The sequence below is a fragment of the Herpailurus yagouaroundi genome, unplaced genomic scaffold, assembly GCF_014898765.1.
Source record: "Herpailurus yagouaroundi ecotype Mexico unplaced genomic scaffold, PumYag 159, whole genome shotgun sequence".
Classification (NCBI taxonomy): Eukaryota; Metazoa; Chordata; class Mammalia; order Carnivora; family Felidae; genus Herpailurus; species Herpailurus yagouaroundi.
In genome coordinates, this window is record NW_024412400.1 from 25,756,806 (window position 1) to 25,828,894 (window position 72,089).

The following is a 72,089-nucleotide window of genomic DNA, read 5'->3' on the forward strand; positions in this document are numbered from 1 at the left end:
CAGCTGTCACGTTGTCAGCTGCCCTCTGGAGAGGCACACATGGCAAGGAACTGAGGCAGGCCTCTGGCCAACAGCCAGCAAGAACCTGAGACTTGCCAACAGCCGCGCGCGCGTGGGCTCAGCTTCCCCGAGCTGAGCTTTGAGATGCAGGCAGCCCTGATGGACACCTGCAACGAGGTTGAGGTTGCAACCTCGTGAGGAGCTCCAAACTGCAGGCAAACTGCCCCACAGAAACTGCGAGATAATAATAATTATTATTATTAACTTAGCAATAATAAATGTTGGTTGTTTTACCCTGCTAAAAATTGGGGGTTATTTATTAGGTAGCCACAGGTAACTACTACAGTCACTTATTCAAGACAGGACTTACAGGGTTTCTTGCGTGGCTCAGTCGGAAAAGTATGCAACTCTTGATCTTGGGGTCATGAGTTCAAGCGTCACGCTGGGCCTAGAACTTTAGGGGGAAAAAAAAGACTGTACTTACGTGGTAGGGAGGTATGTCATTGAGAGAGGTGGCTGAAGGTGTAACTATTCTATGATGCAGACACAGCAACAAATGAGGCATCTATACCATGTGGGGTGTGTGTGTGTGTGTGTGTGTGTGTGTGTGTGTGTAGTGGGTAGGGACGGGGCAGAAAGAAAGACATGGAAACTGGTGGTTTACTGCATCAGCATTGCCAAGTTCTTGTAGCTCTAGCAGTGCTCCCACCTGTCACTGAACAATCTTGAAGTCTTGGTGTTATAACTCAGACCTGCTGTTTCCTGTTTGCAAACTGAATCTCCAGTCACTGGCTGGGCTGCAAATTGCTATCTTTCTTCTCCCTTTGATTTGTGTTCTTGGGTCAGTCTGTGCTGACCAGGTCACAGGCCACTTCTTTCTGCGACTCCTTGGATATTAATTAACTCTTCGGGGAGGTGGGCTAGTTAGTCAAAGCTCTTGTCTCTTGACTTCAAACCTACCATTCTGGACTCCGCTTGGCGCCGTGGGCCTGGAGCCCCGCAAGCCGAATTCCTGCTTTGTCAGCAGCTCCTTGCCAGGTTCTGCCAATAGGGGGCGTTAGAGGGCGCTTGCCAGGCTGAAGGACTTGTACTCTCAATGCTGCTTCCCCTCTACTTCCTGTTCCTATAAGCATCGCCCCAGCTGTAGCAGGTCCTGTGGCAGCAGCCCAATGTCTTCCAAACTGTACATCCAACATCACAGGGCCCTGTGAGACGCTAGCAGGCGCTGCGTCGCACTCACTTCTCGGAGGGTGGGGTCCCAGCCCCCAGGACGTCCTCTGAGTTCCTAAGTTTTAATAATGTCAATCTCTTCCTTGAGTACCCCAGCCTGAGGAGCGGTGGCTGCTTCCCACAGTTGCCACCTCCACGATACGTTAGGGTTCTTGCTTTTCCAGTTACCTTATTCACAACCTTGTCTATCGAATCCTCTCTTATAGAAACAAACCGATGCAATTTCTGTGTCCCAATTATACTCTGGCTGTTACAGGGGTTCCCCCGCCCCTACTCCTGGCCTCTGACCAGGCTTGGCCCCATTCCCATCTTACCGCTTCAAAGAAAGCTGCCCACCCTGCAGGGGCACAACCCCACCAGGGACTCTTCTGGAAGTTGTGTGCTCTAGGTTCCTGCTGGCCTCACACTCGTTCCAGCCTGGCCTTTCGGAGACAGCCAGGAAGTGGGGACCACAGACACCAGCCGACCTCAGAGCCAGACACAGTGACAGTCGCAGAGGAGGAGAGACGTTAGTATAAAGAAGCCAGAGTCCACCCAGCTCAGGGATCGCTGGTGCCATACAGATGATCCCTGACTTAGAATGGATCGACTTGGATTTTTCGACTTCACGGTGGTGCAAAACCACCATAGAAACAGCACTTCGAATTTTGAATTTTGGTCTTCTCTGGGCTAGTGCTATGGAGTCTGATCCTCTCTCATGAGTCTGGGCTCGGGCAGTCATGTGATCACAAGGGTAAACAATCGCTCTACTTCAACCATTCTGTTTTTCACTCTCTGTACGGTGTTCAATAAATTACATGGGTTACTCAACACTTTATTATCAAATGGGCTTTGTGTTAGATGATTTTGCCCGACTATAGGCTAATTAAGCATTCGGAGCATGTTCAAATTAGGCTAGGCTAAGCTATGAGGTTAGGTATATGAGATGCATTTTCTTTTTTTTTTTTTTTTAGTTTTATTTACTTTGAGAGAGGGGGGTGGTACACTCACACGCACACAAGTAAGGAGGGGCAGAGAGAAGGAGAGACAGAATCCCAAGCAGGCTCCCACTGTCAGTGCAGTGCCGGATGTGGGGCTCCAACTCAACTGTGAGATCATGACCTGAGCCGAGATCAAGAGTCAGAGGCTTAACTGACTGAACCACCCAGGCACCCCTACATTTTCAATTTACAGTATTTTCAACTTATGATGGGTTATGAGGACACAATCCCCTCACAAGCTGAGGGAGATCTGTATGTGCAAACACAGCTGGAGCCACAGGTGACAGCTGAGAACAGGTGGCTGGGAGGAGCAGCACTGGGCCACCAGGTCTGGGTACCGTGTGGGTTATGGTCCACCTGCTGCTGGCTGGTTTCACCTGCTTATGCTACACCTCCACGGTTGGCTCTGTCGTTTCTTTCAAACGGTCCAATGTCACAAGTCTCCGACTGACAAATGGCCGCGAGGCTAAGGAAAGGACTGTATTTTTAATATTTTTGTTTAAGTCAGGGGCCCTTTGAAACACAATTGCTTAAAAGAGGAGGCCAGATGGGGCGCCTGGGTGGCGCAGTCGGTTAAGTGTCCGACTTCAGCCAGGTCACGATCTCGCGGTCCGTGAGTTCAAGCCCCGTGTCGGGCTCTGGGCTGATGGCTCAGAGCCTGGAGCCTGTTTCCGATTCTGTGTCTCCCTCTCTCTCTGCCCCTCCCTCGTTCATGCTCTGTCTCTCTCTGTCCCAAAAATAAATAAACGTTGAAAAAAAAAAAAAAAAAAAAGAGGAGGCCAGAGTATAAACTTAAATTTGCATGCGAAACCCAGTATAACAGGCAGAGTCTAACCAGAAAAACTGAATTCAGTTTGTATCTAAGCAGATCAGGGTGTAATGCAGTGAATTGGTTACACAGGCAGTGGAAAAATCTAAGTGTCCAAACAGCCACCCAGAGATTAGCACCACAGGAAGCCAGTAGGCTTCAAGGCAGGAAGGACGGAGGGAAAGAAGTGGTATTGGAGGCTGGGTTCTCCAAAAGCAGACTTAAGCATAGTTTGGGGTGTAAGACACTTACTAAGGGTCAACCCCTGGGAAGGGGGAGAAGCAGCAGCAGGATGTCAGGGGAAGAAGGTGCAGTGGGGTGCAGCCTGAACTAAACCTCAGCCAAGTCTGGAGGGTTGCTCACCAGAGCATCCCGCATCAAGCCAACACGGTGAGGCATTTAATACCGCACTCCCTCGGTCACCAGATGTGGGTGGTTTGGAAAGGCACGACCTCCAGCAAGGCTGACCCTGCGGTAGCTGACAGCTGGAGGCTGGCTGCGTGCCCTGCCATTGGGCAGCAAGTCCTTCCTTGAAGGAGATTTGAGCATTTTGTGTTTGCCACCGTACTTCCACTGGAGCCCAGGGGCTCAGGTTCCCTGGTGGAGGCAGGAAACACACTGGGCCTGAACAGGAGAGGTAGAGCCGGGAGACAAGGCTGCCAATGGAGAACCTGCCCAGGGCAGAAAGGGAGAAAAGAAACACCTGCCCTCCCCCTTCCTCTTCCTTATAATGTCTGATCCATAGCTCCTACTGGCCTGGCCAGAAACAGCTAACAGGGAGCTTGAGAGGCTCCAAAGGACGCTTGAGAAATGCAGCCTGCAGGTGTCAACACCCTTGAGCAGAGCTGGGGAAGGTAAAGGACCCTGCAAGCAAACAGGCCCAGGAAATCAACTTTTCTTCTTTTTTTGGTTTATTTTTATTTTTTATAGCACCTGGGGGGGGGGGTGGGGCGCAGAGAGGAGAGAGAATCTTTTTTTTTAAATTTTTTTAAATGTTTATTTTTGACAGAGAGAGAGAGAGAGCATGAGTAGGGGAGAGGCAGGGAGAGAAGGAGACACAGAATCCAAAGCAGGCTCCAGGCTCTGAGCTGTCCGCACAGCGCCCAACGCAGGGCTTGAACTCACAGACCGCGAGATCATGACCTGAGCCAAAGTCGGACGCTCAGCCGACTGAGCCACCCAGGCGCCCCAACTTTTCTTCTTTCCAAAGCCCACCTGTCTCACCTGTGATGAGCACTGTGCTGCCCCACCCAGCACGGCCTACAGAAACCAAGGACTCACCCTCTCAGCTGCTGGGAGTGCTGCTGGGAGACAGCCCTTCGGTTGTGACCCTCTTTGGGGACAGTGATGGCTAAAAGCACCACCGTGCCCAAGGTTGTACCCCTTCCTGTGGCGGCTGATACCTAATGACTGAGGCGAGGCAAAAAGGTCCAGCCCAATTAGGAACCACCCTGAAGGGCCATCTGGCTTCAGAACTCCCAAGAGTTGATGGACACCATCTCTGAGAAAAGCATCATAGCTCAGCTTTTCCCTCTGTCCAGTCTTGCTTTCTTTCCCTCCAGGCTCCTTCCTTTCTCCCTCATAAACCTCCTACATACTAATCATCTCAAAGGCTCCTTCCTGGGAACCCAAGCTGGGACATTCATGTTGGGTTCCATAATTGAGTTAACTTTGTTTTGATCCTTTCGGCTTCGGGATATCCTCCTGTCATACCAGGGAGTGAGGAATCCCCTACCTGGCCTCCATTCGGTGACTCATACATCCACTGCTAGAATGTTCTTCCCAGACAATCAGCAGGCTCAGTCCTTCACCTCATTTAGGTCTCTGCTCAAATGTCATCCACCCGTGAATCATAGCCTTCTCCAGCGCCAGACTCTTCCTTACCTTTCTTTACAGCACTTATTGTCAGCTGACCAATTATTTACAATTATTTCTTTATCATGTCTCCACTCAAGAACAGGGAGTTTGGATTTGTTCATAGCTGTTTGCCACACAGTGGGAGCTCAGTTAAATTGACTAATGAATTCATGCGTTCGTTTAGTGAGTGCCAAGCCCTGTGTCAGACACTGATGATGCATTTGGAAATTTCTGGTCTAGTGGGGAAATTAGACAAGTAGAAAAATCATGGTAACACAACGTGGCAAGTGCAGTAACCGAGGCACAGTTGTCAACCGATGAGATCAACTTAGGTAGCCAGGGCAGAGCTCCAGAGAGCAGGTGATAAGGGATTAGCTCCCCAAGGAAGGGCAGGGAAGACAGGTCCTGGAATGGGTGAGCTGTAGAGTGGTCCAGGCACACAGGTGGGTGACAGCAGAGGTCTCTAGGACATCAGGGTCAAAAGGGCAATGAGACAAGGAAGGCCAGGCATGCCCTAAGATCCAGCCAGCACTGCCTTTTCTGGAGTTTCTCATACGTTCGCTTGAATGTGCAAAAATTCACATACAAGGGTGATCACTGCCACACTGGTTACAATGGCAGAAAAAAAAGGAGCAACATAAATGTTGATCAAGAGGGAAACGGCTAAATCAGTAAAGGAACCTATGCACTTTGGAGTACGGCAGCTATTATATCAGTCTTTATGCACCAACTTGCAAAGACTATATGTACACATTATAATAGTAAGTGGAAAGGGAGATCATGGAAGTATATCAACATATTCATACCATTTTGTTCAAATACACACACATGGACGCATATGTGTGTTTACATAAACAGAGACTCCTCTGGAAGGAAACTTAGTTGACAGTGGAATAGTGGGATGGGAACAGACAAGGGGAGGCTTTTGTCTTGGGGGTATTATTTGAGTTTGTTAAAATTGTCATGGATTAACTTTCACATTAAATAAAAGGAAAGGAAGAGAGAGAAGCAAGTCCTACGAGCGTAAGGCCACCAGGCAGAAGAGACAAACTGAAGATCCACAAATACAAAGAGGATAACTGATCAAAGCAGGTCAGAGGTGGAATGCCTGGGTGGCTCAGTCGGTGAACGTCCGGCTTCGGCTCAGGTCATGATCTCACAGTTCGTGAGTTCGAGCCCTGCGTTAGGCTCTTTGCTGACCGCTCGGAGCCTGGAGCCTGCTTCGGATTCTGTGTCTCCCTCTCTTTCTCTCTGCCCCTCCCCTGCTTGTGCTCTGTCCCTCTCTCTCTCTCTCTCTCAAAAATAAATAAACATTAAAAGCAGGTCAGAGGGGTTAAAGCAAATTAGAGATAGGAGTCAGGAAAATGAGCTAATTCAAGAGCAGGGCAGGGCAGCGGGGAGGGACTGGGACCTAGGTGACCTAATTCCAGGAGCAGCACTGTTGATTCTCTGGCCTCCAGGCCACTTCCGGCCTCATGTGTGAGGCTGTCAGAGCCTCCCTCAGTTACACTGCGCTTTGAAGGAGCAGGAGTAGCAGAGTTCAGATGATGAGCCCCAGCCTTTGAGCTTTCTCTACCTCAGTACTCCCTTCCTATATCCCTGAGGACAGAGAAGGCGGAGCGCTTCTGCCTTCTCTTACCAGCTCCTTTCACCAAAGCAGGTCTTTTCTTCTTTGCTCCTTGGGAGACTTCTCAAAGCCTTTAGCAAGCTTTATTTTTTTTTTTTATTTTTTTATTTTTTGCATTATGAAGCTCTAACAGGGGATGCTGTATGCAGCATTTCCAAAAACAATCTGGCCACAGAGCACTCTTTAATTAGGTAATATATTTTAATTGTAATTAAGTTTTAATTACATAAGTACTGTGTGGGTGTTTTCTCCTTGTAAAGAACATCCAGTCTACCCTGCTGGAGGGAAAGGCCACATGGAAAAAGAGGCCCTGGAGGATGAGACACCACATGGTGAGAGAAATCAAGTAGAAAAGGTCCAAGGCATAGCAGCCTTGAGGGTGGGGCCATCTTGACCATCCAGCCCAGTCCCGCTGAATGCAGTTGCACGAGAGGGCCAGATGGTTCTGTGTGGAAGAACCCTGTGGGAAGTCTTGACCCAGAGAATTATGAGAAATAACTGATTTTTGTTTTAAGCCACTAAGCTTCAGTGTGGTTCCTTATGCAGCAATAGATAACAGATACATTCTCTCATCTCATCCCCAATGTCAATCTCCCCCTTCCCCAAGGAAACATTATCTTGAAATTTGTCTTTATCATTACTTGGCTTTTTTCAACGTTTATTTATTTTTGGGACAGAGAGAGACAGAGCATGAACGGGGGAGGGGCAGAGAGAGAGGGAGACACAGAATCGGAAACAGGCTCCAGGCTCTGAGCCATCAGCCCAGAGCCTGACGCGGGGCTCGAACTCACGGACCGCGAGATCGTGACCTGGCTGAAGTCGGACGCTTAACCGACTGCGCCACCCAGGCGCCCCATTACTTGGCTTTTTAAAAAAAAAAAAGTTCTATCAAGTATTGTTTTGCAATATAATATATGATTTGTAGCTGTTTTTGAGCATTATAAATATAGATTCACGCTACATGTATTTTGGGGAGAATAGAATTGTGGAATACTCACCCAATGAAATACTGTCACACTAGTGAAAATGAATATTGCCACACACAATACCACGGGTGGATGAAAAGCTTAGAGTCATAGTGTTGTATTGCAAACAGCAAGTTGCAAAAGACTATAATACAGATCATTCATCTTTTCGTATCATTATTGGCCATTTCTTCTTCTTTGATTTTCTGGTTCATTTCTTGTATCCATTTTTCTTTTGGGTTGTTTGTCTTTTTCTTATTGATTTGTTGGAATTCTTTATTCATTTTTAGAAGTGTCCCACTGAAGGTAGAGTACTAGGAATTACTTGAATCTGGAGAAACATTTCCAAGAATAGAGTTTAAAATTACCAAATCATACCAACCAACAAAAAGCACCCTGGAAGGTATTGAAAAAAATTGGACAAAATTAATAACAAATTACCAGGCTCTTCAACTTCTGGGCTAAAAATTCCAAGGATCAAAGACCCAAAAGAGTTTTGGGCTCTATTGCCAGATAAGAGGCTATTTATATGTATCCACACTGCACAGAGGTTCTATTTCATATTTTCTTCACTACCAATAGGAAATGCATCATTTAACTTGAGATATGGCCCCCCTTTTAAACATTTCTTAGGATAGACCAATGAATTACTGTTCTCCCTAGCAGCGAATTTATATTGCACTAAGAAAAAATAGACTCCTTTAACCCCTGAAGAGTCACATTTCTTTCATTTAGGTCACTTGATAGGGCCATTATAGACTCCGATAAGACATGTGGGACTCTGTTTAATATCAGGCAATTTTCTTGTGCCTCTTCATTTATTAAAAGAATGTATCCATTAGCAGTCATTAGTACATTCTGTCAAGATGGAGGCTAAATTATCCTCGATGGTTTAAGAGAAAATGCTTTTTGAAGAAAAATAATGGCATTAATTGCTCAGTGGAATAGATACGGCTTTCTTTGTCATAACCTCTCCCTCCTCCCCCCAGTGCAATTGGACACTGCTTACCTCTGTGAAAGATCCAGGCCATTTTCTCCTTACCCTATGAGTCAGCTCCTTGCTCCAGCCTGTGGCCTCTCCAGTGGCAGGCCACTATCCACAGGGAATACACAGAGCTCCTCGGCCCATCACAGTGAGGAAACTTGACTGATTCCTCTTGCTCCCTAATTCATCCAAGGGTGGAAGAGGAAGGAGATGCCTCACTTAGCAAACAATCTCATTTGAAGGGACTCAGTTTTAGCAACAGGAAGCAAACCACATTAGAGAAATAATTGCCCTCCTATAGCTCCAAACTGAAACCCATCTCCTTTTTGACCTTTCATTTGGAACATATGCTCTCTGGAATGTGTGGTTGGAGGAAGGAGATTGTAGGAGTGTATGTTTGTGTGTGGTATGTTTTCATAATTAAAAACAAATTTCCTATGTACCTTTTTTATTAAAAATCTTAAGGTTTGATTAGTGAAAAGCTCCCATCTCCTAATATGGGTATATCTCCAGGTTCTGTCTTTCTCTTACTCCCTCCCTCTCAGATTATGTCAGTTCTCACAGGCATTAGTAATTACATCTGTTTTAGTTAAGATATGTTCAGGGGAAAGTAATAAAATACCAACTAATAATAACATAAGTAACAAAGACATTTAATAAACTTGTGTGTAACAAGAAGTCTGGAGGTAGGCAATTCCAGACTTGGTTCAGCAGATCAACAAGGACACCAGTGACTGACCAAAGGTTCTTACTCTCTTTCCGCTTTGTCACCATCACTGTGACATATGTGTCAGCCATATCTCTCAACACGTCAAGCCACATCTCTCCAACAATCCCATTCTCTCCTGACAGGGTCGCAAGCAGGAAGGAAAGAAATGAAAGCCAAACGGCCTTCTCCTCATGGAGGTCTGTTTTATCAGGAAGAAAATCCTTCCAGAAGTCCCTTGGCCATTGGCCAGAATTGGATCACATGTTCACCCCTTGACCAACCAAAGGGAAATAAATTATCATGTTTGGACCTTGGCCAGTCATGATTTATCCACCCTGTCTGAGCCACTGCAACCCAAACACAGGTGGGATTCTACTCAGAAGAAAAGAGGAATTGAGGAGGCAACAGCTCCCAGATCTTATTTCCAGCCCTGACCAGCTCTAGTTATATCTTTCCAACTGCCTAATGGGCAGCACTACCTCTTGTCCTACTATCATCCCAAACTCAGTCGTTTGGGGAACAGATTCCTTTTTCTTATCTCCTAATACTGCCTCTCTTTTCTGCGTTTCCTGACATTTCCAGTGGTAATTTCATCCACCCATTATGGAGGCTTTGAAACTTAGGATCACTTTTGATGTCCTCTCTGTCTGGACTTCCTTACCCAGTTGGTCCCCAAGAGAAGTCAATTCTCTGTCTTCCTAACATCTTCTACTCTGGTTCATCGTTCCCACTCTTTTTGCCACTCCTGCCATCATGCTGTTCCAGTGGCACACGGGCCCCTTCATGTCATCTGAAATAGGCCCCAACCTCAGAGTCACGCACTCTGCAACCACACTCACCTTCTTAAAGCCTGCAGTCCTCATTCCTCCCACATCTAGAAACATACACCCATGGGAGAAAACTTTTTACTTTGGGTTTTAAGATTTTCTGCATTACATTTGAAAACGCTTCCCCATTATTCTCTGCTCCAGTCATACTGGTCAGTTCACTGTTCCCTGAAATATGCTTCATGCACCCATTTGTCCACACCATTCCCTTTAAAAAGGAACTTCAGGGTTAAATAACTAGACAAGTGTAACTCTGAAATGGCCATATTACCGGTGCTTTACAATGTGCCAAAATAATAGTTGCAAGGTAAATAATGACATAATATCCATTGTCAAATATTGGGGAAAGTTTTAAAAATATTTCATCCTAGTGTTGAACTTCAGAGAGTTCAGAGCCCTTTTAAAAGATAAAGGTAGTAGCACTCTAGACCAGGACTGTAATAGATTCTTCAAAAGAGTAGCAATAGGGTCGGGGCACCTGGGTGGGTTGGGGGGGGGGTGTTCAGTCGATTAAGCATGACTCTTGGTGTCAGTTCAGGTCATGATCTCACAGTTAGTGGGATTGAGCCCCAAGTCGGGGCACTGTTAGTGCAAACCCTGCTTGGGATTCTCTCTCTCTCTCCACCTCCCACCCCTCAGGATAAATAAACTTAAAAAAAAAAAAAAAGAGTAGCAGTAAATCTATACAGTATGATGTCATCTCTTGGTGGAAGGACCATTTATTCGTTCATTCATTGGTAATCAGGAGATTGCAATTTCATTGCCTGACAACTGCCAGGCAGAATTCTTGGCAGGAGAACTCTCTATATTTAGGAAAATATCTTGACAAATTGCTTGGGGGTAGAAAGTGAGGTTCAGACAGAATCTGACTACACTATTTTTATCAGGGTGCCATGCTCGTGTCTAGGTAAGTGAAGGACTTATCTTCTTAAGCATTTTTTCAGAAAGAAAAAACAAATCACTCGAAGAAAAACGGCAAGGTTATCAAGGCAGAACCTTGGGTCGAAAACCAGGATATACTCCGAACTGTTTTCTGTTCAAATATTTTATGAACAAAAAAGTAGGAGGCTTTGGGCTTGGCTGTTAAGATCAGGTGAAGGTAGGGTCTGGTATCAAGCTGCCCATAGGGCTTCTCTGAAGGAACTTGTCAAAGTACAGCTTTTTGTTAATATCTAGGGTTTATAAGCCTAGCAGGAACTCTGGCTCTGTTCCTTCAAAGCTTTGTCGAAACTCTATGAACTCATTTCTTCATTTGGAAGATAGAAGTGGGGGTGGGGGTAGGGGGGACACTATACTCCATCCAGGCCTGCTTTGTATTGTGTTTCCTATATGCATCCACACATTTATGTTAAGCTGACTTCTCATTTTTTGATTCACATTTCTTTGGTAAAATTGTCTATATCAGTAGTGATGCCTTTGGCTAAAAGTAACAGAAACTCCATTTCAACTGGTTCATACCTTAAAGGGGATTTACTGACTCATGCAACTAAAAGAGTCCAGATGTACAATAGCCATCAAGTGTGGTTCCATCAGCCTCCAAACTGCCTCTCTATCATCTGCTTGGTCCCTCCCTCTTTTGTGGGTTCGCAGCATGGTCAGGCTGACGGCAAGGTGACCGTAGCATCTCCTGGCTTTGCAGTCTGGCCATAACAATGTCCAAAGAAGAGGGACCACTCCGCTCAGTAACACGGCTGTTAAGAGTGAGACCTCTTAAACACTCTTTACCCTAGACAATAGATGTCACATGTGCACTGTAAAAAACTTGAAAAATAGAGACAAACAGATTGAAAATCGTAACTCAGTCACTCAGAAAACCACTCCTTTAGCATTTTTCTTCTAACGGGTTTTTGCAATTGTTAAGATTCTCGAGTGTTAGCAATTTTGAATCCTTTTTATTTAATATTATGTCATAATCATTTTCCACATCATTATAAATCTATTGAAAATAGTACTTTTAATGATGACACAGTGCTCAATTAATTTCATGTTCTAAAATGGAAAAAAAAAAAAGTGAGACCTCTTACCCTGAAACTCCTGCCAAACCTTCTATTGCATCATCTCATTGGCGAGAATTTGGTCAGATGCCCACCCCTGAACCAATCCCTTTGGCCTGAGGAATGTCACACACTAACTGTCTAAGGTCTGGATTCCTAGACTTTTTCTGCGGCAAGGAGGGAAGATTATTCAGACCAATCAAGCCCGCACTGCAACTGGAGGTGGAGTCAACTTCCCTAAACCTCAGGGCTGCATGGACCCAAACAAAACTCCCTGAACAAATCAGGGGGCCTCCAGAAACAGGCGAAAGGAAATGGATGCTGGGTAAGCATCTTCAAAGTTCCTTCTGTACAAAATTATAGAATACCTATCTCATCTCATACCACTAAACAGGATACAGGCATGTCTGATAACCAGAGGCTGTAATGTTCACAGAGTTCAAGTCTGCCAGATCTTTATCTAACAAGGAAATGGGAAGCATGTAAACAGTGACCGCTCTGTGGGTAACCATCCACCAGCATACGTGAAGCCAATTGTTTCCACTCCATATGGGATACTAATCAGCTTAATTATGTGGGGGAAAAAAAAAAACAACTCAAGAACCAAAACTGCTCCAACGTTTCACCAGAGTTGGGGGAAAAAAAAAAGGTGAAAAATATGCTTTCTTCAAACAGAACAGGAAAATGTTTGAAAGGAACGATCAGAAGTGAAATATTCTTTAATCGCTGGGTTTTTTTTCACCAGAGGAACATAAAAGATGTTGGAAAATATACTCTGTTCGGATAGAAAAATAGAGTGTTGGAAAAGATCAATCAGAGACTGAGCAGTTTTTAACTGTCAGTCGTTAATATCCATTTTTATTCTGCTACCAAATTTACACTCAGCATTTATATAATATTTGCAAAATACTATGTTTATCGGTTTTGTGGGTGTGGCGAGAAGTCTGTCAATCCAACCCTGCTTTTGGTCTCAAACTGACTTAGAAGAACAGTCGATCCATTCTTCCAACAAAACATCTATTGAGGGCCTCTGACGTACCAGGCTGCCCCGTGCCTGCTGCATAGTCACGTGGTCAGCCAGCTGCCTTCCTTACCTTTCACAGAAAGAGGGTGCCTTGGAGGCCATCATCCAAGGCCCTTCTTTTGAGCACCCTGATCCTTCCTCTGATGCCAGCTCAGATGGGTCACCGACTTATTAAGCTCCCACTACCAAGAAAGAACAGTACAAAATGTGTGGTGTGAAGATAAAGAGAAATCATTAACATACCTCATATTCCTGGGACCTTCGCAACCTTTCTGGAGATATAGCACCACCAGGAAAGAAAGAAGAGCCCATCTTCTTTCAAAGAGTTGGTGAACTGACACCGGAAGGGTAGGTAGTGTAGGAGTAAACTACGTCCAGGTTAATATAATATGTGTGCAGGGTGGGAAGGGAGACTGGCATGAATGCAGAACAGTGGGAATGAACCACTAAAGGCTAAACTGTGGAAGGCTTGGAAGTCAGAGATAGATTTAGACCCCATGGGCTAAGGAAAAGGGAAATGGTTTACATCTCAAAAGCCAGGCTGTGATCCAGTGCTTCCTCCCCCCACCCCCCCCCGCCCCCCCCAAAATCCTGCCTGTTGAAGCAGCCAATGTGGTACAGTAGAGAGAGTAAAGCCTTTGGTGTCCAGCTAACCTAGGGTTGAATCCTGGGTCAACCACTTGCCAGCCACGTGACCTTGGGAAAACTACTTATCCTCCCTGAGCCTCGGTTTTCTCATGTAAATAAAGAAATGAAGCCCATGTTCTAAAGTTGTGCTGTCTAGTGAGGTAGACATAAGCCCTGTGTAGCTATTGCACTTGAAATGCAGCTGGTCCAAATTCAGACGTACTCTTAGTATGAAATGTACACCATATTTGGAAAATTGAGTATGAAAAAGTAAAAAGAAAAATATCTCATAATTCTTTATATTGATTATATGCTGAAATGACAATGTTGGATATATTGGGTTAAATAAAATACATTATGGAAATTCATTTTATCTGTTTCTTTTTGCTTCTTGTAATGTAGCTATTGGAAACTTTAAAATTACATAGCTATAATGTTAGGCAAGGCAAGAAACAGTTCTTTTTTCCTGGTAGAAACTGGAAGTAGAATTTTGTTCCTTAATGTCTTTAAAATCAGTGAGCACAGTAATTTGTAAACGTGGCCACAATTTCTATCAATGCCAGTTGGCTGTGTCCTCCTACTCAGACTCTGAGCTGAACTTGCTACTTGCTTTGTTGATGGGACTTGAGCAAACAGGGTGCGAGCAGAGGCTGTCAAAGTGCTTGTGCATCAGGGCTAACTCTCTTGTGTTCTTGGGAAACTCACAGCTAAATGAATAAACCCAAGCTAGCCTGCTGAATGACAAAAGATACATGGTCAAGTTTCTCCAATGCCCCAGCTGTCATGGAGCCAACCTCCAGACATGTAAGTAAGGCCATTCTAGGTCATCCAGCCCCAACTGAGCTGATCTAGCTGACCCATAGAATCATGAGAAATCATAAATGTTTATTGTTTTAACATAAGTTTTGGGGCATCTTGTGCAGCAAAAGGTAGCTGGTAGAGTGTGGATGGGTCCATGACAGCCATGATATTCGTAGAATCTTCACCAGAGTCTGGGGAAGAATGGAGACTAAAAAATTCCAGTTAATCTGGTCTCTGTTTGAGGGGAGAACTTCCAACTGCGTTCATACACACACATACACTCACACACACACACACACACACACACACACACACACACACAGAACTGACAGAAGAATTAGAAATGTGGGTGCAAACAGATTGAAGATCTCACACGGGATTTTCCAACCTTTTGGGGCATAAAGATTTCTTTTTCTGAGGGAAAAACACTTGGACACCTGTATTCTGGTAGTTGTTTATTAATATCTATCTATTGGCAGAGAACATATATAATGCTCAGAGAGCCCCTGCTGGTGTTTACATGCATTTATGAAATTGAGATAAAAGAAGTCTTTCTAGATGGATCAGTTAAAATATGGTGCCACCTGGGGATGACTCAGCCCCAAAGTAGACAAATGGCTCATGGAAAGGAATTGGGGTTCGTTTTCAACCCTTGTATGAGCCCCCTCATACAAGGCACTTTGGGCCAGGGGACAACCCATTTAACCATAGGGAAGCCCTGATGACCCAAAGACTCTATGGATTCAGTAAAGCCTTGAAATGAAACTGTGTTTGGCTCATAGGAACAGAATCTGGATGAATTTGAAAAATAGTCATTATTTTACTGAAAAGACAAAAAAAAAAGCTTTGAGGTTTGAAATGGATTCAGACTCCTTGCCATAAACTTATACTTCCCCAAGGCTCTATAGTCCAGAGCTGGGTTCAGACAACTCAAGATCGTGTCTAATGGTCACAGTGGGGCAAGAGTGAGGGTGACATTGTCCATCTCTGGCCCGAACTCAGTTCACAGCTGCAGATCAAGTGTGAGTATTGGCAAAGGAAATACAGTGACAACTTACCACTTCGCCCCACATTGAAATCACGGGATATGATGCTAAATTAATCCTTTTACGTTTTGTTCACACGTATTTTTCTGTGAAAAAAGATGCCTACAAGTGAATAATCTTAACATAAAATTCTGAGTTATTAATAGCACTTAGTTTGAGCCATGAGTTAATTTAGCCACTCAAGTGTCCCAGCGTAACCGAAATGTGCCATCTTAAAAACTGCTCCGGTGCATCAAGTTCCCCCAAAAGGGCACAGATTCCAAAGATGGGCATTGGAACATTATTCTATCTCTCCTCACATCCAACCAAACACTAAATTAAATACAGAAATATGCCTTCGTATCCGTTGACTGTTCTCTTGAGACTGTGTGATCCTCTGTAACGATGTCTCGTGTTTGCATGAGGCATTCCCTTTTTTAGAGCCCATTCATGAAACCACAAAACATAAACTATAGAACTATTTTAGACCGTTAAAATAAGTTTTTCTTTTCACAGTGATCTTATGGGATGACAGGGGCAAGCATTGCACTTTTGCCTGCTTCAGAGATGGGGGGAAATTGCAGGACAGAGACGGTATTCTCAAAAGTATTAGCAGAACTAGTCAGTGCCCAGCTCTCCCCACTAACATGTAGCTGCTTTATAAGGGGCAATAGGACATCCCAAGGACCATACTTTTCAACTCATTAGTTAACCCAAGCCAGTGGCGTGCTGGCAAATGTATAACAACTGAATCTCCAAGTGACAAAGCCGTGATTTGCACAACTTGCCAATTTCCATGGTATAAAGACGCCTATTGCAGCTGATACCCAGCTACTGCGTGATATCACCGAGTGCAGCTGGGGAGAGGTGCTCAGCAATACTCCATTATTTAATATTTCTGTACAATAGACCTAAGCAACCTCAAGAATGTGATAGTAGTAAAATGTAGTCAAATAATTAGTACATGATGAATTTGGAATATTTGTTACCTCCATTTTTAAATAGAATTTATTTAATTGTAAGTTCTTAATAAGTTAATTTTTAATGATGACCGTATCACCCAATTCCTGAAAATTTAACAATTGTCTCTCACTTGTCAGGAGGAGCTAACTTCGTATGCTCCCGGCCCCCCCCCCCCAAGCCTTCCTTTCAAGTTATTTCAGTTTTAAAATAAAATACATATTACCCCTAGGGGGCACAGCCAGGGAGACACTTAACTCAGTCCTCCCCAACTAACACACATATTTTGACACTTTTTAGGTTGCACAAGCGAACACATAGCAATTTGTAGATGGCCTGGGCTAAAAGTCAAAGACAAGTGCTAGAAGCAGAGGTCTGAGGACCGTTGATAGCATTAAGGAATATGCACTGAGGAATGTTCATACAACCTTCCTGAAGACCAGAACAAAGAAAATCTGCCCTCCTGTTGCAGAAGAAGAGAGTACCTTTGGTCTGAATTATTCCGCTTTGGCTACTGACTGAACTAAACCAGATTATTACACAAGTTTCCATTTTCTTCTAGCTTGGCCTAAGGTTTATGTTTGGGACATAAAATATTAGCACTGGGAAAGATAGTAGTCAAGCCCGCCTCATCAGTTTACAGATGAGAAACCCAGCAGATGAGGGAATAGAGTAAGGCAAATAAGGTACTGGGGGTGCAAAATTTAAAGAGGCATGTATTCTCAGGATCAAGTGCAGTAAGGATCCAGTGTCTCCTTAAATTTTGCACTCGAGGCACCTCACTCGCTTCGCCTTCTCCTGGTCCTGAAACAAATGCCCAAAGAAGTCCAGTTTTCTCTGCTAGCTGGAACTAATACAGATCCTTTAACCTCTGCTCTGGAATCTTCCCCCTCCAGTAGGCTACCCCCAGCTCTGGCCAACCTTTGGAGGGAAGACCTTCAAAACCACGCAGGAAGTTTTGTGCCCAGCTAGAGTAGCAGTTCTGGCTCTCAATTGAGGTGGCATAATAGAATATCCCCAGGGAGCCTTAACTGTTTCTGATTCCCGAGTGCCACTCAGATTTTAATTTCAGACTTGTTCTGAGACGGGCCCTGCATCATATTTGTTTATTTATTTTTATTTTTTTAACGTTTATTCATTTTTGAGAGAGAGAGAGAGAGAGACAGACAGACAGAGCATTAGTGGGGGAGGGGCAGAGAGAGAGGGAGACACCGAATCCAAAGCAGGCTCCAGGTTCCGAGCTGTCAGCACAGAGCCCGACTCGGGGCTTGAACTCACAAACCATGATGAGATCATGACCTGAGCTGAAGTCAGATGATTAACCGACTGAGCCACCCAGGTGCCCCTGTTTGTTTTTAAAGCTCCTCTGTGATTATTATATGCAGCCAAGGTTGAGAACCATTGCATAATAAAAACAATAATAATAACTGTCCAAATAAAAACCCAGATTAGTTAAGAAAGGGCAGGTTTTGTTTAAGCTGTGGTGTGGAACATCATTGTTTGTGTCCTTTCCCATTGGTATTGTTAATTCAGTACATTATCTGCATCCATAAAGAACTACCTTGTTTAAGAAAAAATGAAAATCAAACAAGCAGGTAGCACCTTGGCCTGCATTAAGACTGCACTGATTCCGTCCCACAGTGCAAGACCTCACCCACCACAAGGCAATCATAGTATTCCAACGGGTGGACTTTTGCACTCTCAGTGGGAAAAATGCAAAGCAATATATATACAAGGGTGGGGCACCTGGGTGGCTCAGTTGGTTAAGGGTCTGACTTCCACTCAGGTCATGATCTCACTACTCGTGAGTTGAGGCCCCACATCGCGCTCTGTGCTAACAGCTTGGAGCCTGGAGCCTGCTTCAGATTCTGTGTCTCCTTCTCTCTCTGCCCCTTCCTGCTCATGCTCTGTCTCTCTCTGTCTCTCAAAAATAAATAAATGTAAAAAAAAATTTAATAAATGAACATTTAAAAATATATATATAAACAAGGGAAATATTTATTATTCTTTTTTTTAATTTTTTTTAACGTTTATTTATTTTTGAGACAGAGACAGAGCATGAACGGGGGAGGGGCAGAGAGAGAGGGAGACACAGAATCGGAAACAGGCTCCAGGCTCTGAGCCGTCAGCCCAGAGCCCGACGCGGGGCTCGAACTCACGGACCGTGAGATCGTGACCTGAGCTGAAGTCGGACGCTTAACCGACCGAGCCACCCAGGCGCCCCTGAAATATTTATTATTCTTAAGAAGGAAAGCTACAAACTATTTCTGAGTACTGGTAAAATTATTTTCAATAGAACCATTTGACCAAACAATGACTTTGCTAATTTACAAATCACTCCTCTTAGTGATTGAGACACAGAGGATCCTCCAAAAGGAAGAGTGATTTTACCATTTTCATCAGTGTTTGTCAGAGATTTGAGAGCAAGAATTCTGCATTTATTCAAAAATATTCTAGACTATAGGCTTTTTAGTAACACGGGTATACCCAGAAATCCCTATTTCACTTGAGAAAATGTAAACTCTATGAATCAATTTGTGGTGGTGGTTCCCTGATTGCATACATTAGTCAAAACTCATAGAACTGTACACGCTAAAAGTGGTCAATCTCACTGTAAGTAAATAGCATCTCAATTTTTAAAAATTAAACATAGGGAGGGGCGACTGGGTGGGTCAGTCAACTCTTGACTTAGACTCGGCCCCACGTGGTTCATGAAGTCCAGGCCCACATCGGGCTCTACGCTGACAGTGCGAAGCTTGTTTGGGATTCTCTCTCTCCTTCTCTCTCTGCCCCTCCTGTGTGTTCAATCTCTCTCTCTCTCTCTCTATCAAAATGGATGAATAAACTTAAAACATAAAATAAAATTGCTCTTCTGAAGGCATTGTTTGTACTGCAGGCCAGCATCTCTGAGACTAAAGACCCACTCAGTTGCCTGTGTAATCCTGGGTATCCCGTTTAAGCCCAAGTTATTCATCTTTGAGAACTAACAAAATCAGGTATTAGAAATCATGGTATCACTGAGTAGAATAAATTGTCTGTGAATTTAAATGCAACAATAGTAGAAAGTTTGCCATATGTCAGGCACTGTAATGAAATGATCAAACTTTTCTTTTCAACAGGACCACTCTGGCTTCTATGTTGAGAAGTGATAGAGGTGAAGGGAGGAAGGGGTGTGAACAAAGTGGAAGCAGGGAGGCCCATTAGAAGGGTATTGAAACACTCAGGTGAGAGATGGTGATGGTTTGGTCCGCAGTGGAGGTCGTGAAAGTGGCGGGACAAGGTTGCCGTTTGGATATTTTGAAGACAGAATCCATCATCTTTGCCGATAGATTGGATTTGAGGTGTTAGAGAAAAAGAGGAGGCAAGAATGTCCTATAGATTTGAGCTCCTGAATAGCTAGAAGGATGGAGTTGCCATTTCCTGGGATGGGAAGATAAAAGAGAAGGAAATTGCAAAGGACAGAAGGTCAGGTGTTCGGCATGTTAAGAGTGAGATATCTACTAGCCGTCCAGTAGGGTTGTCAAATGGGCAAGTGGAGAAATGAGTCTGGAGTTCAGAGGAAGGGTCAGCACTGCAGGTGGGTAAGCTACAGCCATGACGCTGGAAAACTTACCATTGGATGAGGGAGGTAAGAAAGAGAAGAGGTCCAAGGACTGGGATCTGGGACACTGCAACATCAGAAGGTTGTGGAGGTAAAGAGCAGCCAGCAACGGACCGAGCAGGAGCAGCTAACAAGGTAAGAAGAGGGTGATATCCTGGAAGATGAGGGAAGACAGTGTATCTGTAGGGGGAAAGATCTACTGCATCAAAAAGAGCTCGGAGGTCAAACTTTTAGTGAGGCAACCTGAAGGCTGAGTGGCCGGTAGCCCTCCCTGGATCTCAGTCCAAGAGGCCACCCTTCCTTCCTCACTGTCAGCTTGCCCATTTCTATCTCTGTCACATGTGTTAGTTATTACTCTCCCCTGTAGTCAGCTCCATTCTCTATCTTGAGCTCTCCTCTTGGTCATTTCACTATTTCCGGTGCCCTGTGTATGCTCAATAAATGGTTATTGACTAAACAAAAGATGAATGAGTGAGAAAATGGTCAGGGATGGGGACGGGACTGGAGAGAGGTTTATATGCCTCCCATCCCCAATATCTAAGGAAAATGAGTTGTCTTCAAGTGCCACAAGAGTCAGGGTTCAGTTGGAGCCTCTTCTCTTGGCTCACATGCACTGTTATATTTTCAGGAATTCTGATAGCTGGCTATTAAAAACAGCCATAATTAAAAACTACATTATGCAAACTTATACCCAAATAAATACATTAAATGCAAAGGTAATAAAATCTCCACTTCCCAATGATTTCACTACATTTTACTATTCTCTGTGCTCTTGAGTTTACCACTTCTATTGTATCTGAATGGTGGAAACACTATAAAATGTGGTGCTATTGGATTCTTCTTCCCAACATCGCATTCGGTGGTATCATGTTGGTAGCTTGAAACAGAAACGGACTACGGTGAGAGTGTTTCCACCACAGACACAAGCGCTTTCTACAAATCAGGGACCCCTCCCCCCAGTCTGTTGTTAAACCTTTGCCATCTTACCATTGGCAATGTTCTTTTATTATTATTTTTTTATTTGAGAGAGAGAGAGAGAGAGAGAGAGAGAAAGTGCACGCATGCACCCATGGGGGGGGGGGCAGAGAGAGAGAGAGAGAGAGAATCTTTTTAAAAAAAATTTTTTTTAAATGTTCATTCATCTTTGAGAGAGAGACAGACAGAGCATGAGCAGGGGAGGGGCAGAGAGAGAGGGAGACACAGAATCCGAAACAGGCTCCAGGCTCCGAGCTGACAGCACAGAGTCCAACACGGGGCTCGAACCCGGGAACGGCATGACCGGAGTGGAAGTCGAACACTCAACCGACTGAGCCACCCAGGTAAGTATATATATTTTTAGATGTTTATTTATTTATTTTGGGAGGGGAGGGGCAGAGAGTAAAAGAGAGAAAGAATCCCAAGCAGGCCCCATGCCCAGCACAGAGCCCAATTTGTGGCTTGATCTCACGACTCTGAGATCATGACCTGAGCAGAAATCAAGAGTTGGACGCTTAACCAACTGAGTGTCTCAGCCCCTGGTTGTTCTATATTTCCTATAACAACCTCCAGTAGGCGACCTTTCTTCAACGGGGGAAAAAAAGATCACTGAATTCTCTGAGAAAGCAACATTTTCTTCTTTGAATTTCTATCTTTTACTTGTGTGGATTGCAGGTGGACAAAACAACCAGTGGATTCACTGAATTCTTTTTCTCCCACCAGTGGTTTGATGGTTTGCAGACAGCTAGTGTTTAGCGCCATCAATCAAAGAGGTTTCAACATCACTACTGATGACTTCTCTCCCAACCACCACCCTGCAGCCTCTTCCGCTGGATTCTTATGAGAGAAAGTTTAGATTTATAAAAATCACTCATTATTATTTAACTGGGTCGGCAGCTGAGCTGGTTATGAAACATGTGTCTGGATCGGAAATGTGGGTATAAACTGCCAGACTTTAGGGAATTAAAAAAAAAACATATATGGTGAATGTGGAGGAGAGTAGGATTATTCCCTTTGAATGCTAAGATTCCAGCCTGATTCCTCTCTAGGTCTCTTTCCAGCTCCCGGATGATGCAATTCATCTCCCCACTGGAGTGCATTATGCTCTCTTTAAAGACCCAGAGCTAATGGAATGCTGAGAAAATCAATCCTTTCTTATTATGCAGGCCTGCTGTTTGGTAAATGGAAAGCAAATCCTTTCTTCTTCTAAGTAGGAAAAAAAAAAAACAACCAAACTTGAGAGACACCTTGATTATATCCTCTGCATGTCCTGAATGAGAGTCTACACACAATATCTGTGCTTAACATACATCGAATTCAAGAAGGCCAGGTGCATATCCACTCACAATTCAATGGAGAGATGGCACACACACACACCCTATCTCTCTTTCTTTCTCTCTCTCCTCTGAAGAGGGCATATATCATAATGCAATACTTAGAAGGAGATGTATTAAATTGACATTTCACATCCATAGTAATTTTTTTACCATTTATTAGGCATTTACCATGTGCCAATTATCATGCTTTAAGCATACTTTTTTTTTTAATTTATTTATTTTGAGAAAGAGAGAACAAGTGGGGGAGGGACAGAGAGAGGATCACAAGCAGGTTCCATGCTGTCAGCAAGGAACCCATGAGCCGTGGGGCTTGGGCCCATGAGCCATGAGGTCATGACCTGAGCTGAAATCAAAAGTCATAGCCAACAGGTGCCCCTAAACATTTCTTTTAAACAACAACCTCAGTGGGGTGCCTGGGTGGCTCAGTCGGTTAAGCGGCCGACTTCGGCTCAGGTCATGATCTCGCGGTCCATGGGTTCCAGCCCCACGTCGGGCTCTGTGCTGACAGTTCAGAGCCTGGAGCCTGTTTCAGATTCTGTGTCTCCCTCTCTCTGACCCTCCCCCATTCATGCTCTGTCTCTCTCTGTCTCAAAAATAAATAAACGTTAAAAAAAGAATTTAAGGGGCGCCTGGGTGGCGCAGTCGGTTGAGCGTCCGACTTCAGCCAGGTCACGATCTCGCGGTCCGTGAGTTCGAGCCCCGCGTCAGGCTCTGGGCTGATGGCTCAGAGCCTGGAGCCTGTTTCCGATTCTGTGTCTCCCTCTCTCTCTGCCCCTCCCCCATTCATGCTCTGTCTCTCTCTGTCCCAAAAATAAATAAAACGTTGAAAAAAAAAATTAAAAAAAAAAAAGAATTAAAAAAATAAAAAAAAATAATAAACAACAACCTCAGTAAGTATATTCTATTTTTATCCCCATTTTACATTGAGCAAACTAGGTGAGATAAGTGGACTGAGGACACTGTTGGGAACACACTCTGGATTTAAGCCCAGTTCTGTCTGACTCTAAAACCAGGGCTACTAAACTTAGTTCCATGCTGATAATCATGCCTCACTTAGAACTAACAAAGTGAAAAGCTATGGACAGTGTCAGATTTGATATAAGGATTCTGCTAAGAGTGAGAATACATTGCCTTGCCAAAAGATGAGCTCCCTGATACTGGAGGTATTCAAGAAAAAGTTGAAAGAACACTTCCTAGTGGAGGCTTCACCATTTGGTAGGCTTCTTGTTCTAAGAAGAATGGTTGGTCAAATCTGCTATTTCCCTAAGTGGATTTTTCACCAGAGAAACAGAGAACATATTTTTGGTAAGAAAGTTGACTGTTCTAGGGGCACCTGGGTGGTGGCTCAGTCAGTCAAGCGCCAACCTCGGCTCAGGTCGTGATCTTGTGGTTCATGAGTTTGAGCCCCGCGTTGGGCTCTGTGCTGACAGCTCAGAGCCTGGAGCCTGCTTCGGATTCTGTGTCTCCCTCTCTCTCCTGCCCCTCCCACACTTGCACTCTGTCTCTCAAAAATAAATAAACATTAAAAAAAAAAGAGAAAGAAAGAAAGAAAGAAAGAAAGAAAGAAAGAAAGAAAGAAAGAAAAAAGGAAGGAAGTTGATTGCTCTACAAAACCAGACTAGAAATGATGGACAAAATGCAATGATTGGGCCATCATGAGGAAGGACTTCTTTTTAGTCCATGCAGTGAACCAGGCTTCGCTGAGAATGATGACCTTCTCTCCATGAGGTTGTTTATGGAAAAGCTGGTGACCACACATAGAGTTCCTTTTGCCTCTACCCTTGTCTAGGGGACTTTATTTTCTCTCACTTGTAGTTTTGCCCCATTTTCCTAACTGATCCGTCCTCCAATCTCTCCACAACCTAGCCCATCCTCACACTGATCTGAGTTATCACCACCACCACCCATGGCAGTCTTACTTTTCACTCTCTTGCTTAAAGACTTGTTAGCTCACATTGGCAGGCTGAGTTCCCAGAGAAGCAGGACGAGACAGAGACCAGCAGGTCTGATGCTTACTCAGCAGAGCTCTTGACATGAACACCTGTGGCCAGGAGGAAAGGAGACAGGACTGGGCACACGGAGAAGTCATCACAGCAGAGCTGCAACTAATCCCAAGGGGGACTTTCGATACTGGGACGGCCCTTCAGAGTTCTCCTGAAGTGGGGTAAGATGGGCAGCCTCTTTCTACTCCTATGTAGACCAGTCATCAGATGTAGGCTGCTCCAGGAAGCTGTGCGAGTTCAGGCAAGGCGGCTGCCTTCAGAAAAGAGTGCAAGAGAACTGAGACACGGGGCCATCTGCTAGCGGCACTCCATGAAGCTTAAGCCCACCGGTCCTGAAAGGGGATCTGGGCAACACAGCACAGTGTATGCCAGTGGAACACACTCAACTCCTTGACCTGACGTGCAAGGCCCTTCGCAATCTAGCCCCCGCTACCTGCCCAGCCCCATCTTTCTCCATTCCCTATTGCTGAACACAGATCCATTCGACTTCTCAGGGGATTCTTCAATGTGCTGCCACTTTCATGATTTGTACATACGACTTGCTCTTTCTAGGATCCCCTTACCTGCTGTATTAGCTTCCTATGGCTGCTGTAACAAATTACCACAAACCATGTGCCTTAAAACAACACACATTTATTTCCTCACAGTCCTGGAGGTCCAAAGTCCAAACTTCAGTTCACCCAAGTCAAAATGAAGGTGTCAGCAGAGCCATGCTCCCTGAAAGCTCTGGGGAAGAATCCAACTGTCTTTTCCAGCCTCTAGAACTACATTCTTCGCATTCCTTGGCTCCAAGTTCCTTCCTTCGCCTTCAAAGCCAGCAGCAAAGTAAGTATCTTGCTTCATTGTCACCTTCACTTCTGCTGCTGTTACACCTATCTTTGTCGCCCTCTTATAAGGGTATTTGTGATTGCATTTGGGGGTCCACCGGGATAATATCGGACAACCTCTCCCACCTCGAGATACTTAATCACACCTGCAGGTCTCTTCTGTCATCTAAAGGTAATGTTCGCAGACTCCAGGAAAAAGGACCTGGTTATCTTTGGGGGCCATTATTCTGCCTACCACACCTGCCTCGACCCACCTCCCTCTCTTTCAAGTCCCAGATCAAGTGTCACCTCTTCTGTGAAACTTACACTGACATTCTCAGGTAGCTTGAATTGGCACCGCATTGTCATCCCTCAGCACTCAGCCTATGTCTTCATTCAATCAGTTATGTTGTCATGCGTACTTCAGTCATGAAACGATGAATTCATTCATTCGTTGAGCACTTCCTATGTGCCAGGCGCTGTTATGAATTCTTGGGATTTGAACAGTGAACAAATGGGACAAAAGGCCCTGCCACTGTCTAGCTTCTATTCCAATGAAGGTGGACAGACAACTTAAAGTTAACATAAATAGTGTGTTAGAAAAAAACAAGTAGGCAAAAAAAAAAAAAAAAAAAGCATGAGCATGAGCATGAGTGACAGCCAGGTATAGGAGAATAGGAATGTAGCGGAAGAAGATGGAAATAGTTGCAATTTAAAACAGGTGGCCAAGGAAGGCCTCAAGGAAATGGTGACATTTGAGTGAAGCCTCGAAGGAGATCTGGATGGATATCTGGCAGAAGAGCTTTCTCTAGGTAGAAGGAAGCACCAGAACCAAGGTTCTGAGGCTAGTGTATGGCTTACCTGTTTGGGGAGTAGAGAAGAGTTTCTAGAGCATTTTGTGCAGAGGGGTAATGTGATCTGTCTTTTAACAGGATCCCTTTCCTGGGGCTGCCACATATAGCCCTATGGGGTATACATTCCACAGCACAGTCTAGTGGGTTCCGTTTACATTTTTAGTCCATGTACATAGACTATATGTGTAACAAAGAAACTATAATGGCTACTGGCTGAGAGAAAATGAAGGAGATGCCAGGGTGGAAGCAAGAAGACCAATGAAAAGGCCTTTATAATAATTCAGGCAATCTATCTACCGCTAGGCATCTCCAATGCCTAGAACAGTGCCTGGAACATGGTAAGCAGACAAGAATAAAATGACTATCACATTTTATATCATAGTGTAAGCTAGACTTGAGGACTCACTCACTGGTTACTTCTTGGATTCATACTTTTTTTTTTTTTAATTTTTTTTTTCAATGTTTATTTATTTTTGGGACAGAGAGAGACAGAGCATGAACGGGGGAGGGGCAGAGAGAGAGGGAGACACAGAATCAGAAACAGGCTCCAGGCTCCGAGCCATCAGCCCAGAGCCTGACGCGGGGCTCGAACTCCCGGACCGCGAGATCGTGACCTGGCTGAAGTCGGACGCTTAACCGACTGTGCCACCCAGGCGCCCCTTGGATTCACACTCTTGAATGAAGGGGTAGACCAGATGATTTTTCAAATCTAAAATTCTGTCAACCCAACTGCCATCTGGGCTTCTCCATTAGGGTGTTCCACTATCATCTCCAATTCTACACGTTTAACCTGTATTTCTTTCTTTCTCCCCTCCCCACCTGAAAGAAGTTCCTCGTGGCTTTCCTCATCTGTTGATGGAGGCATCATTTTCCCACCTAGATTTGAAATCTGTTATTTTAACCAACTGTATCCAGGTCCAAGTCCTGGGACACCTCTTCTTTCAATTTCACTGCCCATAACCCAATCCTGCCCTCACCACGTCTCCCCAGGAGCCAAGAGCCCACAGTGGCGTCTCATTCTCTATCTGCCACCAAGTTTCTGCATTTGCGTCTTGCCATCCCTCCCCACCTCTCAGATGCTCTCCTGTCCTTTGCTGTACCTCCAGGACTTCCATCCAAGCTCAAGCCCTTTACGGTCCTTTGTCAGTCCCTATTGGCCCCATCCCTCTATGATCCCATTCTCCTCAAAATTTCTCTGCCCTTTGTGGCCTGGCATTTGGTAATATCTAGAGAGGAGGTGATGGGTAGGGGAAAGAATGCAAGCTTTGGAGGCAGTCAGGTGGGAATAAAATCCCAGCTCAGCCGTCTCCTAGTGTGGGGTCTTGGGAATTCATTCACATTCTCTGCGCCATCGTTTCTTCATATTAAAACTTTTTTAAAAAATTAAAACTTTAAAAAGTCTACTTCGTAGACCTGTGTGAGCGTCCAAAGATCATGTTTACAAAGCATCTTGTACACATTAGGCGCTTGGTAAATACTGATTCCTTCTTCCCTGCCTGCTGTCCCTTGCCCACAGCTCCCGCATTTTGATTCCTTTCCCTACCACCTTATTGAATTCAGTTAAATTCTTATTTATAAGTAGATGTTAATAACACATTTATTTCAGCCCGGGTTAGAACACCAGATTTTGGAAAACCCTTTCTCAGTAATTACCTACTTTAGATATGTATCAGAATCACCTTACAATTGTCACTGTCAATTTTTTCAACTTATTTGGATATTTTCAAAAGCGCTCTACAATAGAAGAGAATAGTGTAACGAACCTCTGTGTACCTGTGACCCAGCTCCAATAATTGTCAATTCTTAGCCTGTCTTGTTTCATCTATTACTCTAAATTTTTATTTCCGAAGCATTTTTCCCCAGAGTATTTTACAGCAAATCTCAGACATCATATTGTTCTACATATAAATAATTCAGTAGGTATCTCTACTATGTAAAGACTAGTCTCAGTTTGCTAGACCTGCCATAACAAAATACCATAGATTCAGTGACTTAAACAACAGAAATTTATTTTCTAACAGTTCTGGAATCTGTAAGTCCAAGATCAAGGCGTCAGCGGGTTTGGTTTCTCCTGAGGCCTCTCTCCTTGGCTTACAGATGGCCACCTTCTCTCTGTAACCCCACATGGCCTTTTTTCTGTGCCCATGCACTCATGGTATCTCTTCCTCTTCTTATAAGGACACCAGGCCTACTGGATTAGAGCTCCACCCTTATGATCTCATTTAATCTTAATTATTTCTTTAAAGGCCCTGTCTCCAAATATAGTCCCTTTGGGGGATAGGGCTTCAACATTTAAATTTTGGGGGAACACAATTCAGTCCATAATAGGACTTCTCAAAAACATGATTGTAACATCATGTAACATACCTAAAAAATAGTAATAATTGCTTAATATTATCTAATATCCTGTCCTTGCTTAAACTTTCCTAGTTGCCCCCAAAAACATTTTAATCTTTTTTTAAGTTGTTTTTTTTTTTTTTTTTTTTGAGAGAGAGAGTGAGACAGAGCATGAGTGCGGGAGGGGCAGAGAGAGAGGGAGACACAGAATCCAAAGCCGGCTCCAGGCCCTGAGCTATCAGCACAGATCCCGACGCAGGGCTTGAACTCACAGACTGCAAGATCATGACCTGAGCCGAAGTCAGACGCTTAACCAACTGAGCCACCCAGGTGAGCTGCTCCAAAAACATTTTTAAATTGTTTAAATTAAGATTCAAAACGGGACATATTGTTTTAGAAATACAGATTCCCAGGTCTTTACCCTGGAGTTGTGATTTAGCTTCCACCCAGCTGCCTCTTCAGGAGGCAGCCTCTGTGGAGTTATGATAATTTTTGGCTGTAATGCTACCCCAATGGAAGTTTGGCCATAAATGTTTTAATCAAAATTATGCCAACATTGATAGATTTCTATCAAGAAACTAATTTCTACAATAAGTGTTTTGTTTGTTTTTGAAAGAGAGAGAGAATGACCAAGCAGGGGAGGGGCAGAGTGAGTTGGGGAAAGAGAATCTTAAGCAGGCTCCATGCCCAGCTTGGAGATCAATTTGGGACTTGATCTCACAACCGCAAGATCATGACCTGAGCCAAAATCAAGGGTCTGAGGCTTAGACAGAGCCACCCAGGTGCTCCTAGAATAAGTGTTTTCTTTACTGAAGTATAGTTGGCATACAATATCATATTCATTTCACATGTACGACATAGTGATTGACAATTAGATACATTATGCTGTGCTCACCACAGTAAGTGTAGTTATTATTGGCCACCATACAATGTTATTACAATATTATTGACTATATTCCCTATGCTGTACTTTTCATTCTTGTGACTTATTTTATAAACGTGTGCCTCTTAATCTCCTTAATCTCCTCAACCTACTCTCCAACCTCTTCCTTTGCTGGCAACTACCAGTTTGGTCTCTCTATTTATGATTCTGTTTCTGATTTTTTGTTTGTTCACTTGTTTTGTTTTTTAAATTCCACATATAAGTGTAATCATATGGTATTTGTCTTTCTCTGTCTCACTTATTTCACTCAGCATAATATCCTCTAGGTTCATCCAGGTTGTCACAAAGGGCGAGATTTCTTCTCTTTTTTTATGTCTGAGTAATATTCCATTGCATATATGTTTACATGACATCTTTATTCATTCATAGGGCTTGTTTCCTATCTTGGCTATTATAAATAATGCTGCAATAAACATAGGGGTGCATGTGTCTTTCTGAATTAGTTTTTTTGTTTTCTTCAGGTGAATATTGAGAAGTAAAATTACAGGATCATATGGTATTTCTATTTTTCATTTTTTGAGGGACCTCACATTGTTTTCCATAGTGGCTGCACCAATTTATGTTCCCACCAACTGTGCATGAAGGTTCCCAGAACAAATGTCATTAAGTAATAAAATTCATTGATTCCCTAAGCACAATTCGTTTCCAGTTTTACCACTTTTATTATAGTTTATGGGACTTATTTTCATCAGCATTAATTCTTTTGCTGTTTAAATGTTACAAGGAAATCTGATTCAGGTTTTCATCCGTGTCAAATTTTCCCAATTATAACATCTGCCTTTCATTTTGTGGCCATTATTTCTACTAAATCCAATTTTTTCCCCAGTCAGATTTGGGTGTCTACATTTTGGTCAAGGTTGGATTCTTCAGGCCATTTTTTTCCCAGTATGTAGTTTTAGCTGTTGTTACTCTTATTTTGTGGTGGTTATTTCCATCAGGAATATTCATTATTACTTGGTAATAGGCTGAGAGCTTAGATTTATTTCTTTACTTATCCATGAAAAAATGCTATGTATCTAAGACATAGCAAGGGAGATAAAGTGTAGGAGTCAGAAAATGACAAAAAGAGACACACACAGGGGAGACAGATTGAGACAGAAGCTGCAGCTATCTTGAGATACTGTTTGCTAAGCTCTCTGAGGGGTCTGAATGTCCTGAGGGTCAAAATGGCGAGATTAAAACAATATGGAGACCGCAGTATGGTTGTTGAGCATGGGCTAGGCAAATAATTCCAGGACTTTAAATCCTAGGAAGTTAAACACACAGTGTTACTCACCCCGCCTCCTCCCCCTTTTATGGCTCTTTTTATTTCCTTCTTATCCTTGCCTTGGGACTGAATTTTAGCCCTCTGCTCTTCTTGAACTTCAGACTGACCACAGCCTGCCCCAAATCTCTGTTCCTTCCCTTCCATTGTTCATAAAGCACCTTTATCAGTGGTGACCTCCCACATGGTTTTATCAATGTATAGCACAGTGCCCTACATGCAGTGAATGTCCAATAATTACCTGTTACTGGTTTATCTTAAAGTATCACCCTTCTGATTTAAACTCCCATAAGCTAGGCCACTGTTAACAAAATCCAAACACATCTAACTCGACCTACCACTTCCTGGGGCTTAAGTGGGTGGATGGAGCCAGATTCGGCAATTCTGAACTGTTGGGGGGCCTCTCAATCTGTCTGCAGAATTGAAGCTTGAAAAGTTTTATTTTTTGCCGACGTTCCCTAGCAAATGCCTGCTGCACACCCACACACTTAGCCAGCAAGAAGAGAAGAGCTGTTGCAAGAATTGTTCCCTCTGGGACCAATCACCACAGGGGCAGCCCTCCCTGAAGATTCGTCCAGTGGGGGGCCTCCAGTCCCTCTAGTCCAGCCCCCCGGCTGCCATCCGCAGAAGCTCAGAAGGAGGAGGTGTTGAGGGGAGGTGCAGAGAAGGGCTACAAATGGCAGCTCCTGGAGGGAGAGTGAGGCCCTGGAGGAGTGACCTTGTGGAGGCCAGGAGGAGGGACACAGAAACCAAGCCAACAGAGAGACAAGTAGATAAGGAGGAGACTACAGGGCTAGGTTTTTGCAGATGTCTTAAATGGCTTGGAATGGCGGCACCCAAAACGTAAACTGTGTGATTACAGCGTTAAAACCTGAGGATTAGCAAAAGAAAACAGAAGTAACAAGAGAGATCTGCTGGCATTTAAGGGAATAGGAGAAACAAGACTGAGACGGGCTAGACTTGATGTTTCTCAACTCGGCTGCAGGTTGAGATCGCCTAGGGAGATTTAAAAAGACTGAGGCCTGGGTCCCACCCCAAGAGACTTAGTTAATTGGTTTGGGGTGGGTTCTGGGCATCCAGATTTTGTAAACGCTCCCCAAGGGGTTCTAAAGTACAGCCAGCTGAGATCAACTGAGCTACACTGAAGACCGAAAAGGAAATACAATCTGCTGTGTCTTCTGTGGCCCCGCAATGCAAGAGAGAAGGACCTTGGGCCGGACCCCCTTTGGTGTCTGTGGCCAGCTGTGTGTCTCAGTGGAGACAGCTGAGCATGTGCATCTCAAAGTCTTGGTTCTGGTTTGGGCTTGACCACCACCGTGGCTGGTGTGACCTTGGACAATGGGAGTCCGGGTCAGAGAAGACCTGAGCTCACCCTGTGCTGGGCTGGTCACTTCTCCCTGCCTGCACTTCCCTCACATAATCTCCAGCTCTGAAACATTTCAAGTCTCTACTTTCATTAAAATAGCCCAGTCACTTCTAGTTCAACAGATTTTTTTTTCATGAATTATTCAAACTTGGGAGTTGAATGTTGAAAATAACATGTTCGAGTTGTCCTCATTAGGAAGCTTTTAGCTGCGGATCTCCTGTCTTCCACTACATTTACAAAGCCAGGTATCCGCAGTTTTGGGGATGAACGCAGTCAATCATTTACAAAGTCTCTAGAGAATTCCACATGGACCTAAAGTAAGTAATAAAACCCACACAATAAACAGAAATGGTGCAACAAAGGGAGCAATAAGGAGCAGCTGTGGGCACCCACAGCCTTCAGTAAGCCTCTCGGCCTCGCTGGGCTTCTGTTTCACTTATGTTCATGAATGTCTATTTCATGCCCACCTTGTAGAAGGGGAATTAAACAGATGACAGTTGCCCTTGAAGGATCCCTAATCTGGGGGATTGTGGCAGACTCATAAATAGCCAATGATAAGGGAATATGAATGAGAGGCAGAATGTGGTACAGGCTTTTAACATCTGACTTTCTCCTTGACTTTTAACCATGAAGCAGTAAATCAGAGGAAGCAGAAGGTGGGACTGAGCGATGACACCCCTCAGAGGGGCCCCAGAGCCTCTGCCTGTGGGACACCACAAAATCATCACAGACGTTGCCACGTTCCAGACAACACAGGGCTTCATTGCAATTGCGTCTTTAGATGGAATTGCTAAAGTGTGGAAATGAAAACCTAATGGTCTGTATAATTTGTAATAAACTTATAAATATATTGTAACTCTAGAAGAAAGGTACTTCTAGAGAACAGAAGTGAGATAAGATTCATTTGCTTGGTTAAATGAAGGGGTGCGTGGCTCAGTTGGTTAAGTGTCCGACTTCGGCTCAGGTCACGATCACACACAGTCTGTGAGTTCGAGCCCCGTGTCGGGCCCCGTGCTGACAGTTCAGAGCCTGGAGCCTGCTTCAGATTCTATGTCTCCCTCTCTCTCCTCTCCTCCCCTACTCGCACTCTCTCTCTCTCTCTGGCTCTCAAAAATGAATAAATGTTAAAAAATTTTTTTTTAAAAAGATCATTCTCCTTATTATTACTTCATGATTAAATAAATCCCACCCAGGACAGTGGAGAAAGTTATATCTGGTGACTGTGTTCATGCATATCTCTGCAAGAATCAGCAGACAGTAATATCTGGAATTTTCACAGTATATGTCAAGGAGGTGCGGAAATTAAAATGCTAAGACATTTATGATATCATTTTACTTTGCATTGGAAAAGATGGTTGTAAGCTGTCATAATGTAAACCAGTAATACCTGACCTCTAGTGTGCATGGGAATCACATGTAAGCTCGGCTAAAACACTGCTGGTCCCACCCCCAGGATTTTTGATTCAGTAAGCCTGGGCCGGAGCTGGAGTATTCGCATTTCTAACAATTTCCCAGCTGCTGCTGCTGCTGCTGCTGCTGCTGCTGCTGCTGCTGCTGCTGCTGCTGCTGCTGCTGCTGCTAAGGGACCACACTTTGGAAACTGCCAATAAGGGTATATAATTTCACTATACAAAATGCTGTGCAAGGCAGGAAAAAAAATGCATTTGAGGACTCTCAGTGCTGTGCTTCTGCTCTACTGTGTGATCTCTCTTGTCTATGCATGTTCTGACTTAGCTCTCATAACCTATAACACTGATCTGTGGTTGATCAGCAGTAGAGAAATGTGTCTCTTCTTGGCCACCATCATCTTAAAGTATTATTGGCATATAAGTGCTATTGTAAAATCTGAAATTTGGCTCGTCGGTGCAGATTATTTTTCCGCCAGTATCTTCACGAGTGAATGAGATGATTTTTAAGAACTTGCCCTGGGCTAGAATCCCATGATTTTATGAAGCAATGATTTTTAAGAAGCACTGTCCATTTGTTTTGGAAGGAGGAGGAAAATCTGTTATATACATCCATTCAGCTACTTATGTGCTAAGCCTCATTTAATCCTCTTGTGGCCCTTTGAGCTGCTGGCCATCTTAGAGATAGAGACATAGAAGTTCACAGAGCTTAGGTAACTTGTCTGCATCCCTCAGCTAATGAGTGATGGAGCAGATTTTGAACTCTGGGCAGTCCTTGCTCTGTCCAGCACACTGTGGGCTTTTCTGCTGTGGAGGCAAAGTGAGAATGATGTCGGGGAAATGCTCCTTCCCACGGACTTCTGCTCCCAAACACCACTGCCACTTGGGTGTTTGTGCCCAAGAGGGAAGCTTTGGTGCCAGGCCCCCTTGTTTAGAGATCTGGAATCCCACACACATGGAGAGTGAATGTGGGGCCAGGAGGGAGGGCGGAGGGCTAGGCCAAGCTCAGATAGCACAACTGTCAACCCAGCAAAAAATACAGAGAAAGGCGAAAACATTTCAAAAATACAACCACAGCCATTTTCTTCTTGTTAGAGCCAGTAGCTTTTGACCCTCGATGTGAATGGGCTTTTATTTTCCATAAAAAAAAAAAAAAAAAAAAAAAGGAAAAAAAAAGCTATTCTATTTGCAGCTCCCCTAATGACAGTGTTCACAGGGATGATGGGAGGAAACCTCTCCGTGACACAGGCGGGTCTTGCCAATCTTAACATCAAGTGATTCAAAATCACAGGCTGGAATGAAACTCAGGGAGGAAAACCGACCTACCCAAATCTGACCATTAGCGAGAAGGAAGCAAGAGCTATCAACCAACACTTACCAAGGGTCCCTTAGGGGCCATCTAGTCTTACATAAGCAGCTTTTCAAATTATTTGGAATCAGAAAGCCCAGCTCAGCCCGTCCCATAGGCTGCTAGAAACCCAACCAGCAGACTTCGTAGAGAACGGAAGCCAGCAGCATTAGCAGCAGACGCTGAAGAGGTATTTAAATGATAGCCTACCCTAGGAAGGAGCCCACGCGGAGAACACGGACAGATTCCAGGCTACGAAGCCACGTTCTTCCGGGAGGGGAGTGGCGGTGGTCCAGCTCAGTGTTTCTCAGACTTGAATGTGCTTGCAAATCACCCTGAGATTCCATCAAATGCAGATTCTGATTCCGTAGGTCTGGAGTAGGCCCAAGAGTCTGCATTTCTACCCAGCTCCCAGGTGATGCCGATGCTGCCTGTCCACAGACCACACTACAATAGCAAGAATCTGGACAACTTTCCATGTGAGTCTTGAGTTCTTACGGGAGTCAATTTTCAGATCCTCAAAGCCCGTTTTTCCTCTTTTCTCAAATCTACCTAAGAAAAAATGAGGTCAAAGTTGTACGTTCCTCTTGTGAAATGGACTTCTTTCCACCTTACAGAGCAAAGGCCCTCCTCCTTGCATCTTACATCTTAGGGAATACATTGCCTCCGGTGCAAAACCCACCAGGTTCCCTGGTAAAGCAACAATGTGAAACATCGATGTTATGATGAGAAACTGACTCACTCTAATAAATGGTTACAAACATTTTCACAAGTCAAAGAGTATTGATTCATTGCTTGCAACAAAGTTGAAGGAGATGTCAATTATCCACTGAGTGTTCTTTTAAAATAATCTTGAGGGGCGCCTGGGTGGCTCCATGGATTAAGTGTCCGACTCTTCCTTTCAGCTCAGGTCATGATCTCAAGGTTTGTGAGTTTGAGCCCCTGATCAGGCTCTGCACTGACAGCCCGCAGGGAGTCTGCTTGGAATTCTCTCTCTCTCTCTCTCTCTCTCTTCTCTCTCTCTCTGTCCCTCCCCCACTTGTGCACGGGCGCAGACACACACACACACACACACACACACACACACACACACACACACCCGCTCTCTCTCTCTCTCAAAATAAATACATTAATAGAAAAATAAATTTTGGGGCGCCTGGGTGGCTCAGTCGGTTAAGTGCCGACTTCAGCTCAGGTCACGATCTCGCGATCTCGCGGTCCATGAGCTCGAGACCTGCGTCGTGCTCTGGGCTGATGGCTCAGAGCCTGGAGCCTGCTTCTGATTCTGTGTCTCCCTCTCTCTTTGCTCCTCCCCCGTTCATGCTCTGTCTCTGTCTCTGTCTCAAAAATAAATAAACGTTAATAATAATAATAATAATAATAATAAATTTTGAGGAAAAAACAACCACGAAGTGATTTTGAACATTTAACTCAAAAAAATTCAAAGAACTAAATGACATTTCTGTAACAAAACTTCCAATCCCACTGCTTAAATATGAACAAAATATCTCAGCATTTACATCTTTAAAAAAAAAAATTGGGGTGCCTGGGTGGCTTAGTCAACTGTCTGACTTTTGCTCAGGTCATGATCTCACATCTCGTGAGTTCGAGCCCACAACAGGCTCTGGGCTGACAGCTCAGAGCCTACGGCCTGTTTTGGATTCTGTCTCCTCCTCTCTCTCTGCCCCTCCCCCACTCGCTCTCTGTCTGTCTCTCTCTCTCTAATATAAATAAATTTTTTTTAATTAAATAACATAAAAATAAAAAATGAAAAAATAGAATGAGTACTGATGCTGAAACCTATTCCATTTTGGCAATTTTATTAATAGTCAACATGGAAATATTATTTAATTTGTTTTAAAAAGCAGAGCAATGTAAATAAAGAAAATATCTATCTTATGAAAAGATCTGTTTCCAATAAACATTTTGTTTAAAAATAATAATTACCCAAACACATTTATGTTGTTTTCATAATTTGTATACCAGTGATGACTGTATGACTCAACCCAGAAGAAATGTGTTAACACTTAGAGACTTATAGGCTCTGAGTTTATATATATTATTTTGTTATAGAAAAAGATGACACAAATTATGTTTCATAAGGATAAAGTTTTATGAGGTAAAAGAAGGGAAATAGGAATCAAAGAGAAGAAAGAATGATGCAACGTTTAAGAACCTGTTCTTCTATTTCTAAAATGATGCTGATGTCAAATCCCCATGGTATACAGGTTCCATTGGAAGCATTTTTAAAAATCATATAAAAGTCTTGTTTTAAATGTCAATACTTTATGAAGAGTTTGCCCTTGTGTATTTTTATCACATGATTATATATCAAATTACCGTAGAATATAGATTCCATTGGAAACAGTTTTTGAACTGTGCAAAAGGTTTGTTTTAAAATATCAGCATTTAGGGGTGCCTGGGTAGCTTAGCTGGTCGAGCATGCAACTGTTGATTTTGGCTCAGGTCATGATCTCACAGTTCATGGGACCAAGTCCCACATCAGGCTCCAAGCTGACAGTGGGGAACCTACTTGGGATTCTTTCTCCCTCTCTCTCCACCACTCACAGTGAATCTCTCTTTCAAAATAACTAAATAAACTTAAAAAAAATAAAAAATAATAAAATGTTGGTATTCATAATAAGCAGACACTTGCACTCTTTACAACTACTTAAACTCATAACAAAATGTAAATGAAAATTATGAACTATACATAGTTTTTCATATTTTCTCTAACAAGTTCATAGCAAAACAAACAAAAAGTTTGAAGACCACATGTCTGAAATCTTTTCCTCTGATCTTCAAGGCGCATCAGGGCATATCAACACACAGAGTCATCTTGTCTGCTATGAAGCCCTCTCAGGCAAGCAGAGCAACCCCCTTGTGACCTCGTGCCTCCAAGTCTGCCCAAGACCTGATTCCAACCTCACACTGTCATCCCGCAGTGCGATTACCTCTAACTCCTGTTCACACCCTCTCCAGCAGCTCCTTAGCCCAGGCATGAAGGAGCAACTCAATGCTGGCGGACAGATGAAGGATGGATGGATACATGCATACATGGACAGATTGCAGCCTACGTAGTCAGGCATTCTAGATTATTCAGGACAAAAGCATTGATGTTTAAGGTTAAAAACAGCTCTCTGAGACCCTGATTCCAAGGGGCTGTCTGTATAATAGCATTCGACCAGATTATCACCACCTCCTGCTCATATCATAAAGGGTGCACCTGACTGGGAGGAATTAATGTCGTGGCAGAACAGTCTTTTCAGCTTTTAGGAGGATTATCTTTGGTATCTTGGTTTTACTGGTTAGTTTTTTATTTTAATTTTAAAATAACTGTATTCAAATTATGGGTTATTTATATGGTTTTGTTTGTTTGTTTTCTTTTTTTGGAAGTGGGGAGGTGGGAGGAATAGGGAAGGTTGATAGAGAAGATAAAAGAGAATACAGATTGGTATCTCCAAACGATACCATCACTTCCTTGAGTTATTTAATACATAGCCATCCATTCCAGTCATCTTCTCATTTCTGATCTCCGTTTTTCTTCCTTATTTAATACTTACAAAAATGTATAAAGTATTAGTAATAATAGTATAAACTGGGGCACCTGGGTGGCTCAGTCAGTTAAGTGTCTGGCTCTTAACTTTGGCTCAGGTCATGACCTCACAGTTCATGAGTTTGAGCCCCATGTTGGGCTCTACACTGACAATGCAGAGCCTACTTGGGATTCTCTCTCTCTCTCTGCCCCTCCCTCACTTGTGTGCTCTTTCTCTCTCTCAAAATAAATAAATATACTTAAAAATTTTTTTAAAATATGAACTTTCATGGATCTACCACTCTGTTCAAGAAAGAGAACATTATCAGTCCCAAGTCCCCTCTGTGCCCCACCTTCGTGTCTTTCTCCTGACTTCCCTTTTCCCAAAAGTAAGCACTGCTCTAAGCTCTGTGTATATCATCCCATCACTTTTTTAAAAATAGATTTTCACATATGTCTTAACACTATATGGCTCAGTTTTGCCTGTTTTTGCACTTTGTATGTTATCATAGTCCATATATTCTTCTACAATGTGATTTTTTTTCAGTTGACATTTTGTTTGAAAAAAGCATCCATCTTGTGTACATAGCTAAAGGTCATTAATTTTCATTGCAGCAAGGTATTCATTGTATAAGTATGGCAAAGATGATCCATTTTCCTATTGATAGCCATTTAAATAGTATTTTATTGTTTTCACTACAATAGAAGTGCTGCTGTGGACATATTTGAACCTACGTCAGTTGCACACGTGTATGAGTTAGTAGGAGGAGGGATCCACACATTCCTAGGAATTTCTGGGTTACAGAACACTTTATGTGTATGTTCAACTTTACTAGATAATGCCAAATTATTTCTTTTTAAAATTTTTTTTCATGTTTGTGAGAGAGAGAGATCAGAGCATGGGTGGGGGAGGGGCAGAGAGAGAGGGAGACACAGAATCCAAAGCAGGCTCCAGGTTCTGAGCTGTCAGCACAGAGCCCAACGTGGGGTTTCAACCCACAAACCGCAAGATCATGACCTGAGCCAAAGTCAGACGTTCAACCAGCCGAGCCACCCAGCCGCCCCAATAATGCCAGATTATTTCTAAAAGTGGTTGGAATAATTTATACTCCCACCAGCAGTGTATAAGACTTCATGTTAACCCATGGCTTCACCAACATGTTTTTAAAATGTTTTATCAATTTGGGGGCTATAAAATGTTACCTCATTCTTTAATTTGTATTTCCCTAATTATAAATGATTGAACATGTTTCCCTGTTTATTGGGCATTCATGGTTTCTTTTCCATTAAATACCTTTCTGTGCCTCTTGCCTATTTTTTAATAGAGTTTTTGCTTTTTCATTGATTTTTAAAATATGTGTGTATTAAACGTGTGTTATAAAACATGTCTTATATATATATTACACAACGTACTTTTTTTTTCTGGATAGAATTCCTTGTCAGTTATGTTTTGTGAATTTCTTTTCCCAGATTATATCTTGTATTTCACATTGTTCTGCCCTCTTTTGATAATCACAAGTTCTTAATTTTCACAGGGCCAAGTTTGACAATACTTTCCTTGCCTATTTTTCTTTGTTTAGAAAACTGTTTCCTGTTTGGAGATCAAACAGGTATTCTCCTCTATTTTCTTCTAAAAGTTTTGAAATTTTCCTTTTCACACGCAACTCTTTGGTTTACCTCGAATTCACTATTGTGTTCTGTGTGAGGGAGGAACCAAACCCAAAAAAATTTTCCCGTAAGTATATTGCATGTTCCATATTTTTCTCCCCAATCTGTAGTGCCAGCTCCATTATTGGTATAAAACATTCCTAACCATGCATGGCGCAAGTTCTGGGATCTGCTCTGTTCCGTTGGTTTCAATTAAAAAAATCTCTCTTTAGCTTCTTTCCAATTGTGCTTCAATCAGTGTGGGGAAGTCATACCATTACCCTCATTTGGCTGAGGATTTGGGGGCTATCTGGTAACTGCATCTACCTCACAGCATTGGCGTGAAGATCTCACACAGGATATGACACACACATTGTTTAAGAAAATGCCTGGTCCAGAGTAAACCCCTCAGTAAACTGTACTTATCATTACCATGATACCTTATAGTGTTCATAATTTACTTTCTTTAGTGTCAACAGTGGCTACATTCCTTAAAAAATAAATTTATTTTATTTTTATAATTTATTATAAAATTATCTGAGGATATTCAGGGAGGGGGCAGGCCATGTAGCATATACTGCCGGTTTTACGCCAACAAAATTAATTAAAAGAAAAGAGGAATTAAGTCATGAAAAAATATGTGTGTGTATCAGGAGGAAGGATATTAAAAGGAGAGGTGGACTCTTTGGCCAATGATCAGCCCAGGCCAGATCTGAGAGTGTTTGAAAATTTCATCAAGATTTAAATTTAAGGCATCTTATGGATTGTGGTGATATTAAAATATGTCCACAAATTCTTTTTTTTTTTTTTTTATTTTTTTTTTTCAACGTTTATTTATTTTTGGGACAGGGAGAGACAGAGCATGAACGGGGGAGGGTCAGAGAGAGAGGGAGACAGAGAATCGGAAACAGGCTCCAGGCTCTGAGCCATCAGCCCAGAGCCTGACGCGGGGCTCGAACTCAAGGACGCAAGATCGTGACCTGGCTGAAGTCGGACGCTTAACCGACTGCGCCACCCAGGCACCCCCACAAATTCTTTTTTTAAATTTTTATCATTTTATTTATTTGAGAGAGAGAGAGAGAGAGAGAGAGAGAGAGAGAGAGAGAGAGAGAAAGAGAATCTCAAGCAGGCTTCACGCTCAGCACGGAGCCCAGTGTAGGGCTCGATCCCACAACCCTGGGATCATGGCCTGAACCAAAATCAAGAGTCAGACGCTCAACCAACTAAGCCACCCAGGTGCCCCTGTCCACAAATTCTTTAACATTCCTCTTCTCAAAAAGTGGAGCCTAAATCCCTTCCCTCAAGTGTGGGCTAGACTTAATGGCTTACTCCTACTAACTAATAGATTGTGCTGGAAGTGATATTTATGTGACTTCCAAGATCAGGATCCAAGGTGTATGGCTTCGTTTTTGCCCTCTTTTGAATTATTCATAGTGGAGGAAACCAAGTGATATGCTGTGTGGACACTCAGGTAGTCCTAGGGAGAGGTCCATGTGGTGAGGAACTGAGGGAACCATCTTGGCAACAGATCATCCAGCCCCAGTCAAGCCTTGAGATGACTACAGTCCCAGCAAAATCTTGACTGCAACTTCATGACAGACCTTGAGTCAGAACCACTTAGCAAAGCTGCTTCCTAATTTCTCAGCCCCAGAAACTATTGAGATAATAAATGTTTGTTGTTTTAAGCCACTACGTTTTGAGTTAATCTATTACATAGTAGATAACTCATATATGGGTCTTCCATGGTTGATAACAAATAAAAAATGTGATAAAAAATAAATAATTAAAACATTAAAATTAAAAAATAAATTAATTTAAAAAATAAAATTTAAACAAGTTAATTTAAAAAATTAAAAAATAAAGAAAAAGAAGCTGAGGAGAAGACAGTGATGGATATGAGGAAATGACTTGATGTTTGTATCCGGATAATGACCAGGGTTGGTAGAGGTTTCCATAGTCCAGTGACATTTGCTTAAAAGTAGAAGAGGTACTATCCCATTTGTTAATCTGCTTATTTTAATGAGGGAAGAATATTAAGATGAAGAACAGCATTTTAAGTACATGATATGTCTTCATCATGAAGACACATGAATAGCTCCGTTTTACAGATGAAGAAATATAGCTCAGAGTTACACAACCAGTAAGTGGAGAAGTCTGCCCAACTCCAGAGCCCATTCTCTTAGAATTTATGTTATACTGGAATCTTCTATGACACCATAGTCAGTCTTATTATAGAATATCTAATTTCTACTATCCGATTTCATAAACACTTGTTGAACACCCACAGTGTAAGCATCTCACTACCTATGTGATTCCAAATTAAATCTGGGTCTGTCCCTGCTCTTGAGTTGTACACAATCTCAACATAATATCTAAAAGCTGTGACCTTCTCGCCACCTCTGCTGGCACACCCTACCCGAAGTCATCATCCTTCCTCAGCTAGACCCCTACAAATAGCCTTCCCTGACTGGTTGCCTTGCTGTATTCCTGCCCTGCTCCCTCTGTTCTCCACGTGTCCAAAATGATCTTGTCAAAATACCATTTCAGTCATGACACTCACCTGTTAATACCCACCAATGGCTTTCCACCGAATAAAATCCAATCCCTTCATCACAACCTGCACAACTCCACAGAGTCTAGTCTCTGCCTGTCCCTGATCCCTCTTTCTTTCCCAGTGGCCTCATTTTCCAGCCACATAGGCCACTTCTCCAGTCCTCAGTCCTGTCAGTCCTCCTTCCTGGAAAACTTGTCCTGCTCTTCCCATACTTCGAATCTCAGTTTAAATGTCACCTCCTCAAGGGAGATTTCTCAGACCGCCCCCTTACTCTACCCACCTTCTGTCTCCCAGCACATCATGGGTTTCCTTACAGCAATTATCACAATTTTATGCACTAATACATTTGCTTATTTTTCTATTTTCCCCACTGGAATGTAAACCTCTTGAAGGCAAAAGCCATGTATATCAAGACCACACTTTTTTATGTCCAACCTAGTTCTGTGCCTGCATAGTGTGGATGCTGAATAACTATTTATTGAATGAATCAACCAATCAGCTGAGGGGGGGAGAAAACCAGCAAATAATTATAATATAGATGTCAATCATAATGGTTACCATTTCTCAAATGCTCCTGATGAGCCAGGCAATGTATTCATACACTTAAAATCTTGTTTTGTTGAGTTCTTATATTGTTCCAAGTCCTTACAAATACCATTTTTTATTTCCACAAGAACTCTGCAGAGCAAATACTATCATCTTCATTATTACAGATGAGGAAACTGAGGCTGTACACAATTTATAACATAGTTTATGGAAGGCCACTAGACAAGAAAGTGGAAAAGTCAAGATGTAACAGAATAGTCTTGCTACCAAGACTACACCTTTGCCTTTTTAAAAATATCTTTATTTATTTTTGAAAGAGAGAGCATGAGCAGCGAAGGGGCAGAAAGAAAGGGGGAGGCAGGGTCCCAGGAGGGTTCTGTGCTGACAGTGGTGAGCCTGAAGCGGGGCTCAAACTCAGAAAACATGAGATCATGACCTGAGCCAAAGTCAGACACTCAACTGAGTGAGCCACCCAGGTACCCCTACATCTCTGCCTTATATCACATCATGTCTCTAAAACTTGGTACGTCACACAAAACATGAGTTAAGTGCAAATCTTTGTATCACCATCACCCTATTCTAACCAATAAAGAACCAGTTATAACCAGGGATGTACCAAGTGCTATAGAACTCCCTGCACTTACCTAATAAAATACAATTATATACATTAACGCGTTTACATATATGAAATGCTTAGCTTCATGCCAGGCACAAAATAGTCACTCAAGAAACGGTTGCTCTAACTGGGAGGTTGACTCTCAAGGTGGTTAAGGGCGTGGACTTTGGAGCCGGGCTAAATCTGAATTTGAATCTGGTCTCCTCAACTTACTAGTTACATGACCTCAGGTAAGTTCGCTCACACTTCACACCTCGATATCTTCTTAGGTTTGCTGTAAGATTAAATGCATTTCAAATGCTTGGCACAGTACCTGGCACATGATAAAGAGCTAACGATCAATAATTTTTCATTGTGTTGGCTACTGAAGTATCACAGAAAAAGTGTTTAACTCTCCTCAGAGCAGCTGCATGCTGTGTTACCTGATGTTAGCACCTTTGCATTTCAGGGGGCTGTGCAAGCATGGAGCCCATCAATGCTGCCCCATTTATTTGGTCATATGGCTGACCCTGTCTTCTTTCAGACTGTCTGCTGATAATGTGGAGCATCTGGAATTCTTAACTTGTGGTTATTGTTTACCAAATGAAACAAATATATATATATATATGTATATATATATATATATATAGTTAGAGTGATGAAGAATTTTAATTATGGAAAAGGGAATATTGATTAATTTAATAATGTCATATTGTGACATGAAAAAGAATGTTGAAGCAAGAGAAAACTGACCTCTCATATCAGCTCTTCCTAGCTGTGCATGCTTGGGGTTGGTTAAGTGACTTTTCTGAGTTTCTGTTTCTTCGTCTATAAAATGAATACAGTAAAACTTACTTGCTAGATTATTAGGATTATTTGAATGTATACGAGTCATGTGGGACAGTGAATTGTGCATAGTAGGTCCTCAATCCATAGCAAATAAACTCATTTGCTGATCCAGAGACCCAGACCCTAAGTTAGGTGTCAAAACTAAAAAAGAAAAAAAAGGTATCTTTCTGCATCATAGATTCTAACACATGGATTATAAAATGATAATTTCATTTGGATCACATGGTGGTATTGCTGTTGCCAACATTTAAAAATTGGCAGATATATTAATACCGTTGGAAAACTTCCATCGTCCTCAAGGTATGTTTTCACTAGAAGCATCGGAAGAGACAGTAGGTGTTGTCTCCCATAAATTAAACACTATGTTAATAATTCATTAATTTATGATGAAAAACATTAACAACTTTAGGAAGCAGGACTCAAGCCTTCTCTAATCAACACATTCTCTTCTGGGAGGAGATGTACATGGATGGTCAGATTGTAGACAGAGGATTCCTTGGTGAAGAGCAAATCAGAATATGGGGTGTGTTCAACAATCCCAATGGCCAGTGACATCAATCCATAATGAATTCATCCAATAATTCCCTCCAAGGGGAACTACGGGAAAGAGCTCCAAGGGGCAATTACCTGAGTCTATGCTCTCTAACGGACAGCCCTGGAGAACACCATTGACTTGTTATTCTTTTGCACACTTGACTCTTCTTTGGTTGTGCTCCATGCAGACATAGTTCAGTTCAAGCCCTCCTATGTAATAAAATTGGTAAGTGTAGTGTGTTAGCAGAATACTTTTTTAAGTAAATAGGGGAAAAGTTCACTGGAAAAAAATGAGGGAATTATAAAAAAAGAACACATTCAACGTTTTATTCCAAAATTTAAATGCACCTTTGTATGTCAATCTTTTGATCTAGGACTAAGACCGATTCTTTAAAATTTACCTCATTTCCCTAGCATAAAGCTCACCTACAAGGAGTCATCTACAATTTCCTTTTAGGTTTCTTTAAAGTGGAGGAAAAACATAAAGGTCCCTATGAAGCACTCTGAGAGCAGAATACTTCTAGATTTTTACAATTTCAACCCAAAGTTGTCTCATTTACATATCATTCAATGGCAACTTTAATAAAAAGCACCTTGGCCAAGTTTTTCACAGCACCTAACTTAATTTTCATCAGTACAAGAACTCATCATTTTTTTTTTTTTGCACTCATTATTTCACAGATTAACATAGTATTTTATTTAAGTATATAATTACAAAAGGCACAACTGGCATAAAACAGGTTTGGGAACAAACCCAACTGAGTCTAGGAAAGTCTATAATGTTATTAGGAGACATACATCAGACTGGACTTCCAGCCAGAAGTTTTTAGTGAGATGTGGGCATTCATCAGAATGTCTTACAGAGAAAACAGCACATCAGCTAACCTAGCTAGTCTGTTTAGTGGGAGTCAGTTAAAAAAAATACAATCTAGAAGCTTTTTTTTTTTTTTCAGATCATGGCTTATATAACTGGTTGGATCCATGCTCTCTTAGATACAATTACAATCCTCTCTTGCCTCCCTGAGAATACAGCCACCCACTATTTAGCCACCCAATGAGTGATTATTAAGTCAGGAAGATTCCCTTCTCATTTATCGCAAGCTCATTTTGTAGCTCCAAGTTTGGAACTTACCTTGCTATAGCCACTGTGTGATACTTCCAGGATCTGTTGTAAGGATCAAATGTGAGGGGTGCCTGAGTGGCTCAGGTGGCTAAGTGGCCAACTTTGGCTCAGGTCATGATCTCGAGGTTCACAAGTTCAAGCCCTGCATTGGGCTCTGTGCTGACAGCTCAGAGCCTGGAGCCTGCTTCGGATTCTGTGTCTCCCTCTCTCTCTGCCCCTCCTTTGCTTGTGCTCTGTCTCTCTCACTCTGGAAAATAAATAATAAAACATTTTTTAAAAATGTTAAAAAAAAAAAAGAAACTGTATCTGTGAGAACACTTTGTTAACTCAAAAGCCTTAATCTAAAGGCTGTCATTCATTCTGTGTGCATTTATCAAACCATCCTGTTAGATTGTGGGTTCCATGAGGATAGGAAAAAAACCATTCCATACCAAGCCAGCAGAGTACTGACCACGCAGTGAGGACCAAGATTACTTGGGAATTGATATTCTATGGGCATATGTAAATCATCCTTGTTGTTCTTATCTGCCAGGTACAAGCATATGCTGGAAAGAGGATCCCGTCAATTCTGCCCATCCCATAAGTACTAGAACATTGTCAATGATCAAGAAAATAATGAATTTTACAGGATCCTTCACTCCAGAAGGAATCAGCTGGTGGCAGCTCCTCGGAATTATCTGGGATGACAAAGGAGATTGACAAGGAAGATGAGCAGGTGGTTTTGTCTGAAAGGAGTGGCACTTTCACATAAAACCACAGCTCAATTTTTTTTGACATTTTTCTTTGCTCTCTTCCTATGCTATAAAAAGTGTGTTTTGAAATCATTGAATGTATTTTTTTACAGGCAAAGTTTCTGTTTTTTCAGGAAGGCTAACAACCTGCCATTACTGATTTATTTCTTCCTGGTCATTGGTGACATCTTTGTGGTATTTCTTTTCTTTTTCCTGTTTTTTTCTTTCTTTCCTTTTTTTTTTTTTTTTTTGCAAAGATGGTGGGTGGCAATAGAATAGTATAAAGAAGTGTCTGTTACAGAGAAAAAGCATCTGATTTCTTGATGTCCCAAAGCCAGAGCAAGTCTTCTAAGCTCAAATATTCTATAACAATCATTCTTAAACTTTAATCAGAATCTCCTGGAGGGCTTGTTAACCAGATTACTGGACTCCACCTCCAGGGCTTCTGATTCAGTAGGTCTAGGATGAGGCCCCAAGAATTTACATTTCCAACAAGTCCCCAGCTGATGCTGACACTATAGGTCTGGGACCATACATTGAGCACCACTGCCCTAGCCCTAGAATGCTAGTTCAGTTACCATATATTGAACACCTACAATGGGCTAGGCTCTGTGCTGGGGACACCAAGATGGGTGAGACTCATCTCATGCCTTTGAGGAGTCAAAGGCATGGAGCAAAAAATAGACATAGACATGAATTCATTTACTCATTGAGCACTGTTAAGGGAATACAGCATCAAAGTTCTTTCTCTGGGCCTCAGTTTCCCTCCTCACATCCCAGGCTTCTGGTGTACCATCCCACTGCTCTTTTCGACACTAGCTCTTCCCTTCTCTGACTGGGTGACCAGGGTAGAGAACCGGCTCCAGAAGGTCACAGATGAAAAGGAACCTTGGGTTCTTGAGGAGTGGGTGGAGAAGACAGGGGCTGGTTTCTTTTTATTAGCATGTCCGTGAAGCTCCCTTCTGGGCCAAGAGAGCACTGAGGAAGGAGCCAGAGGGGCCTGGACACAGGTCAGCAGCACTTTGGTGTGGAAGGCAGAGTGAGCATGTCAGAAATTATCCCCTCACCCAATCTCTACCCTTGAAATTCTTATTTCTTCATGTCCAAATGTCACCCTTAATTTAAAGCTTGGCTTAGATGCCATCGTGTGTGCAAAGCCTTTCTTGGCCCTCTATCCTTCACTGTCTCCACTGAACCTGCTTCCCTCACTGTGAATAATTACAGGATTTTATTCTTGCCTCTTCTGGGGCAGCTGCTTCCTCCTGCCGTTTAGAATAGCCCAGTCTTTTCTCTCTTGCTGACCATGAATTCCATCTTTTCTTAGAATTCTCCATTGCATGTGGTGCCAGGCCTCACACAGCATTCAACACACATCAGAATGTGGAATGAATCAGAATGTGGAATGAGGAATGAATAAACTAAGAGTTCATGCTACAGAAATCACTTCAATCCCAAAACCCACAATGTGAAGCAAAAGAGAGCAGAAGGGAAGTGGGGATGGAAGGAAATGGGAAATGGAGTAGGTAGGCTAACCAGAATTTGGCTAGGGACTGGACTGAAGAGATTATAGGCCTTGCCAGAGATTATGATTTAGTGGAGGATCACGGGAGCTCCAGGGTTCACGTATTCACTCAGTTATTTGCTTAGTTTTTCCTTTCTTGAGTGTTCCCAGTGTAACCAGGCTCCCTTGGGCAGCACCTGCTCTCACCCTGAACCTCCTGGAAACAGAACTCACCATTTGATGTGCCCCTCAAGACACATCCACAATGCACTCACAGAAGAGACAATTTACTGAAGGTTTTGTTGGAGAGAATGGAGAGAGGATTGACCTCACACACCACAAGACTTCTTCAATTCCTAAGGGGTATCTTGGTTCCCTTCCAAATCCTCTTCTAGTCAGCTCCTTTGCTGCTCTCCCTGCTTCCTTCTCCAGACAGCCTCCAAAGCCCTGTTTACTGCCCCAAGCACTTCAGATCTTCTCAGATATAATACTTCACTCTGCAAAATGGAAGCCTAAGAGTTAGTCAACCACAATAACCTATGGCTCCTGACAAGTCCCTCGGAGGCCCCAGAACAGCCCTCTCGCACACTCCGTCTACACAGACGTACGAACTCTTATTACCCAGCTTCCACACTGCTCCCCACTCAGTGAGGATGCCCTTACGGAGTCCCCTCCCAAACGCATTAGAGCTGGCCTGTGTGACAAATAGAATTTGGTGTTAGTAGATTGTGTGACTGCTGGATTAAAGCAAAATGGCCTCCAAACCTCTACTTTCTTCTTCCAGATTACCTGCTCCTAGTGCTTTGAAATGCATAGAAGATGCTTGTCTATCCTGAGGCCACGAGCTGGAAGTACCACATGAGAAATCTCATAGAGTCTTGGCTCTGTGCAAAGGGAGAATGAAATGCCCAGCCAGCCCTCAGCAGATCCAGCCCCAGCCATTTGAGTCACTCCAGCTGGGGGCCCAGACGTGGCATGGAGCGGAGACAAGCTCTGCCCAAATTGCAGATTCCTGATAGACTCCTGTGACTTTAAGCCAGTAACTGTGGGGATGATCTGTTATATGGCAACAGATAACAAGGTAGGTGCTTTTATTACTTTTATTTTATAGAGGAGAAAAATGCGGGTCAGAGAAGTGAAGTAACTTACCCAGTAAGTGGTGGTGTCTAGATTTGGATGCAAGCAATCTGGCTTCTAAGTCTGTTCTCACAACGTCAAAGGCTTTACATAAACTCAGAGCCTTCTTCAACATTCAAATGTTGAAGGTGTGGACCTCACAGACTGTTGTTCTTTATGGGGCCATGATGCTCCAGGCACCGTGATGTAACTTCTGGCTCACCACTGCCTCTCTCAGTCTGTAAGTTCTTGTTCTCCGTCAGCCAGGCATGGCATACACTCAGTTTCACACCAGAGCAATTCAAATTCCTGAAAACCAGCTTACACATCCAGCAAATCCACTCTCAAGCACATCAGGACGCTCCTGTTGGCCAGTCTTCCATTTTCCTCATAGCAGGGGAGCCTCTTTGGAAAAAGAACTTGGGGTCAGAAAACTCAGAGCCAAGGGAGTAAATGATGCACGATAGGGAGGTTCAGCCCAACATGTGGGACTGCAGTGGGGAGGTGGTAGGGGGTCTGCCTAGTGTCTGGGTTGTGAGGTAAACAACTGATGTGGTCATGTGCTGGCTATTCTCTGCCTGGCCCTGCTCTCCTGCATGCACTCTCCCCCTTGCTCTGCCCTGCTCTGTGCTCAGGGAAACTGATCCCAGGGGACTGCATCAGCTGGGCTCCCTCGTCAGGTGGATACTGATTGAACTCAGCAATGAGAGGCACTGGCCGGAGACTGGAAAGTGGGAGAAGAGAGGATTCAGCTCTGCACCGTATTTGTGGCCTTGGCTGCACCCCTCCACAGCCACAGCTCCTCAATGGCTCCAGCTCACACGAGCTCTGGTAAGACGACCTTTTTGCCCCTTTCTGTTCCAAGCCTAAAAGGGTGGTAACATCTTCCTGCCAGTCTCTGGGTGCCTCAACATCCTGTTTGTTCCCTTGACCTGAACACACCTTTGTAAGCAGATCCCTCCTGAAAGTCTCCTCGGTTGTACCATCTGGGTGAAGTTGATTTCAGCTGAGACTCTGATTCAGGTGCCCAGGAGTGCACATGGGCTGAGCAAGGTGAGTCAGAAGAAGTAAGGGGCAGACTGGGGTGGGAGTGTTTGGGAGCTGGCCCTGCACCAAAGTATAAATGTCAGATACTCTCAGACATAGTGCTGGCTGGGCCCAACAGATGCTTCTAAGAGGACTTATTTACCATCCACCCATTTGGGGAGCCTGGCAAAGCCCTTCCTTCTATAGGAGAATGATAATCCAAGCCTCCTATGGTCTTCACTGTGGCCAGCCAGGACACCATTACTCTAGGACAGAGCTGGAGAAACCCTCATATATGCTTTTGCTTTTGTTTTTGCAAACATTGCAACATTCCCTTTCTAGCATGGAACGTAGATACACCCCTGCTTCAGTTCAGACCTTGGCTCTACCCCTTGGTACCTGTGCGACCTTGAATAAATAGGTAATCCCTCTGGGCCTCTGTGTTCTCATCTGTAAAATGAGGGATAATAATGGGTTTGGGGCAGGGACTAAATGACCTACTACATATACAGCTCTTAGCACAGCGCCTGACACCAGCCAGTGCTCAAAACTGTTACTATCTCCACCGCTTACGTAGCCACGCGACCCTAGGCAGTTCACTTCACCTTTCTGTGCCTCCATTTCCTCCTCAATCAACTGGAGAAGTAACACAGACCTCCTGCATTACAAGGAGATCAAAATGAAGAAAATGTCAATGAAAGCATTCTAGAAGCTCTAAGCATCTTATGAATACAAGGCCTGTTTTAAAAAAAAAAAATGTAATAATAATTACCACAATTGAAAAACTAGTGGGGGCCCTAAAGACATGTTTCAGTAAGTCTTCATGCCATTATCCATAATGAGATGGAGAAGGAATTTAATAATAAGACCCCTGAGAAGGTCTCAGGTAAAGAAGAAATCATGAAAGAAAGAAAGAAAGAAGGAAAGAAGGAAAGAAAGAAAGAAAGAAAGAAAGAAAGAAAGAAAGAAAGAAAGAAAAGAAAAGAAAAAGAAAGAAAGAAAGAAAAGGTTAAGAAAACTTCTGAGAAATGGATTTGGTTTCATTTCTAAGCCTACCCATTTAAACTCACCTCCTGAAAAGGAATTATTACCACAATATATTTTCCAAATTCACTGATCATTAAGCCAGTATGAACAATGACTAAAACACACAGGATCAGATGCATTGAAATGAGTGAGTCCCCCCAGGAAAACACCTAGAGGAGTTCCCCCACCTCCCCAGGCATCCAGAGTGGACCACTCCCCTCCTCAGGGCAGGACACCTCCCTGCCCACGCCCAGCCGGGAAGACAGCCACAGGCCAGGGCCCAGGGCCCGGAGCCATGACTGTGTTTTTGGGAAATTAGACTCTCAAACCAGACTACTTTTGTTTTCCTGCCTCTCGTGATCTGCCTTTCCCTTCATGATAATGAAAGCATTGACTTTGTGGTAAGGGTTTTAACATCTCCAGACTCAGAGTATGGTCTGTGGACCAGCAGTATCAGCATCACCAGGAGCTCGTTAGAAGTCTACAATCTTAGGCCCCACCTCAGCCCTGTTGAATCAGAATCTGCATTTTAACATGATCCTCAGGTGATTCGTAGGCTCATTAAAGTTTGAGAAGCACTGTTTTAATCTTTCTGAGCCTCATACTTATCTTGCAAGGTTATTGTGAGGATTAAATATGTTCAAAGTGGCTGGCAAGAACTAAGTGCTAAATACATTTTTATCCTCTTCTTTACCCGGCACCCTGCACTGCCTCTGTGCCCGGCCTCCATCTGCCTGAGCCCTTCTTCTTGGCCTGGGCTTCTGAAAGCTGACCTTAACTTGCTTACTCAGACCCTGCCACTTGGCCAGTGCCCCAGACTGACCTCAACTCTTTCCTTGGAGTCCCTGGCAGACTTGCTGGGGCCTGTTGCTATACTTTTCAGCACTCCCTGCTGACCTAGACTATCCTAGACTTATCCTTGCTCTCCCCAAGCCCCACCTCTCTTGGCCCATCGCTGCCTTTGTACACCAAAAACTCTACAACAGCACGTATTTTAGTCACGCTGCCATTGCTCAAAATGGCCTTGGAACCGCTCCTTGGAATTTGCCTTTACAACCTCACACGGTGCCTGGCCCAGCAGAGTCACTAACTAAGTATTCCTTAGAGGAATGAATGAAGAACAAGCCTTCATACTGGGCCACAGGGTTTGTATCTCCTTTTGGGGATTCAGTTTCTTTGCTTTTCCTTTTTCCCACTTTTCTTTGCCATCTCAAAAGTGTGATGCAGAAAGCTGAGATTCAATGTTGACCCAGAAAGAAAGAGCCAATGAGAATGCCTGACTTGTTACGATTCTAGACCTCAATTCTCTATGCAAGGGAGCCCCTGTGGCCCCCAGGGTCCAGCCCTACTCACTATGATAACATGCTGGGGCTTGAGGCCAAATTGCCAGAAAGTATTGTCAGGTCCTGGCCTGGCCTTCTGTGCTTAGGTGGCTATGGGCTATCGGTATCCTGTCCAAATCTCCTTCACTAGCTAGTACGCACGTCACCCAGCTGCTGTAAGTGCTAGGGCCTGAAGCTCCCACCTGTGACCTTCTTTGGACAATTGCTATTGAATGAGCCACCTCACCTAGAAAATTAGGATATATGTCATCCTCACTCTCATCCCAAGGAACCAATGACTGAAGGATATAGGGGTATAAAAGCTAGCACCTTTGTCTCCAGGTGAGAGAACTCTGTAGTGCAGTTCACATTGCAGAGTTCCCACAGATCAGACCAAGGCTAGAATTTACCTGAGACCACATCCCTGACCAGCTCATTCCTCTGCTTCCTTTACTCCTTTACAAGCTTCCTTCTAGGGCATCCCTCAAAAAACTGTGTGCACCTGAAACTCTTTCTCAGGCTCTGGTTCCAGGAAAACTGGCCGAAAACAGTGCTTTTGGGATTGAGTGGCAGAACAAGGTTTCTGTGTTCAGGATCCTGAGGGCTCAGCACACACCATCTCGACACCAGCTTGACATGACTTATACTGGCATCTCCCCCCCCCCACTCCCATCAGCCCCTGGAGGCCCCAGAGCCAACTCTGAGAGGGATGAGAATCTAGGGCCGTGTTGTCCAAAATGGTAGCCACTAGCTACAGGTGACTGCTGAACATTTGAAATGTGGCTCATGCAATTAAAAAGCCGAATAGTTAATTTCACTTTATTTTAATTAAAAAATTGGTATTCGGGGTGCCGGGGTGGCTCAGTCGGTTGAGCTTCCGACTTCGGCTCAGGTCATGATCTCGTGGTCTCTGAGTTCAAGCCCCGCGTCGGGCTCTGTGCTGGCAGCTCAGAGCCTGGAGCCTGCTTTGGATTCTGTGTCTCCCTCTCTCTCTGCCCCTCCCTTGCTCATGCTCTGTCTCTCTCTCTCTCTCTCTGTCAAAAATAAAAATAAACATTAAAAAAATTTTTTAAATAAAAAATTGGTACTCAATTCAGTCATTAGGAAACTATTAAGCATATTTGTAACAACTGGGTGTGCAAATCTACATCTTTGCAGGTTGCAAATCTTTTTAAAAAAAATTTACATCCAAGTTAATTAGCATAGAGTGCAATAATGATTTCAGTAGAATCCAGTGATTCATCTCCCACATATAACATCCAGTGCTCATCCCAACAAGCGTCCTCCCTAATGCCCCTTGCCCATTTAGCCCATCCCCCCACCCACCTCCCCTCCAGCGACCCTCAATTTGTTCTCTGTATTTAAGAGTCTCTTATATCTTGCCACCCTCCCTGTTTTTATATTATTTTTGCTTCCCTTCCCTTATGTTCATCTGTTTTGTATCTTAAATTCCACATATGAGGGAAGTCACATGACATTTGTCTTTCTCTGACTAATTTTGCTTAGGATAATGCCCTCTAGTTCCATCCACATGGTTGCAAATGTCAACATTTCATTATTTTTGATTCCCGAGTAATACTCCATTATATATATGTGTGTGTATATATATATGTATATATATACACATACATATATAATTTATCCATTAATTTGTCGATAGACATTTGGGCTCTTTCCATACTTTGGCTGTTGTTGATAGTGCTGCTATAAGCATTGGGGTGCATGTGCCCCTTCGAAATAGCACACCAGGATCCTTTGGATAAATTTCAGGTTGCAAATCTTATGAAATCCAAATACAGTTCAAGGATTTTTCCAATGAAAATTTAGCATCCAAATTGAGAGGTGCTGTATGTATTAAAAAGGTACACCAGATTCTAGAGATCTAGTATTAAAAGATACATAAAAGATACCATTAATATTTTTATTTATTTTTTAATTTAAAAATGTTTATTTATTTATTTTTGAGAGAGTTGTGGAGGGGCGGGGGGAGGGGGCACAGAGAGAGAGAATCCCAAGCAGGCTCTGAGCTGTTAGCTCAGAGCCCAATGTAGGGCTTGATCTCACGAACCCTGAGGTCATGACCTGAGCCAAAATCAAGAGTAGGATGCCTGACCGACTGAGCCACCCAGGCACCCCTCATTAATATTTTTAATATTGGTTACATGTTAAAATAATATTTTATTTACTTTGTTAAATAAAATGTTATTAGTATTTAAACTATGGCTTCGAAAAATGTTTAATTATGTACATAATAAGAATATGTACTAATTACATGTGTAATAAGAATTAAAGGCAAGGACCAGGCAGGGTACTGGAGTCCAGACTGAAATGTGACCAAAAAGGGACTTAGAGATACTGAGCCCCAGAGATGTTAAGATAAAACAGTTGCTCATATATCCTCTCAGGAAACTCCCATGTCTCAAGTGGGGTTCCCCAGAAACAGACATTGATATGAGGATTAATGTGCAAAGCAATTATTGCTGAAAAGCTGGTAGGAAGTGGAGGACAGGATAGGGAAACGGGGAAAACCGGGAATGATTTCAGCAGTCTGCAGAGGGCAGCTTAAGCTTCACCCAGATGGCAAATTCTGGAGTATAAGTTATACTTCAGAGGTTGTCTCAACTCCAGGTGAGGGAGGCTGGTTTTCAAAGCCCCCCACCAATCAGTCCTTTGTCAAAGGACTCAGCAGGAGACCTAAACTCCTGGGTACCTCCTACTTGTGATCCTAGGCAAAGCAGCTCTAGCAGCCCAAAGAGAGTTCTAAGAAAAAGAGTTACATGTACAGACGATTGAAGGCAAAAGCATGCTGAAGCCAGGGGAGGAGTGACCAGACATAGTAAAGAAATTTAAGGATTCTGGGTAGTGCATCAACAGCCTCCACTGTACTCCATCTTGGAAGGTCACCTGCGTACATCTCTTCCCTGCAGCCTGAAGAGTGTAGCTGGATCAGCAACCTTATGTGCTCTCTTCAATTCACCTTCTGGTTTTCAGACTGTTCTTACAGAGTTTCCTTTTGGGTCACTATAAATCCAGGAGAGCCCAGCTGGTAAGGGCTCCATGCCCTCTACCTGGCTAAAAATGAAGCAGTTCTACTTTTATTTTCTCCTATGTATTGGGTTTCCAAGGATGATTTTGCTTAACCAGAGGTCTCCACAGCTAAAAGAAAGCCTTGAAAACTACAGTGATAGGCCGTGGTCAAAATAAGTGTATTACTTTTCTTTTTTATCACTGGATAACAAATCACCCAAAACTTAGAAGCTCAAAATAACATACATTTTTTTCTCACAGTCTCTGTAGGTCAGAAGTCCAAGCACAGCTAAGCTCAGAGTCTCATAAGGCTGCCATCTAGGTATTGACAGAGGCTGTGGTCTCATCAGAGGCTTGACTAGGGAAGGATCTGATTCCAAGATCCTTCAGGCTGTTGGCAGGATTGATCTCCTTGTAATTGTAGGACTAGGGCCTGTTTTCTTGCTGACTGTCAGCAAATATGGGCCGCCCAAAGTTTCTTGCCAGGTGGGCCCCTCCATAGGCCCTCTTGTGACAAGGCAGCTTACTCCTTCAAGGCATAATGAAGTCTCTCTAGTCTATGCTAGCAAGATAGAGCTATATATGTATATAATAACATAATCATGAGTGATATATAACAACATAATCATGAAAGTGACACCCTTGCCATGTTCTAGGGTGAGTTCCTAGTCCTACCCACACTCAAAGGGAGGACATGATACAGGACATAAAAATGGGGCCATACTAGGGTCTGTCCACTACAATGGTTATAAAGGAATGATGTTTAATTGGAGGCTTCTTGGTAAAAGCCTTGCCATGTAAGAGAAAGAATTGCTGTATTTCTAATTCTTCCATTCATACCAACCTGGTCTTAAGCAAGCAAGCAAGGTCTTTCTTGTGCAGACCCTAAATGATTTTGATCTATTGTCTTGCTTTCTGACCTCTCATATCTGTGTGCATTTTGACAACACATTTTCAACCAGTATCTCTAGACCACGGGTGCGGTCTTGGGCTTGCCCTGGCTAGTTACGTAGCCCTATCTCTGCATTCTTACAGCTGTTGCCTCTGGTCCCACACCTAATAGTCTCTTTTTTTTTTTTTTCACTTAATTTCCTGCCTTGGTTTTCATATATTCAATCAAAACTGTCACATGGGAAAAAGCTACAGCTCACTGGATCAAACAAAACACATTATAATAATTAAAAAGCAAATCTTGGTTAAATTTCTTCAGATAAGAAGGAGTTACTTTAGATTAACTGTACTTGACTACCTTGATAAATCTGACATCATTTAGATTTTTAGTTTAGCCTTATGGTAATTTTTAAACAACATCTGTAGGATACCAGCTTCAGGGAATTTGGCCGGCATTACTAAAAGTCACATTTTGCTGAAAGCTTGTTGAATTTAGAGCTCACATTTTATGTAAAATTTGAAGACTTTGATGCTTAATACCTCCAATTTATTACCTCTCTGAGGTCTTAAAGTGTCATTATACTTTATTTCACCAATGAAAACAGTAAATAGTAAATGTTAGGGAACGAAACAAAAACAAGTTATTCATCAAGCATTATCAGAAAAACAAAACCTTAAGAATCACCAGAGAAACAAAAGGAATTTGAGAACTGAAGATCAATCCAGAGACTGACTAATCAGGAATGGCAAATATTTAGCATGGATGCCTCAACTTCCCAACTGGTGCCCGTGGCAGACATCATCAATTCATCACTACATTCCTCTGCTGAGTCTGAATAGGGTTTCTGAGTTCTCCATTCCCAGAAATGACTACTGCTTTAGATAAGGCTCTTTAGTTACAAGTAATAGAAACCAACTTGAGCCACCTTGAGCAAATAAGGAGGAAATTCACAGAAACATACGAGGGTATCCTAAAGAAGTCCAGCACAAGTATGCAGCTAGGCCCCAGGAACCAGGAACCAGAAAGCCATCAGGCCTCTGTCCCTTACCTCTGCATGTTTTTGCCTGCTTTTTTTCACTTTTTTTCTCTGCAGTCAGGCTTTCTCTTCATCTCCAATCTGCTTGAGGTCATGTGGCCACTCTTAGCACCCATGTTTTCTTATTCCAATTATAGCCTCCTACAGCGACTGTATCTGAAGCTCAGCATCAGATTCCCAAGGGAGAAGCTCTGACTGTGCTTAGATCAGGTGACTACCTCTGACCCCGTCAGCCCTCATCTAAAAGGTAGGGACAGCGTTCAAAATGGCTATGCAGTGCCCGCTCCTGTGGAATGGCGAGCAGTTCTCCGAGAGGGCAGGGATGGCTCACAGCCTGAGCAGAAAAGTCAGAGATCTTTTCTATTACTATTATCAATCAACAGGCAGTGGCATAAGAGATGAAACATATTTTCTCCTTAGGATCTAGATCAGGCGAGACCAGTAGAGCTTCTGTGGATGGCGGACATGTTCTGTATCTGCACGCTCAGATGTGATAGCCACTCACCACATGTGAGCTGTCAAGTGCTTGACATGTGTGTGGGGAACCGAATTGTTAACCTTATTTACTTTTAATTTAAATTTAAATAGCCATATATAGCAAGTGGCCACCATACCAGGCAGTGTAGTTTAAAGATAAGGAAACTGAGCTCCGAGACCACATAGCTAGTTAATAACACAACTGGAACTGAATGCTTGCTCTCCTCTGTCTTTAAAATCTTTCCATCCCATTAATTGGAATTGAGGAATCTGCACAAAGGATCTTCCCAGGTAATTCAAATTTGCTACTTTAAGTGTCCACACCTAACCATTCGTTGATGTCAAGCTTTCTGAAGTGTACTGCACACGTCCTGCCTTGGAAAAAAGCCATGTGGCCATAATTGTATACTTTTCTTAATAACACCAAGTGTGAACCTCAGTTGTCACTCTGGGGAATAATAATGAGGCCCTCAGAACAGGGCCTAGTGAGGCTTACAGGGCTGTCTTCCCCACACTTAACATCTCTACAGCTGGGAGCGATTTGGCTGTTTCCTCTCTCCTTGTCACATCTTGATGTGGTGGCTTCTGACAGCATCCCACCTCCCTTCACTAGCTCAGCAACGAACCAAGTACAGGAACTTGATCCATTAGTGAGCTTAATTTCACCCACGATTCTAAACCATTAGGCCTGGGGGAGTTTCACAACTGAGTCAGGTACACAGGGTTTTGTATAAAATTTTCCACAATACACAGTTTTTTTTCTTAAAGGTGTATAATGATGTGAGTCTCATGAAAGCTGTTTGCGGGATAAATGGTATGATGTTTTTTGGTTTTTGGTTGTTTTTTTTTTTTATTGTGCCACTGTGGGTATGTCAATATTGCTATGTCTAGGGTACCAACGTAGGATAGGACTGTGCACAAAATATTTCAAGAAATGAGATGGAAACTTGGTGTGGATTATTTTAGATTACTTTCCTGAGCTCTTTTTCCACAGTGTGTTTTCAGGTCATGGAATAGCCACAGTTTTACAAATCTTTTGAAAATATTCAAACTGAAAGTGAATTTGAAGGATACTAAAAGAAATAATAAATTCGTTTCTGTATTCTCTGCTTATATGGGGTCCAGACTTGCAGTAATTGTATCTATTCAAAACATATCTGAGTGCGTGAGAGCCAGAAAGGGCTCAAAGCAAAGGGAATAGTTGTCGCAAAGCCCATGCACTAGAGACCCGGACCTGTAGCCAGGAGAAACAAGACACCCTGATGGCCTTAAGCCTGGGTCTCATGCTCTTCTCCTGGAGCCCGGACTGAGGGTGTGTGAGAAGGGTGGTTCCAAAGGAAATCTGGGCTCTGCTTCCCGGACCACCAAAAGCCACTATATGACTATATGCTCTGTTCACCATTTCTGGGGAGAATATAATCTATTTTAGAAATATTTCCCTTACACGATTAAAATGTTTGGGTTTTTGTGGCATCTGTGAGGTGAGATTTCAGTTATCTGAAAAAAAAAAAAAAAAAAAAAGGTTTATGCAGAGGCACACCACCAGACAGGGGTCCTGCATTTTTCACTTGCCTTCTGAAAACACCGTGAGGATTTGTTCAAGGGAAGCACTCATTTTGCCTTTATGCTACTTTACAAAATAACTTCACTAACGCGTTCATCGGTTCATCAGTTATTTATAGTCAAGTCTTGATTATCCTCTAGGCAGGTTTCTGGCACGGTTTTCAGTCCTCTGTTTGCCTTTCTCACCTCCCACGGACACACACACTTCTGCAGCTTGTAGCAACTTAGAATTTCCCGAGTCACAGCTCCCCTACCCCTCGTGCCAGCTCAGCCGCCCTTCCCCCAAGGTGTCTACAAACCCAAACAACAGTTACCTACCTCCCCACGGCCTTTCCCAAGAACCAGACGAGGCCGCCAGAGAGGATTCTGGGGTTCCTGGGAAGCATGCGGAGAGCCCCAGACCTTGCGGGAAGGCTGGAGAGGGGTCACTAGCCAGGGCGGGGCGGGGCCATCCACTAGCTTCCCATCTCATTTCACAGCATGGCATCACTTTGTTTGAAGTGTTATGTATTCCCAAGACATGTGACACACCCTCCCCTCCTCAAATTCCAGATGAGTACAAAAACAAATTCCTAAGTTGCATCAGAATTATTTCTTTTCTATCTGCACTTTGGGCCTCTGTGAAAGTGGCACTGGCATTTTTTTTTTTTTTTTTTTTTGTGATGAGGAATAGATTCTAGGTCTCCTAATTCCTGAGCCAGAGCTGTTTCCATGCTGCCCTTAGTTAGAGCAGTGGTTCTCAGTCTCGGGATTCTGATGCCTCGGCCTCAGCTCTAGAGATTCTGATTTTAACTGATCTGAGGTTAGACCTGAGCACTGGGCTCTTCACACATCCTCTAAGCGGTTCTAGTGTGCAGCCAAGGCTGAGAACCACTGGCTCAGAGCCTCACTTGGCTAATAGTGATTGCGAGTGCAGCTCTTCAGTTGCACAGCTGTGGCTCCACTGATTTAGAATAAATGTTTGACTAGGAAGGGGAGGAGATGTACACACACACACAGAACAATTCAGGGGCTGTTGCACATCGCCAGGGTGAACACTTCATTCACTCATTCAGTCCACAAACATTTATTGAGGCCCGCCACTAGAATGGGTAGATGCAAAAATGCATGATAAAGTCACTAACCTCCAGGATATAACAACCCCCTAGAAGAAGCTTTCCGACAGGTTCTCTGGACCCCCAGAGTCCCCTATAGGGACAGTCAATTCTAGCCCTTCCTCCTTCCTGGTTTATGCCCAGTTAGTGACTCATAATTCCCCTGCATTTGCACATGATTTGACTGAACATATATAATCCTGATGCTTGTAGTCTCTGGTTGCTCTGCAGAGTACAGTTGCTTGAATTATGACAGTTATCTCTGCTAATAAAGTTCACTTTTTTACTGCAGAGTTATAAATACATATGCAGCTTGCATATTCGAGGAGGCATGTGGGAGGAAACGCTGAGCTGTGGGGCCCTTCTAGAACAGAAGCCACTCCCTAGCACCTGCACATACATAACTTTCCTGATACATCCCTCTGTGCACTCCCCACCCCCCCCATCCCAAAGGCTCATCTTCAGGGCTTTCTTATAAAAAGGATTTACTGTATACGACCCTGGTGAGAAGATCAGAAATTAGCATCCTTGACATTTGCCTGCTTTCCTCAGCCCCCAAATGGATTCAGAGCCATCAGCTTCCCTTTTCCCAGGAGAAAACTGGTCCCACAGTCTCTGAGGAGACTGGAATGGCATTAACTGGGATGTAAAGCGACAGCCAAATGGGGATTAGGAAGACAGGCAGCAGGAAGGGGGGATGGCCGATCTTGTAAATTTGAGCCCTGCAAATAAGTTCATTAAGTCTAGGATATGCTCGGGGTGCTGGTAAGGCATATAAAGGAGCAGCAGACAAATAAATCTAGCCAGTTGTTTGAAGGAGAAGAGCTAATGGAGGAATTTTTCTAAAAGGAACTTTAACTTTTTACTGAATGCAATAACACTATGCATTATCAATCAGCTGACTATAATTTTACAATTTAGCCTGGAATTTGAACTGCCTGCAGGAGATTGTACCTTGTGGGTAATAATAGGTATGCATGGCGAATGTTGTATAGCATATTTCCTTAAAATATATAGCGGGCTACTTTGGTAACGAATGCATTTATTTGCAGAGAAAATTACGATTATGGTGTGACTCAGCATGGAGCAGGCGCTGCTGGTTGTCGAACCAACAGCTTTTCCCCATTTTCCTTGCTAGCCAAGGAAATTCCACGGAGTTGGGAGGGGGTGGCTAGATTTCCACCCTCCCCCAAGTGACAGGGTTGAGAGTGACTTCGCCCTCCCCCCAGGATCAAAGGGAAATCCTCACGGGCCTCAGCCAATCCCAGTGACCCATTCCCCTCGCTGGAGCTACTTCAGGGGTGGGTGTACTGGACTGTCTGCTGCCAGAATCGTACCACCATTCGCCTCCAAGACGAGGACCCGTGCTGTCCAGAATGACCATCTCTGCCCTGTTCCAGCTCATTGCTCGCAAGAGGACCTCGGGTCAGGATTTGCAAAGAGGACGGTGTTATTCCTCTAGAGATAGTTGTAGCTGCATGGGTGGGCAGATGAGAAAGTCCCTGCAGCTTCCTGGCACAAATGTAAGGAATTACACACTTAGGTGTTTGAGGCTAAGGTTGTTCAGGGTCAGCTCCTCTGATCTTTAAGGATAGAGTTTCTAAACTCTGCTCCCCTGGCTCTCCCAGGAGTTGTGGGAGATTCTACGTTAGGTCTGTTAGATCCAGGATGCATCGAGTGGCTTTAGTTTTCCATCCTGAACCCTGACTGATACAGTGGCCAGGAGTCCAGTATTGACCAATAGGCTGGAGCGCTTTTCTTTACCTCTGAGAAGTGGACTGTAGGAGAGACAGCCCCTATCTGCTGCCTCTGGATGACGTGGCATTTGGATGTGATGCCTGGTACAGCTGTCACCATTTGCTGCCCACCTGAAATAGAGCCAATATGCAAGTAAAAGGAGAGCCGAGAGAAATGCCCAGCAAGAGGAGCTGAAGTCCTGATGTACCTGCAGCCAATGGCTTTCTAATTGGCACAGACATATTCTTTAAGGAAGCAAATGTTAAGATAGTTTGACAGTGGCTGCCGTGTTTTCTGAGGATGAGACATTATAGAGTGATTCACACCTGCTCTCCAGCCTTTTCTTCTTATATTCTTCCCCCACCCCAGCAAATGAATATCCAGATAATCTCTGTCTCAAATGTATCACACACCTTTGAAATATCTATGTGAATTATTGGTTTGCATTGGCATATGTGTCTACAATATTATTGCACCTTTTTTTTCAAACTCCAATTACACTTTAAAAGACTTACACTGCCAAAGCATTAGTATAATCCTATCATTTTGAATTTCTTCTTGTTTTACCCATACACGTTCAGTCCTCACTTTGCAGGATAGTGCAGGAGCAAAAAAATGACCCTGAAAGCTGAAGCTATACCAAGCAATCTTAATAATTAACAGGAAAAATCACAACTGTTGCATGAAAGTTTTTTCGAAAATACTAAAAACTTACTTTCATTTATAAACATATGGAGATGCTTTAAAAATGGTAAAAGTTACATTTATTTGATACAATGTTACTTAAAACATTGGAAACATTGATTAAATGTTCTATTTCTTTGAAAAATTTGAGTCGTTTGAACAGTGCTTACCTTCAGAGCATCTTTTCTCTGCCCTGGCAAATTGTCATGTCATTCTAAGTTTAGAGCAGCTTCTAATATTTCATCCTTTACACTTACAGTGTAAGTGTAACTTTAGAGTTTTTTTAATATGAAAATTTTGTCCATGTCACTTCCCCTGAGACATCCTCCTTTTTGCCACACCACTCACTGATGATAAATTTGCCTTCTGGCTGCGTACCTATGTTTCTTGAATAGCTGCAGTGTCAACATTCTCACTGTAGAAACTTATGTATTATTTGCAACCCAAATAATCATGATATAGGAAGTATTATTACTATTATTGTTGTAAATTCCATATGAAAACTTCCTGCTGAGTTCTAAATCAGTTATAGTAGTAGCACTTGAAGAGAACTGTCCACAAACCTTGGGAGTCTGCCTCTGGACAAGCAAAAGAGCATGTTGTTATATGAATTCTCCCATCCTATTGAGTACTGACTTCCTAAAATGCCATTGTTCTTCCCCAGGACCCCCTTGGGTGAACCACAAGGCATTGTTTTGGTTTTGGAACCTATCTACCCTTCTGGGAAAAAGAAAAGAAGTCAAGTTTTTACCTGAGGAAAGCCAGCTGGGCACAAAGGAAATTTGTTTTGTGAAGTTGTTATCCATCCAGGCTAGCAATCAAGAGAATCTTATGGGTCAAGTGACAGTACCTTCCTGGATTACTGTGTTAAAAAGGACTTTCAGGGGCGCCTGGGTGGCTCGGTCGGTTAGGCGGCCGACTTCGGCTCAGGTCATGATCTCGCGGTCCGTGAGTTCGAGCCCCGCGTCGGGCTCTGGGCTGACAGCTCAGAGCCTGGAACCTGTTTCGGATTCTGTGTCTCCCTCTGTTTGACCCTCCCCCGTTCATGCTCTGTCTCTCTCTGTCTCAAAAATAAATAAACGTTAAAATAAATAAATAAATAAATAAATAAAAAGGACTTTCTGACGATGTCTAGGCTCAACAGAAGAAAGCATCGCAATTGATTAGCAATGTCTGTCCCAGTTAAGGGAGAGGAGAGTAAGGGTATCTGCTCTGGACAGGCCATTCCTAATCTAGAGGCTGCCTCTTGGTAAGGTCAGCCATCCAAGTCTGGCAGCATATGAAAACATATTTGATATCTCAGGGATGGACTTGCACCAACCAAATTCATACGAAACTGATATATAAATCAGAAAGACAGTTTATTGACTTGATTTAGAAATGAAACTGCGAATGTGCACCTGTTATTAAATGGGAACTTGAATGGCATAATGAAGGAACTTTGGAGTCAGGCAGACCTAGTTTTGCATCACAGCAGCAGCTCTCAGTAGCTACAAGCTCGTCCATAGCATTCTGTTGATAAGGACATTGACGCTGTGTCTGGGGTCAGTAGGAAAAAATGTCCTGGTTAATTAACTATGTCTGAAGCAGTCAAAATGGGGAAAGTGGGAGTGGCTATTGTTGGTACATATTGTTATGTGTTCCAGTTTTTAACCAATGAATGCATGCTGGATTCCTGATAGGAGAGTCTGTTTTCTAGAATCGAAAAACTGCTTTGCAAACAAGGATATAAAAGATGTTTGCTGCAAGATTTGTATGGTTAGTATCACCGAGGCATCTTCACAGTATAAACACAAAGGACACATAAATAAGAAATGATGGTTCGTGGTTCTGGACACTCACTCTCCTGCTCAGAGCTGGAGAAAAAATGGTCACATTTTGTCTCCTATCTATCCTCCATTTTATATACACATTATAGACCAGTGCCGACCAACAGAAATATAATGCAAGCCATAAATGTGAACTATGTAGGTTATTTTAAATTTTCTAGTAGCCATATGAAAAAGTGAAGAGAAAATAACACCTTTTTACAAGGATTCGACCAGTTTTATTACCTCTATACCTTGTGTACATACCCTCATCTTTAGAGAATAATCTCTACATTTAGCTATTGGAGTATCTCTGGCCAAGGACTGGTATCTCAGAGGAGACTGGGGGCCTGGTCCCTCCAAGCCTTAGCTCTCTCTAGTCTTACTGCTGGGTGGTAGGCAGCAGCTGCCCAGCCTGGTATTTGTGGTTCTTTTTGTGGAACACTGGTCTCTCCACAACCACAGTTCTGTTGGGCCCTCAGCAAAGCTGAACCATTTTTCTACCTTGGATTCTTTCAAAGTTTCTCCTATAACCATAATTTTTTTAACTTGGAGAAAAGAATAGGCTCCTTTTTCTTCTTTAAACTGCATTTATGGCACCATTGCTGGTTTTCCCTAAACCAGTGGTTCTCATACTTGAGTGAACATCAGCCTCACCTGGAGGGTTTGTTAAATCACTGGTCCAGCTCCAGAGTTTCAACTTCAGTAGGTCTGAGGTGGGGCATGAGCATCTGCATTGCTAAAAGTTCCCAGGGGATGGCAGTGCTGTGGTCCAGGAACCACACTTTGAGAACCACTGATATTTACCTTTCATTTCAGTGCAGGAAGGAGATGAGAGGCTTTGGGTATCTGAAAGTGAAAGAATTGGGGGAAGTGAAAAGCATCAGGTTGTATCTTTCCTCCAAAATAAGTCAAACCCAGTTCTGTTGTTATTCTCTCCCCTGAACCAGCATCTTAGCATGCTTGAACACCTCCTCTTCCAACATTTCTCCCCCAGTCTCCTGCTAGAGGCAGAGCAACGGGGCCTCTGTCTTTCACAGACCTCTTTTACAGCCCTCTATTGTTCTCTGATGTCGTAAGCATCTGGGCATGCATGTTGACAGTCATGTGCAGTAGGGCTGGAGACTTCTTTTGGCTAGCAGCACCCTCTCCCTAACACCAGGACCTCTCATAGAACTCTCTTGGCCAAAGAGTATTGAATGATTGAGTGAATGAATGATACATGTTTGGAAAACAAGAAAAGGACTATTCACATGTTAGTTAAAACTTTCCCAAGTATCAGAGATAACAATGACACAAGAAATTGTTAAGAAAAAAAACAACAACCAAAAAACAACAGACACACTTGGACCTCTTGAGAACTCATTATAACTTTAATATCACTTACATGGTGTCAATCACACACAGTTCCAAACACCTATCATGGTTTTACAGACACAACTTCCATTTGACATAGATGCTGTTACTTGGAGTGATAGACTTGTAAGGCATGTTATTATGAAGAAAATGTTTTCGGTGCCCTTAAAACACTGGGTCTCAGGGGCGCTTGGGTGACTCAGTCGGCTAAGCCTGTGACCTCAGCTCAGGTCATGATCTTGTGGTTGGTGGGCTCGAGCCCCACGTTGGGCTCTGACAGCTCAGAGACTGGAGCCTGTTTCAGATTCTGTGTCTACCTCTCTATGTCCTTCCCTCTGCTCATGGTCTGTCTCTCAAAAATGAAGAAATGTTTTAAAAAAATAAAAATAAACCCACTGGTCTCAGAGACCCTTCTTTTTTTTTTTTTAAACTTTTTATTTTGGAAAATTTCAAATATATATAAAGGTAAAGAGGACAATACGATGAACTTTCATGAACCAATAATCTAGCTTCAATAATGATCAACTCTTGGCAAATCTTGTTTAATCTATAACTTCACTCACTTCAGTAATACATGTATTTCTTATGAAGCAATGCCCAGTGTATATCAGCTCATACATAAAAAGTTTCAGTGTGTATCTCTAATATCTGAAGATTATTTTAAGAATATAACTACACTGGGGTGCCTGGGTGGCTCAGGCTGAGCGTTGGACCCTCGGTTTCAGCTCAGGTCATGATCTCACATTTCATGAGTTTGAGCCCCACATCGGGCTCTAAGCTGACAGCACAGAGCCTGCTTGGGTTTCTCTCTCCCTATCTCTCTGCCCCTCCCTGGCTTGTGCTGTCTCTGTCTCTCTCAACATAAGTAAATAAACTTAAAAAAAAAAAAAAAAAGAATATAACCACATTGTCATTATCACACTTAATAAATCCTTAACATCATCAAATATTTAAAAAAAATTTTTTTTAATGTTTATTTATTTTTGAGAGACAGAGACAGAGTGTGAGGGGGAGAGGGACTGAGAGAGGGAGACACAGAATCAGAAGTAGGCTCCAGGCTCCGAGCTGTCAGCACAGAGCCTGACGCGGGGCTTGAACTCACAAACAGTGAGATGACCTGAGCTGAAGTCAGACGCTCAACCGACTGAGCTACCCAGGCGTCCCAAAATCATCAAATATTTTAACCAGAGTTTCAATTTTCCCATTGTCTCATAAACCTTTTCAGTTTTTTTATCTAAACAACTTGTATTCAAGTTGTATTGGTGTATTCAGAATACAATTGGTTTATAAATTGCCATTGGTTGACATGCAGTTAAATCCCTCCTTTTTAAAAAAAAATTTTTTTAATGTTTAGTTATTTCTGAGAGAGAGAGAGACAGAATCTGAAGCAGGCTCCAGGCTCCAAGCTGTCAGCACAGAACCTGATGAGAGGCTCCAACCCTGGAACCACAAGATCATGACCTGAGCCACAAATGGATGCCCAACTGACTGAGCCACCCAGGCGCTCCAAGTCCCTCTTTTTAATTGTTGGCTTCTCATTCTTTCCCTTTTGGGTTTTTTTTTTAATTTTTTTAATTTTTTTTATTTTTTTTAATTTTTTTTTCAACGTTTATTTATTTTTGGGACAGAGAGAGACAGAGCATGAACGGGGGAGGTGCAGAGAGAGAGGGAGACACAGAATCGGAAACAGGCTCCAGGCTCTGAGCCATCAGCCCAGAGCCTGATGCGGGGCTCGAACCCACGGGCCGCGAGATCGTGACCTGGCTGAAGTCGGACGCTTAACCGACTGCGCCACCCAGGCGCCCCTCCCTTTTGGGTTTTTAATTATTATTATTATTATTATTATTATTATTATTATTATTTTATTCTGAGAGAGAGATAGAGAGCAAGCTAGGGAGGGGCAGAGAGAGAGGGAAACAGAATCCCAAGTAGGCTTCATGCTGCCAGCGCAGAGCCCGACACAGGGCTCAAACTCACAAACCGTAAGATCATGACCTGAGCTGAAATCAAGAGTCAGATGCTTAACCGACTGAGCCACCCATGGACCCCCCTTTGGGTTTTTAAAAAAAAAATTATTTGCTGAAGAAACTGGGTTGGTTGTTCTATAAGGTTTCCCACAGTCTGGAGTTTGCATATTATATTTCTGTTGTACCATTTACCCCTATTCATTCTGTCCCTCTATAGGTAATAATTTCTTTTGAGATTTTTATATTTTATCCTTGCATTAAAAAACAATAGTAAAAATGTAGCATACCATACACACTTTCTCTGCCTTGCTTTTTTTCACTCAATGTTATATCCTGGTGATCACTCCACCACAATTTACAGAGGAATACTGCATTTCTTTTTTATAGCTGCATATTACTCCATCATATGTTACATAGCTTATTCAACCAGTCCTCTACTGATAGACAAGTGAACTGTTTGAAGTTTGTTGCTACTACACATGGTGCCGCAATGAATAGCCAATACCTCTCATTGTATTTTTGCCTGGGTATTTCTGGAATAGATTCCTAGAAGGGAAACTGCTGAGACAAAGGATAATTGCATTTGTAATTTTGCTAGAAATTGCAGAAGCTCTGCTTTTTAATTTAATTTAATTTAATTTAATTTAATTTAATTTATTTTATTAAAGTTTATTTTTGAGACACACACACACACACACACACACACACACACACACAGAGTATAGGGGAAGGGCAGAGAGAGAGAGGGAGACACAGAATCCAAAGCAGGCTCCAGGCTCTGTGCTGACAGCTCAGAGCCCGACACGGGGCTCAAACCCACAATCCATGAGATCATGACCTGAGCCGAAGTTGGACGCCTAACTGACTGAGCCACCCAGGCGCCTCCAGAAGTTCTGCTTTTAAATGCAATGTGTTTCCAGAAGTTTTGTTATAAAATGGATCCTGGAACAGATCCTATTTTAATTATCTATTGCAATATAACAAATACCCCCCACAAGTAGTCGCTTAAAATAACACCATTTATTATTTCTCCTCATTGTGCAGTGTGGGTGGGGCTCCCCAGGGATGGTTTCTCTCTGCTCCATTCGGTTCACTGGGACAGCCTGGCTGAAGCTACAGAATCCATGTGACTTTATTCACACCTTTCATGCCTCAGCTGTATGGCTGGAATGGCTGGACACTGCCTGGGCTTCTCTCTCTCCATGTGGTCTCAAGTTATCCAGAATTCCAAGTTTCTTAAGCATGACAGTAAAACAGGAAACTGCAAGTCCTCTTAAGGTGTAGGCCTGGATTCATACGACTGTTACTTCTGCATTCCACAGGCCAAAGCAAGTCTCATGGCCATCCAGAGTCACAGGGAAGGAAAATAAACCCTATCTTCTGGTGGGAAGAATAACATGCGTACATAGAGATGAAAACAATTGTTAATGGCCATCTTTCAGGCAATCTACCACAGATCAGCACTGCATATGCATTATATAGACCAAAAACACATGCCCTATTCTTATCTCCTTCAGCATCAGCAGAATCTGGAAAGAGTCCATAAATGTGGTGAGAAGTGAAACAAACACCTTTTTATGCTGCAGTGTTAAGTGTGGGGAATGGTAAAGCTCAAGGGGACCCAAAGGGAAGACAACATCTATCAAGGAAAAGGGAGAAAGTCTTGCTTTGAGGCACGGTTCCTGATCACCTATCTAGAACATAAGTCTACTAACAGCTATTATATTCATCCAGTCTGTTTGTTTATTCAAGAACATTGTTCCAGGTTCAAAGAGTTCAAAGTGGTGAAAATAACAGACAAGGTCTTAGCTCTTGTAGTACTTACTTTCTAAATGGGGAAATGTAGAACATGGTAAGGGATAGAAAGATATGTAAGAGAATATCCTGCCCTTGAGGAAATTACAATGTACAGTTGAAAGTGGGGATGATAAGTAATCATGACCTACCTAGAACCAGAGATGATGGAAAGGAAAATACCATTTTGTACAAGTGGAGGGACACAAACACAGAGTACCTGCTCTGCAAAAATAGCTACAACACTAACAGGACTGACTGCAGAGGTACAAATCTGAGGAAAGGAGAGGTTCAAAGGAAAATAGAGGAAAGGAGGGATCATTGTGGCCTGGGGAAGTCAAAGAACACTGCATTATGGGAGAGAGGTATTGTAGGGACCAGAGGCTTCTTCTGTGTCTCTGAGGACCTATTGGCAAGTCCCAGGGGTTGTTGTGTGATTAAAGGTTCTCACCAAGATGGCTTCCCTCCAAGATGGCCTCCTACTACTTGCTGAGAGAAAGGGAAAGGCAAAATGGATTTTTTTTTAAGTTTATTTATTTTAAGAGAGAGAGAGAGAATCCTAAGCAGGCTCCACACTGTCAATACAGAGCCTGATGCGGGGCTTGAACTCATGAACTGTGAAATCATGACCTGAGATAAAAGCAAAAGTTGATCACATAAACGACTGAGCCCCCCAGGTGCCCCCCAAATGGGGTTTTAAAATGCAGTTCTACATAAAATATCCTATTATTCAAAGGCCAAAATTGGGAGTTCTATGACAGATGTTCAAGGCCTTGTCCTTGGCTGTCATATCTACATGTTCTCCCTTGGTGATCTCACTCAGCTACATGGCTTTACATAGTATCGAAATGCCAATGACTCACAAAAGGACATCTTCAGCTCTGACATCTTGCCATACTCACATACCAACCATTTATAATCTACATACTCATTTGGAAGTCTAATAAGCTTCACATGGCCAAAATGGAATCCTTGATTTTCCCTGGAAAAACCCTGCTCTTCCTCCAGTTTCCCTATCACTTAGTGGCACCACCAGCACCAAGTTACTTAAGCCAAAACACTGGAGTCTTTCTTGACCCCTCTCTTTTTCTAACATGCCATCTCCAACTAATCAGTTGGTCCTGGTGTTTGTTCTACCTTCAGAATGGATCTCAAATTCAACTACTCAACGCTTCTTGCCCTGCACCAAACCACCATCACCTCTCACAACCTAACCCATCTCTTGCCTCCTCTCACACTTCCCTCAGTCTATTACCTACAGAGATGCCAGAGCAAACTTTTAAAAAATAAAAGTAAGGTCATATAATATCCCTCATTAAAATCCTCCAATGGCTTACCATAGCAATTTAATTAAAATTCAACCTCCTAGCCTTGGCTTACAAGGCCCAATATTATTCTAGCCCTGACTCTTGCTTCAGCCTCACCTTATGTTACACTTTACCGCCCTTACAGCTCTCCAGCCACAGTGGCTTCTTTGTTTCCAAAACATGCTGAAGTTGTGGCTTTCTTGGGAACTCTACATTGCTCTTTCCCTGCCCCTCTTCTTTGCATGACTGCAAACTCTTCATTTTTTAGGTCTCCGTTCAGATGGCACCTCCTTAGAGATACCTCTCCTGACAACCTTATTTAAAGAAGCCCACAGTTAAAATTCACTAATCGAGGCACAGAGGGCACAATGATGAATAATATAACAAAGTTCTAGCTCTTGTGATACTTAACATTTTAAATGGAGAGAATGCAGAACATGGTAAGGAATATATTGTTACATGGTAAGGGATATATTATCGTTATATTCTCCATAGCATTGATCATACTCTGAAAGATATCTTAATCATCTTCCTATTTAGGTCCACCTCCCACTCTATTCAGTATACATTGGCAAAGGGAGAT

At 43.0% G+C, this 72,089-nt stretch overlaps 3 long non-coding RNA genes across 3 annotated transcripts; 1 reads left to right on the forward strand and 2 right to left on the reverse strand.

Moving 5' to 3' along the window:
- Nucleotides 1–6,688: 6,688 nt before the first annotated feature.
- Nucleotides 6,689–46,196, reverse strand: LOC121033643 (uncharacterized). The gene is made up of 7 exons (XR_005792036.1): nucleotides 46,052–46,196; nucleotides 45,013–45,129; nucleotides 20,033–20,174; nucleotides 13,077–13,188; nucleotides 8,477–8,631; nucleotides 7,501–7,798; nucleotides 6,689–6,973 (listed from the first exon to the last, which is right to left on the reverse strand). It is a non-coding gene; the product is annotated as an uncharacterized LOC121033643 (long non-coding RNA).
- LOC121033645 (uncharacterized) lies at nucleotides 13,187–49,165 on the forward strand. The gene is made up of 4 exons (XR_005792038.1): nucleotides 13,187–13,354; nucleotides 24,983–25,160; nucleotides 48,437–48,637; nucleotides 49,059–49,165. It is a non-coding gene; the product is annotated as an uncharacterized LOC121033645 (long non-coding RNA).
- On the reverse strand, nucleotides 46,233–49,060 carry LOC121033644 (uncharacterized). The gene is made up of 3 exons (XR_005792037.1): nucleotides 48,896–49,060; nucleotides 48,509–48,771; nucleotides 46,233–46,289 (listed from the first exon to the last, which is right to left on the reverse strand). It is a non-coding gene; the product is annotated as an uncharacterized LOC121033644 (long non-coding RNA).
- Nucleotides 49,166–72,089: the final 22,924 nt, after the last annotated feature.